The sequence below is a fragment of the Gracilinanus agilis genome, chromosome 6 (genome assembly GCF_016433145.1).
Source record: "Gracilinanus agilis isolate LMUSP501 chromosome 6, AgileGrace, whole genome shotgun sequence".
Lineage (NCBI taxonomy): Eukaryota > Metazoa > Chordata > Mammalia > Didelphimorphia > Didelphidae > Gracilinanus > Gracilinanus agilis.
This window is the reverse complement of record NC_058135.1, coordinates 295,891,591-295,962,827: the sequence shown is the minus strand read 5'-3', so window position 1 is coordinate 295,962,827 and position 71,237 is coordinate 295,891,591. Positions and strand designations below refer to the sequence as shown.

The 71,237-nt window shown below is 42.9% G+C and overlaps 3 protein-coding genes and 2 pseudogenes across 3 annotated transcripts; 3 read left to right on the top strand and 2 right to left on the bottom strand.

Moving 5' to 3' along the window:
- Positions 1-18,682: 18,682 nt before the first annotated feature.
- ZNF195 (zinc finger protein 195) lies at positions 18,683-23,871 on the top strand. Its single transcript, XM_044680751.1, has 4 exons — positions 18,683-18,853; positions 19,552-19,604; positions 21,300-21,426; positions 22,879-23,871. The coding sequence occupies exons 2-4, from the start codon at positions 19,572-19,574 to the stop codon at positions 22,980-22,982; spliced, it is 264 nt and encodes an 87-aa protein (XP_044536686.1). The 5' UTR covers positions 18,683-18,853; positions 19,552-19,571; the 3' UTR covers positions 22,983-23,871.
- Positions 23,872-26,547: 2,676 nt separating this feature from the next.
- LOC123252841 (zinc finger protein OZF-like) lies at positions 26,548-29,817 on the top strand. Its single transcript, XM_044682077.1, has 3 exons — positions 26,548-26,690; positions 27,638-27,912; positions 28,333-29,817. Exons 1-3 carry the CDS (start codon positions 26,548-26,550, stop codon positions 29,205-29,207), a joined length of 1,293 nt encoding a protein of 430 aa, XP_044538012.1. The 3' UTR covers positions 29,208-29,817.
- A 2,631-nt stretch (positions 29,818-32,448) lies between these two features.
- LOC123251965 lies at positions 32,449-33,724 on the bottom strand (annotated as a pseudogene).
- An 18,115-nt stretch (positions 33,725-51,839) lies between these two features.
- On the top strand, positions 51,840-55,069 carry LOC123252840 (zinc finger protein 239-like). The gene is made up of 4 exons (XM_044682076.1): positions 51,840-51,982; positions 53,524-53,876; positions 54,045-54,416; positions 55,005-55,069. Exons 1-4 carry the CDS (start codon positions 51,840-51,842, stop codon positions 55,067-55,069), a joined length of 933 nt encoding a protein of 310 aa, XP_044538011.1.
- Positions 55,070-57,159: 2,090 nt separating this feature from the next.
- On the bottom strand, positions 57,160-58,315 carry LOC123251280 (annotated as a pseudogene).
- Positions 58,316-71,237: the final 12,922 nt, after the last annotated feature.

The window sequence follows — 71,237 nt, the reverse complement described above, 5'->3', positions numbered from 1 at the left end:
ACTTTGGCTCTGGTGAGCGGGCTGGTTAGTACCTTTTTAGTTAGGTTTCTTTCTTATTTTATTATTAATAAAAATTTATTAAATATAATAGTTATTGATTTAATTTTAAAATCCACCTTATGGCGACTACAAAGGGATAGAATTCTAAAAAAAAACTTTTTAAGTCTTTGAGAAAAGAATAGCATAGATAAGTTTTGCAAGCTCTGCTTCTGCTGCTCCTGTGATTTTTTTTCCTTCACAGCCTGACACCGACCCACCGGCCCAGCCTGCAGCCCCCTCTGCCACAATCGGATCCACTGCTGAGAGTCTATCAATCCGAGCCGTTTTTTCTTTTTTTTCCAAGAGGGTGACGTATAAAAATCTTTCAAATCAATCCCTTCCCCTACCTCACCTGGGTTTTCCAGCCTGCACTAGCCATTTTATTTATTTATTTATTTATTTTTTATTTTAAACCCTTAACTTCTGTGTATTGACTTATAGGTGGAAGAGTGGTAAGGGTAGGCAATGGGGGTCAAGTGACTTGCCCAGGGTCACACAGCTGGGAAGTGTCTGAGGCTGGATTTGAACCTAGGACCTCCCATCTCTAGGCCTGACTCTCAATCCACTGAGCTACCCAGCTGCCCCCTTGCACTAGCCATTTTTTAAGCCAAAATCTTAAGCTGACCTTGGGATCCTGGCTGAGAGAGAGTTGTACCTTAGAATTTTTTCACAGAAAGGGGACTCCTCTGCAGCCTTTTTTTTTTTTTTTTTTTTGAGGGCAAGGAAAGCCTAAAATCAATAGATTTGAAGTCAAAGTTTTAGGAAATAAGCCTGCTTTTCCCTTCTCTCTCCAGACTCAAAACAGCAGGGGTAATCAGTTCTCTTCATATGCAAATATCCTATTCTCCCAAAATGTTTTTTTTTCTCTCTCTTTCCCTTCAAGTAATTATCTTTTGTTTTGCCATCCATTTACCTTTATCTAAACAGAAAACATGTTGCCAAACCTGGCTTGGTTTCCTCCCTATCTCAAACAGCTCCCATTCTAGGAGAGCATTGCAGAATTTGGGAAGCTAAATATTTTAGAGTGTCTTTTGTCACTATTGATCCTGGGGGGTTTTGTGCTGATTGAATACCTTGCAGTTGAGAGATTGACTAATCTTAAGATTTGGGGGAGAAATTCCTCTCCTCACACCCTTTTGGCATTTTGGTATAACTAACCATCAGGAGAGTTGTCCATTCAGAGTTCTGACAAACAAAATTCAGAGCTCTGACAAATGAAATGCAAATGGATGATAAATACTGGGGAAGGGAATGAATCTTAAAGATATATGGGAGTTCATTGCTTGCTAATCATTTTTTTAGCTTCTCCCCTCCTTAATAGTGAACATGTCAATTGGAATTGGTAAAAAGGATTTTGCTTGCCCTGCCTATACCTTGTTACTTGCTTATGTTTTGTATTTGCTGATTTCTTTAAGGTTTAAATTTTTTTAAGTTTATCTGTATTAATCGAATATCTATTCTGTTATATGATTCTTTACCTGTACTGTTTCCCTATGATTTTACTGAACAACATGTCATTGTAAAAAAGTCCTTAGGTCTTACGTATCCTGGATTTGTCATCTCATCTACTGAGGTCACATATTGCTTATACAACCTTTGGAGAATTTGATGAGCTAAATATCTCAATTGTTTTTAAAGGGTCCAGTTAGTAGCTGAAGTAAATGACATTATTATATATCCCCACCTCTGCATTTATAAAAATTTAATAGATTAGATTTTATATAACAGTCCTATACCAGAGGAGCTGGGAAGGTGTTCCTAGGGCATGGTGTCCCTAGAATGCTCCCAAGAGGGAGGATACCCCAGGCAGCAAGTGGCTTCTGGATGATTTAATCATTTTAACTCTTCAGCTTATTCTATTCTTCCACCAGAAGGATCTAAATTCTTGGTGATGTTTTAGACCCCCAAAAGATTTTCATCAGCAGTTGCCAAGGTTGGAAGATTTGCTATATCTTTAGAATTTGTGATAAGTATACATCAGTTCATAGGTTTTTTAATATCACACAGCAAGTGGCTGTATATAAACTCATGTGAATCCTATATAATAATGGGTTTGTTTGCTATTGTCAATAACTGGGCTATTGTGAATTTTGGGAATTTGGTACTTTATTTGAATGTGCATTATCTACTCTACTACTGTTTTGTTTGTATAAATCTGCTATTTTGTAAAAATCATTTGCACTCACACACCGGTTCATGGCCTAGTTGAAAAAGGAAATAGATCTCATTTTTTGGGTGAGGAACCTTTATATTTTACCTCTCCTTGGCTGACAGTGTGGCACTGATTCTAAGCTATATATTTTTGATGTTTAAAACATTTTTTTAATTTTATTTCTCTTATATTTTCAGTATAGTATTTGAGTACTTTGAAGTAACTATAAACAATATAAATTTTTTTATTTTAAAAAGGGCCACTGCAAAGTGCCATTCCAAGATCAAAGAGACCAACCAATCCAATGGGATCGATGTAATTTTGAACCAAGACAAGAGGACTTGAACTTGTTTGGGTTTCGAGGTTGCCTCTGTCTTGGCATATGTCAGAGGTTGGACTTCCCTGAGCCCCATCAAGCATCTCACTCTGGCTGCTATAATCTAGTCCTATAATCTAGGCCCTTTTCTATCTTTCCTAGTGTGGCAAACTTTCTGTAGTCCTGGCTACTGATTGGGTAAATGCACAATTGCTTAGATCACTTTAATTGGGCCCTGATTCAAGGACCTGTTTTGATTTTATTTTTCCTTTACTTAGATTCTTTAGACATAAGATTCTGACATTTTCTATTTCATCCACAAGTTTTTTTCCTTTGGGGGAGATTTTTTGGTGTTTTTAATTTCTTTTGCAATTGATTCATTCATATACCTTATAATTCAGTCATGTATCCCTGAGTGATCCCTATTTGTTATTATCCACCTCAGGGGGGGATTTGTTATTGTTGTGAACTATGATTTGAATTTAGGAAATTTTAGGATAAGAAACTTGCTACCTCCCAGAATCCAGAAAACCAACCTGTTTGGTTCGTTGGTGGCGATCCTGCAGAGACCACACACTGCATCAAGAAGATCCAGAATTGAACTTTGGAATGTGAATTTGAACTATGGGGGTTGAAAGCAATTGTTTTAAATATATACTTTTATGTCAAAGGGGACTGCCCCCTGTAAAGGAGGTTATTTGACCTCTTATCTAGGTGGTTTAACACAGCTAGATAATGTTGCTTTAAGTAAGATTAAGTGACTCTGCAACTGGGTGTGGTCTGTGTTAAACCCAGTCATAGGCTCCACCACTTGGTTGATTCCTCCTTCACAACTGAACAATGAGAAAGTAAAAGATTCTTCCCCAACTGTCAGTATTAAGTAAACTCAGTTCCTTAGATGTAATGAGTATTAGTAAACTCAAACTATTAAAGATGTTATAACTGACTGCAATTTGTTGGTTGTGATGTTGGTCCTGATGATAGAAGATCAATAATCACTTGATGAGCTTGATGAAAGAAAAGAGAAGTTTCAACTGACAACTTTCCACTAAGAATCTTCAACACACATCAGGTCAGTACAAGCTCCTCTCTTTTTAACTTATTTAATGAAGGTAAACAAGGATAGGAAAAGGATGGGTTGAAATAAAGAGGAAAGAGGGATTGGGAATGAATCCTAGAACCTTGTTTAACTAACTAAGCCTATAATAAATCTTTAGGAGTTTTCAGGTGAAGCTGATTCACTGAACCTGCCAGGCTAGTTGCCTTAGCCAGGCCTAAAGGCCTGACTTCAGTTGTTGGATGTTCTAGCTCAATTCAAGTTGGCTTGGCTTAACAGAGTTGATCTTCAATATTTATCTTCTTGTTGGTGTTTAGAAAGTTAAATATTATTGATGATGTATAGAAATGGATGCTGATAGCACCGGATGAACAATGAGCCTAGGTAACTATTCCTATAAGTATAAGTTAACCTTAGCTTAGAGACAATTTTGAAATGCCTACCCTCCCACCATTCTCCAGAGTGAGACCCTGAGAATAGCCTCAGTTTATAGGGTGCTCTTAACAGACTTTTTGGTCTAATGCCAGCTCATGCTACCCCTGCATTCTGAATTCCAACCTCAGTAACTGGCAACTATCCTGGCCCAATATGGCTTCTTGCAAAAGTATTTTCTTATTGGGAAAACAGGGGAAGTTAACTTAATATTTATATTTGGGTTCAGAAGGGTGAGTAGGAGACAGAAATGGACAATAGGTGGACCAAACAAGTTGGGGAAACTGGGTTTAGCTGTTAAGGGAAATGACTGTTGACAGGAGTGACAGGCCCTGACTGTCAACCTGCCTCACCTAGACAAGGGGTCTGTGAAAACCAGCAAGCAAATGACAAGAGGGCTTGTAAATAAATTTAATTAAGGGAACTATGGTCTAAAGGATGGGAATAGGGGTTTCTATACTTCCAGACTCTGGGCAAACCACAGGGTCAGGAGAGGGAACTTATCTACACTGAACTGAGAACTAAAGCAAGACAGGGCCCAAAGAATAGCAGGACTGAAGTGGGTGTCCTCACAGAAGAGTCCTGACACACTCCAGCGATGTTGCAGCTCTTCCAGGACCACTATCGGTACTTCTTCACGTGGGTAAATCTGGGAGCTAACCCAGCCCAAGTTAACCTGCAACTCAGGTTGAGATTAATAGTCTACCAAAAATCTCCCACAAGTAGATGGCAGTCTTCCTTCTGGATATCAGGAAATCAGGATGCACACCTCGCTTCCTCTGAGGTCTCCCAGGATCAGTTACAACTTGTCCCAACCACCATGGAGTCCATCTCAGAGAGAGTGGCCACACTTCCTGCTTCCCCATTCCATTTAGAATTCTCCAGCCCTGCCTGCTAGGTCTCCTAAATAATAATTTAGTAAACTTCCTCACAACAATTTACACCCCAAATTGGTTTTTTGTCAATGTAACAATCATTGATTTTGTTCTCTTTTCCTTTTATCAACAAATTATTGCAATTTTTAAGTTGATTATGTTTTCATGATCCTTTTAGGGAGACTGGTCTCTCAATAAGATCACAGTGAGGTATGTATAAATGGAGATTTTGAACCTTGGACTGCATCCCCAGTAAGTCCCTTAGTATTTCCCAAATTTCCCTTTTTCTGTTGTCCTGAATTGGGTTTCCTTTTTCTACTCCTACTCCCCTTCCTCCTGTCTCCACTCATGGCAACGATGATAGACTTGCCTTTCAGAAGAATTTAAGACAAAAATCCAGTAACATAATCACTGGATGGTATCTACTATTGAGAGTTTGAAATTGATTGAGCTGAAATCTGACAAAAATATATTGTGCACAAATGATCACACAAAATGAACTATCAAAATATGAACTGAAACTCCAACAGCTTATGAAAGAAATATAACTACTGCATTGTCTTGTGTTTTTAAAATAGCACAACCCATGAAAGAAAACCATATGACTTTTCACTGATGTAGTAAACTTCCTGAGAGATAGGGTGGTAGGTGGTAACTTGTTTTAAATTTTATTTGTTAATATTCATTCATAAACCTCCTTAAACTTTAAAAAGGGATGCAAGACCCATCATAATAAGATGGTGGTAATTTATTACATGGCAAAAAAACAAACAAACAAAATCTCCTGGATTTGTGAACTTGGGAAGTAGTGCATATTTTTAAAGAAATTGTCCTAAGTTTAATTGCAAATGGCATGATGTAAATATAGAAAATATGCAGGCTCTTAATAAAGATGTAAAAAAAGTAAGTACATGAAACTTTTCTATTTTATTTTTCCTCAGTTACATGTAAAAACAATTTTTAACATTTAGTTTTTTTGAGTTCCAAATTCTCTCCTTCTACATTTCTTCCCCTACTCCCATGGCAAAGAATCTGATAAAGATTTTACTTGTGCAATCATGTAAAAAATATTCTACATTAGTCATTTTGTGGAAGATGTCTCCAAAGAAAAAGAAGAAAGAAAATGAATAGAGTTTTGTTCTGCATTCAGATTCCATCAATTCTTTCTTTGAAGGCAGATGGCAGTTTCCATCAGGAGCCTCTGGCATTGTCCTTGATTACTGCATTGCTGAGAATAACTAGATTCCTCACAGTTATTCATCAGAATATAACACTGTTATTGTGTTCGATGGTCTTCTGGTTCTGATCTCTTCACTTTGCATCACTTCACATAAATCTTTCCAAATTTTTCCAGACATCCTGCTCATCATTTCTTATAATAGCACAATAGTATCCCATCACAATCTGATACCCCCAACTTGTTCAGCTATTCCACAATTGATTGACATTCTCTCAATTTACAATTCTTTGTTACTACAAAAAGAGTCATTATATTTTTGCACACATACATCCTTTTTCCTTTCTTTAAAAATCTCTTGGGGGTGGGAGTGGCGCAGGACGACAGCTAGGTGACTCAGTTGATTGAGAGCCAGGCCTAGAGACAGGAGGTCTTGGGTTCAAATCTTCCTCAGACACTTCCTAGCTGTATGACCCTGGGCAAGTCACTTAACCCCCATGGTCTAGCCCTTACCACAATTCCACCTTGGAACTAATACTCAGTATTGATTCTAAGACTCAAAGTAAAGGTTTGTCTTTTTTTTTAATCTCTTTGGGGGCAGAGCCAAGATGGCTGTGTAGTAGCAGGGAAATCCTGAAGCTGCTCTGAATATCCTTCCAAACTAATCTTTTAAAAGTGTCTCAAAAGGCCAGAAATCGAAGCAGAAGGAGCAAAGGGGCTCTCCCATTGAACACAGCATGAAAGGTAGACAGAGAAAAGGGATTTCCATATTATAAGGGAGCAAAAAGGAAAGCACCCCTGCTCCACCTACCCCACCAGGACCTGGGCAATCTCTGAATTCTAGGAAGCGGGACGAAACACTAAGGAAAAAGCACTTCAGAATGTTAAACTGGAAAAAACACAGAACTATTAAATAGTCAGAAAACCCACTTTTAATTAAGGAGGAGTGAGCACTGTTAGACCTTGTCACAGAGCAGTGCGCTACAAATTCACACAGAATCTCCAGACTCTGGCTCTGGTTGCTGACCCCTGGGAGTGTCACCATTCTAGATGAAAACTGCAAAGAGCTATTACAATTGGGAACCCTATATACCTCTTGGGGAACCTTGGACTACAAGAGTATAGTTGATTGACTTTACAATGGCAATAAAGAAAATGAGGGGTCTTAGACAGCAAAAACAGTGAGAGGCTGATGATTTACAATGGACACAAAAGGGAAAGATCCAGCCATGGGCTTGGCTACCTTGGAAAAGGACTTTGGCCTAAGGGGAGAAACCACTGGGACAAAAAGTAATACTTAACACCTGCCATCCACACCTAGACTACTTTAGCTTCTTTTGTTAGTCTGAGACTCTTGAAGTTGGACTTTCCTTCAGGAAAATACTCTCATATGACAAGGTCAAACTGGAGATTTTTACTAGACTGGGGGTTGGGGGGGAGGGTGTCATCAGATCTCACTAGGCTAAAAGTTTGGGGGTTTCTATATTCCTCTTGGACAAGACCTACCCTGGAGGTTCTAGGCCCTGGCAGTGAGATTCCAAGCTAAATAGCACTGAGCTCACTCAGTGGCAACAGCAATGGCAACAGCTACACCAATAAAAAAAAAAAAAAAAACCACCACAGAACTACCCCTGGAAATCCCAGGCCCTGGAGGTGAGGGTCAATGCTCCATAGTACTGGGCTCACTCATGCCTCTGACAGAGAAAGGAATGTAACCCCAAGGCAAAGCCCTGCAAGAGAGAAGCTAAGATAGAAATGACCAGCAACTTACAGGACTCTCAGTCTTCAACTGGGAAAATAAGTAAACAATAGTAAAGAAAGCTCTTGGCCCTGGAAAATTTCTATGGAGGCAAAAAAGAGCAAAAAACAGAAGCAATAGGAGGGCTGAAAAACAAACACTTGCAAACACTCCAAAAAAAAAAAATGGAAACTGGTAGCAAGTGTTATATTCAAGCTCTGAGAGTTGGTTTGTCTCACCTTGATTGACAGGGGAAGACAGTTGGAGACCTCAGAATGTTCCCAGAGGCAGTTAGGAGAGGGGAAAGTTGGTTGGCCTTCAGATATGAATAGCCCTCACAGTGATCTGGGGGGAGGTCTTTGGTCCTGGAGGTTTTTGGTCTTGGAGCTTGGACCTTGGATCTTTGATCTTTGAACATTGCTCTGAATCTCCCTAGATATTTAGGTTTTTGATCATCATAAGATATTTAGGTATCTGGGCCCAGGTGGTAACCAGGAGGAGGGAAGGAGAAGAAGCAGAGGGAGGTGAAGGGTAGATATTTCCTGAAGGATGTAAGGCTGACATTACAAACTGAGAGGAAGGAAGCGGAGAGAAACCATCCATGCATTTGCAGATTACTCTCTGGTTTAGCCATTGCCAAGCTGAACCAGAGGGGAAGAACAAAAGTTCCAGCTTACTAAAATAACAGCCTACAGTCTTGAGGGATTATTGATCATAGCTATAGTGACAGGGTCTCCTATTCCCGATCCATTCCTGATTATTCCTTTCCCTATTTAACATCAATAGATAAAGTTTATTTAAGTACCTTCCTGAGTGGTCATTACATCATGGCCCTTGGGGGGGGAGCAACTCAGATGAAAACGTTATCCAAGGCTAATAGAGCCCAATAATATTAATTAATTCAATCCCAGGTGAGACCTGAAAGGGTTATCCATCCACAAACCCATAAGGGTCCTACCTGGGCACTGTTATATTTAGAAAGGGACTTATACCATCAAACTAAGGTGACTGTGTGGGTGTTCCCAGCCACCAGCTACTTAGGGAAATACAAAAACCAATATCCTTAGGAGCATTGCAGTATCAGAAGAGTCCATATTTATTTATTTTATTACACAAGCTATGGAGGAAATGGAAGGCAAGAAGTCTACAACCAAGAATCATGTGCCCATCAGAACTGACTATATATTTTCAGGGGAAACTATGGGCATTTAATAAAAAAAAATAGATTTCCAAACAGTCCTGAAGAAAAGGCTAGAATTAAAAAGAAAATTTGATGTCCAAATACAAAATACAAGAGAACCATAAAAAGGTAAATAAAAAAGAGAAAAAATTTAAGGACTTCAATAAGGTCAAATTGATTATATTTCTATATGGAAAAATTATGTATATAACTCTTAAATTTTTTTCTTATTATCATAGTAGATAGAAGAAATATACACAGGCAGAGGGTGTGGGTTTAAGCTGTTTAGGATGATATGTAAAAAAAATTAGGGGAAAAAAGGATTGTACTAAGAGAAATGCAAAGGAAGAGGTAAAATCGGGTAAATTATAACATGTAAAGAGACATGTGGTGTGGGGCGAGGGAGAATACTATTACAAGAAGGGGAGGATGAGGGTGGTGACAGGTAATACTTTTAACCCTTCCTCTAACTGGAATAGGTTCAGAGAGGGAAGAACAGCCAGATTCATTGGGGTATACAATCCTATCTTACCGTATAAAGAAGCAGAAGAGGAATGAGGAAGGAGGATTTCAGGAGAGAAGTAATATAAGGGAGGGAAAAGTTGCGGTGGGGTGGGTGATTAAAAAAACCCTAAAGAGAAATAGGAGGGGAATAAGGAGGGAGGTGCTGGGAAGGAGAGTAAAATAAGGGAAGGGGAAAGGGGGATTGATTAAAAGCAAAACACTGGTGTGGAGTGAAAGAGTGAAAGGAGAAAGGACAGGATTAAAAGAGGAAATCAAAATGATGGGGAATACACAGATGATAATCAAAACTGTGGGTGTGAATGGCATGAACTCATCTATAAAACAGAAGTAGAGAGCAAAGTGCATTAAAAACAAAAATCTCACCATATGTTGTTTAGAAGAAACATTACACACACAGGATAAAGGTAATAGGCTGAAGCAAAAGTTATGGGGCATCAACTGAGAAAAAAAGACAGGAGTAGCATTCATCATCTTTGACAAAGCTAAAGGAAAAATAGATCTGATTAAAAGAGAGAAGTGTAAGAGGGAGATTTAGGTATTTATATAGATATATATTTAAAGTGTGGCTGCCAGGAATCAACAATTCAGATTGATTCCATAATTAAAATAGACCCAAGTCAGGATCGGGTTTAAGGTAGTTTATTTACAATTAGGAAAGTAAAAGGTAGGGAAATAGAGAGAGGGAGAGGCTAGTCCAGGCCTGCAGAGGCCTGGACAGAGAGAGAGGGTTAAAAGGCTAATCAAACTAAATTATAAGCCACAAGACCTTAGCAATCAGAGAGGTAAAAGCCTACTTAAGGTAGAGTTTGGGAAAACGCCAAGGTAGGCCAAGGAAGTCAGCCTAACTTACCCACATGACAATTCAGAGTGGAAGCAGCCTGAGGTCTCAGTCGAGATGCTTCAGCCCCAAGTTCAAAGTGGGGAACTGCCTCAACAGGAAGTAACCAACATACTTGAAGAGAAAGTGTCTCTCATCACTTCCTGGGGGTCCACCTCTAATTCAAGTGGACAAATGGCAGCCTCTACACTGATTTGGACGGCCCAAAGGGCCGTCCCTTGTTCTTGATTTGTTACTTATTGTCACGTGTGGGTAACTCATTTCCCCTCTCCACTAAGGGAGGTGGGGATGACATCATCTCTATGCCTAGGGTAAGTAGAGTTTTGACTATGAATGGGCTAGCACTAATTCCATTTACACAGAAGGGAGGTAATTACATCCTGATAAAAGGCAGTATAGACAATGAAGAAATGTTATCACTCAACACATATGCACCAAATGGAATAGCATCCAGATTTTTAAAGGAGAAACTATTGGAGCGTAAGGAGGAAATACATAGTAAAACCATACTAGTGGGGGATCTTAACCTTCCCCTATCAAATTTAGATAAACTGAACCAAAAAATAAATAAGAATGGAGTAAGAGAAGTGAATGAAATTTTAGAAAAATTAGAGTTAACACCCTGCAGCCTGGCCAATATGCCAACAAAGAGATAAATGTTGGAGGGGATGTGACAAAATTGAGATACTAATACACTGTTGGTGGAGTTGTGAATTGGTCCAAACATTCTGGAAATGTAGTCTGATAGTTCCCACGTGTCCATAGAAAATATATATATACTTTTAAATGGCATTTCCCAAATTTCAATTAACATTTCCCCCTGAGGTCTGGCAAAAAAAAAAAAAAAAGTTGTTCTTTTTTCTTCACTGGACCTGTAGACATAGACAACTTCTAAAATTTTAGGAATTGGGGGGATAAAAGAAATAGATGAACAAATGGATAAAACTAGCCACATTGACAAAAAACCAATTTGGGGGCAGTCCCCTATTGGCATATTAGTGTACAATTAAAACAATATATACAGCTCAATTTCCACTCCCCATAATTCAATCAACTGCACCCCAAAGTTCAAATTTGGTCTTCATGGTACAGTGAAGGCTTTTCAGGCATCTTCATGGTGTCTTCACCAAACAGGTTCGTAGTCCGGATTCTGGAGAGACAGCAAGATCCTTATCCTGAAATTATTCTCAAAAGAATTTAAACTTTACATTATAGATTATAAAACATACATTTTCTTCTGAGAATTAACAGCCCAAAGGGAATTAAAAGACTGCCTGCCCTTTAATCCAGCCATAGCACTGCTTAGCTTATACACCAAAGAGATAATAAGGAAAAAGACTGGTAGAAAAATATTTATACCCCACTCTTTGTAGTGGCAGAAAATTGGAAAATGAGGGGATGCCCTTCAATTTGGGAATGGTTGAATAAATTGTGGTATGAGATGGGGATGGAATATTATTGTGGTGAAAGGAATGATGAACTGGAGGAATTCCATGTGAACTGGATGCAGAGCAAAAGGAGCAGAACCAGGAGAACACTGTACACAGAGACAGATATATTGCAGTACAATCAAATGTAATAGACTTCTCTACTAGCAGCAATGCAGTGATCCAGGACAATCCAGAGGAACTTAGGAGAAAGAATGCTATCCACATCTAGAGAAAGAACTGTGGAAACAGAAATGCATTAGAAAAATATGTGATCAATCACGTAGCTCAATAGGGATGGGATTAGGGTTTTGATGTTAAAGAATTGCTCTACTGCAAATATGAATAACATGGAAATAGGTTTCGAACAAAGAATCATGTATAACCCAGTGGAACTGCTTGTTGGCTTTGGGAGGGGGGAGGAAAAGTAGGGGAGGAATCATAGAACCATGGGAAATATTGTAAATAAAAAAAGGGAAAAAGAGAAAAATCAGAGTTAATAGATATCTGGAGAATGGTGAATAGGGATAAAAACGAATAGACTTTCCTTTTCAGCAGCAAATGGTAAATATACAAAGACTGACCATGCACTAGGGCACAAAAAATCATAGACAAATGCAGAAAAGCAGAATTAATAAGTGCAATTTTTCGGATCATAATGTGATAAAAGTTATAGTTTAATAAGGTTTCATGAAGAGGTCAATTAAAATTTAACTGGAAATTAAATAATCTAAATCTCTAAAACTGGTGGGTTAAAGAACATATCAGAGAAACAGTTACTGATTTCATTGAAGAAAATGACAATGAGGAGACAAGTAGATCAAAATTTATGGGATACAGTTAAAGCAGTGCTCAGGGAAAAATTTATATTGCTGAGTGTCTATAGCAACAAAAAAGAGAAAGAGGAGATCAATGAATTGGACATGCAATTAAAAAAAACTAGGAAAAGAACAAATTAAAAATCCTCAGATAAAGACCAAATTGGAAATTGTAAAAATCAAAGGAGAAATTAATAAAATTAAAAGTAAAAGAACTATTAAACTAATAAATAAGACTAGGAGCTGGTACTGTGAAAAAACAAATTGAATAAAATATTGGTTAATCTAACTTTTAAAAAGAAGAGAATCAATTTATTAGTGTTATGAATGAAAAGGGTGATCTTACCTGTAATGAAGAGGAAATTAAGGCAATTATTAAGAGCTATTTTGATGTCTGTAATGCATGTTATAGGAATATAGGGTACAAGAGAGATATAGATGTATAATGATGGTGATGATGTGTATCTATCTATGATCTCCTTAGCTGCAGTTGGTGGGAGGAACACCTACTTCTGTCTCCCTGACTGCTGTTTTAAGTTATCCCCTTCTCTCTAACAGCTGCCCAAGTAGGACCCTCAAGAGGTTAGATAGATAGGTAACCTTTCCAGGTCCAACCTGGGGTTGGATAAACTAGTATTGGGCTATTGATCTGCCTTGGATAACTTCAGGATCAGACTGAGTTTGACTCCCTTCCCCAAGGGCTGTGATAGAAAGACCACTCAGGAAGGTACTTGTTGTTGAACACTCTTATCTATAAATAGGGAAAGGATAACAAGGTCAATGATTGGGGATGGGAAACCCTATTGATCTATTATCTACAGAATAATTAACAATCAGGACTGGAGGCTATTGATCAGGTGGAAGTTTGAGATTTCACTCTCTCCCTAATCTCAGGCCAGACCTGGCCACAGCGAAGCCAGAGAATAGGGAAGCTATTGTTACAGATGTACTGATGGTCTTTATTCTCTTAGCTCTCTTATCACCAGTGTTGGTGATTTACTAGCTCTCACAGTCTATTAGGAAATAGGTTCAGGTTTATTCCTATCCTCTTCTTCTTAAACTACCCAGCAACCTTTCAACAACTTCAAACCACACTTCCAGCAACCCACTGCCCAGATTGAAGCACAGAGGTTGGCAGAGATCTGTGATCTCCAGTTTTCAGTCTCTGAGTCCAGAGACTTCAGAGACCAGAGACTTCTCAGTCCAGAGACCTCACTCAAAGTGGCTGTGAGGGGTACTTATAGGATGGGGCCAACTGATCTTTGCCCCTGGCTCAGGGCACCTGGGAACATTCTGAGTCTCTTAACTGCCATCCCTGTCAGTCAAGGTGGCATCCATCTACTCCCAGATTATTGAATATAACATGCAGGAGCCGAGGGTAGGATGTGACTGTTACCCTGCTGTGGGACCTGAAATGAGCAACAGCCCCCCCCAGATTAAAATTAATATCCAATAACTCCAAGTATGATATTTTATAAGATTTATTAATAATCATTTGAAGTAAAAGAACGAAAAAAAAACAAAACAAAAGTAAAAACCTGAGTAAAGAAAGCTTTCCCCAGGGCTTTCACAGTAAAAGAGAGAGAGGTGGGTCACCCGCAAACTTTATCTCCAAACAGAAGGACATAAGGTGAGAAGGAAAATGGAAAGCTGGGATTTAGGGTCCTGGGGAGTAGATTCTAGCTTACCACCCCTCCCCCTCCTGTTCAGGTCCATTCTGGCAGAAACCCCTGAACTCCCAAAGTGGGTCTGAGGGTCAGTATTCTGGGCCAGTCTGAATCCCCAGACACAGGACTGGAGGGATGAGCTTTTGTCCTGCCTGCTCCCCCCTCCAGACACTTCTCTGAGCCTTGTGGGCTGTTCTCTCAGGGAGTCTCTGCCTCTGCTCTTGGGGAACTCAACAGACCTCCTTGGCCCAATGCTGTCTCTCAGTCAGTCCATTAGCCCTGACAATGACTGAGGGGTGCAAGCAGGGCCAGCAGGAGGCGCACGCGGCCTCCTGAAGGAGAGTCTCCCCAGCATTTAGTGTGGGGAGAGGAAGGAGCTAAAAGTCAGGGAACCAGTCAGGAACCAGAACGTTTGGTTCTGGGTATTTTCTTCAGAGAAGGCTGGACTCTGTCCCTAGTTTTCCCTTATATGGAAGCGGGAGGCAGCTGGAAGGGGAGCAGAGAGCGGGGAGCAGAGAGGCAGGAAGGCCTCAGTTCCAATCTGCCACAAACAGCTCCACTGTGTGAGGAGGCTCAGAAGAGAGATGCTGGAGGATGGAAGCCTGAGTGGTTCAGGGTGCTGGAACCCCGGGCGGGGCGGCGCAGAGGCCTCTGGGAAACAGGAAGTCAAGCTCTGGCCCTGTGCATCTCTCCTCCTCCACTTCCAAAGATTTTCCTGCTGGGCTTCTTTAGGGAGAGGTACGGTACATACTGCCCCCTCCCCCCGTGGGCAGTGTGGGCAGCAGGGGACCCGCGAGGCCTTTACCCCAACTGGTGTCTAACACCTCGGGATGTCCTCCAGGGCTCCTGACAGGCCCCCCGCCCCAGGGATTCCCTTCCTCATTCAGTTTCCAGAGCTGGAGCCAGTGTGGGAGCCTCAGAGAATTCCTCCCAGGCCAGACCCCACGTGACCAAGAAGGCCCTTTCCCTGGCCTTTGTTGCTGGGGTAACCTGGGCGTGTAAATCTGTGAGGACAGGGGCGTGGCCAGACACCTGAGCACGAGGGCGTGGCCAGAGCCAGAGGCGCACGAGGGGCGGAGCTTTCTCATTTCCCTTCCTGTGGCTCTTTTCTCCTGCAGACCCTGAGGAGGTCCTGCTCCACCGGCCTGGCTTAGGAGACGAACCCTAACCCTGGGGATCCTCTTCCCTCTCCTTTTCTGCCAGAGTGGTGAGGAGGAGAAGAGAATATTTTTGCGTCTCCCCCATCCAGCCTTGGAACCAGGGCAGCGCAGAGGCCTCTGGGAAGGGGGAAGCCGGAAGTGCAAGATTGTGCTCCGCCCACCTCCCCTCCAGGTCTTCTGAAGATTTCGCCTTCTTCCCTCTGTAGTCCCCGCGGATCCTCCCGCGCCCCCCACCGAATACATGGGTAAGTACTTTGTGAAGTGGTGGAGGGGGGGCAGCGGGAAAGGGGGCGGCGATCACACGGGGACCAAAGAGAGGCCCAGAGTGGGGAGGAGCCAGATGGAGAGGATCCTGAGTCGTGCGGGGGGCTGGGAGGGACAGCAGAGGACGTTACTCCCTTCCCCACAGGTTAGAGCCGGGAGCCCCAGGCAGCGTGGACCCCCCGGGGTGGGGCTGAGTTCGAATTCTGTTTTTTACCAGTCTCTTTGGGGCAGACCAACTCTCCGCCTGTGCCTCCTTGTCTAATTCCTGGAGACCCCTGATCAGCCCAAAGACGGGAGCCCTTCCCCCATGTCCTCTGGCTCTGCAGCTGGGCGGGGCCTGCTGGGGTCCGGAAAGGACTTGGGGCAGGAGCCGAGCCGGACCGGCCTTGCCTGCCTGTGAATTTCCCGAGGGACACCTTGTATCCATCCCGCTGCTCTGTTCTCCGACGGGGGTCTGCTGTGGTTGTCGGCTTCCCGCTTGGGAACTTCTTTCCTGCTAAAACTTCCTGCCTGGAGGAGGTGTCCCGGGGACCAGACCAGAGTGCAGTTTTACCGCCTCCCTGGCCCAGGGCCTGACACCCAGCTCTCTCCCCCGCCTCCTAACTCCCACCTCTTTCAGAGCTCCCCCTCCCTCCTCGGTCCCCCTGCGCGGCAGCAGAATCCCAGGCACGCTGCTGTCTCCCCTCAGGCCTCTCCTGGGCAGAGCCTTCCCCCTTGGGAGCAGCCCTTGTGCTCTCTGGAAGCTCCCTGCTCCTGGCGCCTCTGGCCTCCTCACGTGGTGGCCCCTCCTGCCTAATATACTGCCTGGCAGGGCGGGGCACCCCTGCACCCCCATCGTGGGTGGGGTCCCTCCACCTCATGCAAGCCCCTTGTTGCCCCTTGGGCAGCCTCTCCTTCAGTCACCCCAAGTATGCTCTATGGGGGCTAAATTTGCAATACTGAGCAGAGAGAACTCAGAGAGCCAAGAGGAGTTCAGGAGGGCTTCCTGGAGGTGGCCAGATTGTCCTTTGGACTGTAGGGAGGCCAGGAAGGGCAGTGGTCTGAGCTGGGGAGGCAGAGTATGTCCCTGGCCCAGCCCAAGGGAGTCTCCTGGAGGGAGCAGAAGGGCTCCTCCAGCAGGTACTTGAGGACTTCTGGGATGGGAGAGCTCCCAGGTGGTCCTCCTGCAGCTGCCCTCTCCCTTCCCCCAGAGCAGGAGTTTGGCTTTGGTCCAGTTTAGTATTTTGTCAAATTGGGCCCAAATTGGCCTCTTGGCCACATCCAGGTCCTGTTCTTGGTTTTCCTCCTCCTCCTCCTCCCTGTGCCTGAGGCCCCTTGGCCTGGCCCATTCTCCTGAGAAGGTTTAAAAAACCCACCCAGAGCCCCCAGCAGATCCTCCTTGGCCCCACGTTGTGGGCCTGAGATTCCCTCAGCACCCTCCAACCAGTGGGAGCTCAGGCAGGGATTCCTGACTCCAAACTTCTTGGCTGGGTAGAGTTTCCTCCTCAGCCTTTTGTTCCTGCTTCCATCATCCTGGCATTTCATTGTTCAAATAAGTCTGGTAGTGAGCTCCCCGTGCCTCCCCCTGATGCAGTCCTAACCCTAACCTCCCAGTTAGTGCTGTGGGGAGCACATCTGCCTTCCATGAGCCTGAGTGATTCTGGAGATGAAGGGAACCCAGTCCAGCCACTTTGGGGCTGCAGAGCCAGGTGGCAGTCAGAATCCCAGTTTTCCCAGGAGCTCTGCTGCCCCCACCTCCAGGTGTAGGGCTGGGGCTTTCCCTGAGGCTGTTGCCCAGCTTTATCTTGGCAGTCTGGAGGAGGAGGGGAGGGTGGCTAGGAAGGGAGGCAGGGAAGGAGGGCATGGATGCAGGGGGGCAGGAGGGGCCCTCAGATGCCCAGCCTGGTGGGTGGGGGCTGAGGGGGAATCAGAACCCTGGGGTGGGGTGTAGAGGTGTGGGAGCAGTCTAGGGAGAGAGAGGGGCTCATTCCAGGGCTTAAGGGATTCCCCTTGCAGGAGGGCAGGTTTGGGGGAGAAGAGCAGGCAGGGGCCTGAGGTCCTGGTCCAGCCTGGGATTAGAGGATGGGGCTGGGCAGGGGGCGCTCTTGGGATTTAGCAGGACCCTCTCAGAGTGAGCTGCCTGGAATCTGGAACTCTGTGAGCTGGGCCACTCTTCATCCCCTGTAGCAAAGCTCTCTCTGCCTCTTCCCTGGAGCAGAGCTCTCTGCCTGTGCAGGTCTTGGGTAGGTCTGAGCCTGGGCCTCCTCCCAGCTCCTGCCTCCTGCTGGCCCCTCTCTCTTGCCTTGTGAACCCTCTAAAACAGAACCCCAAAGAGTTTCTGGGTTCAGCATCAGCAAATCTCTAGAATCCCCTGGAAAAGGAGAAGGAGAGGAGCAGAGATTTGCTGAGCAGACTTCACCTGGAGCTCAGGAGCAAAGGACTGTTGTTCTGGCAAGCTCAGGGCGCCCCCAGGCTGGCTGGTCCTGATTCAAGCCCTGGAAAGTTGGGAACCTGGAAAGACAGAGGCATTAGTGAGGGGAGCCTTTTGGAGGTCCTGACAGGTGTCCAGCTCCCACCTCAGGGCCCCCAGGAGCACCCCTCCCCCCAGCCCTGGCTCCTGGCTGAGCTTCCCACCCCTAGCTCTGTTCCTGATGGCTAATCACTTCCCCCAGTGTCACCCTCCCCAGATTGACCATTGGGTGACACTTATACAAACTTCAGTCCTTGCCCACAGGGACCCAGGAGTCCCCCTTCCAGCTTCTCCTTCAGGACCCAGGAGTCCTGACCCCCAGCTCCTGGTTAGAGATTCCATTGTCATGCCTTCAGACCCAGCCCTGTGTGAGGATCCATGAACTCTGCCTTCCTGTCCCCAGGAGCCAAAGTGGTGTTTCTGGGGTCCATCTTGGGGAAGAAGACAAAGCCAGGGCAGAGTTCCTTCAGTCTCTGTGTGCAGGAGGAGCTGGGCTGGCTGGGAGAAGATCTCTGCTTCTTCAGCCTTACTCATCCTCCTTCCAGTTCAGCACTCCATGTTATGGAAAGGAGACAAGACCAGATCCTGCTCACCTCAGGGTGCTCTGAGTTCTTGGTTTGACCTCTGGGGGATTCAGGCAGAGGATTAACTCAGATGGCCAAAGAAAATGGCAAAGAACTCCAGACTCTGCCCAGAAAACCCTGAAGGAGGGAAAGAAGAGTTACCAAAGTGAGAACAGGTGGGTACATTGTGGAGGGGGGTTCCAGGAGGGCAGAGCTCTGCCTCTTAGGGGTCTCGGAGGATGGGAGAAGATGGGGGGGTCAGAAGAGGAGTAGGAGAGGGAGGGGGCATATGTGACCCTTCAGATCCTCTTCATTTCCTCAGCTACCCCTCCCTTGGGCTGCCCCCCTCCATCCCTCTGTTGGTAGCAGGCTGTCCCCTGAGGGCAGGCATGGCCCTTGGTAACTCTTGTGGCCTCTTACCCTGTGTACATCCCTATAGGACAGCCTCGGGGCTGGGAAGAGAAGGGAAAACCTCTGCCCCTCTGGGTCCCATCTCTATCTCCAGCCCAGGTCCTGGCCCAAAGAAGGTTCAGGGCAGCTTTCTTCTGAGGTTCAGTTAAGAGCAATTGACCCAGTGAGTGAGCCCAAAGACAGTGAGGACAAAAGGCTTTTCTATCCTGGGAAAAGAGGGGAGGGACTGCCCTGGGTGCTCCAGGCCACCTTTTGCTTCTCAGATGTGCAGAGAAGTTAGATCTTCCCTGGTCCAAGGGAAACCTGTTGGGAAGAGCTTTGGCTGGCGTTCCATTCAGGGAGCAATAAAGTGGGGTGAGATGGGAACATGGAGGCAGGACCCTGAGTAGGGAGACAAGACCCAGCAAAGGATGGAGGAGCTTCAGCATATGGACTCACTGGGGCTACTTTGCTGCCTCTACAGGGAGCCTGGATTCCCAGAGAATGGCCTTCGAGAGGGACAGAGTCCGAGCCCAGGTCAGTGCATTGAAGCCCCAGATATTAGGGTTTAAAAAGGGTTTTATTAGGGTTTACCTGCTTCTCCCATCCTGGCTCCTGCTCTACAGCCAGAAAAGAGGAAGTACCAATCCAGTCCTCAGACTTTATGCTTTTCTCTATGTTACTACACTTCCTGTCTACCTGTATTATGCAAGAGGACTCTTGGGAAATGTAGTTTGAAAGAGATTTAAATGACCCCAGGACGTTTAGATCAGGGACCTCAAAATTAGTTCGACTCCCAAATTTCTAATATCACATTCCCCCCTGAAGAGCACTAGGGAGACTGGTCTCCCCAAAAGCTTTTGTAATCATAACTAACTTTTAAATTACAGAAATTTGGGGATAAAAAGAAAAGAGGACAAAAAAAATGATCCTATGATTGCTAGCCGCGTTGACAAAAAGCCAATCAGTGGGCAGTCCCCCTGGGCATAAGAGTGCACATTCAAAACAATTGCATTCAACTCCCCACAGTTCATTTTGGAGGTCTTTCTAGTTCATGTGGGATTCCTCCAGTTCATTATTCCTTTCAGCACAATAGTATTCCATCACCATCAGATACCGCAATTTATTTATTTTATGTCTATCCAATGGATGGAAACCCCCTCATTTTGTACATGTCTTTTTCCTTATTATCTTTTTGGGATACAGACCCAACAGTGGTATGGCTGAGTCAGAGGGCAAGCATTTTTTTAAAGACCTTTGGGCATAGTTCAAAATTGCCTTCCAGAATGGTTGGCCCAATTCACAACTCCACCAGCAGTGTATTAGTGTCCCAATTTTGCCACATCCCCTCCAACATTTATCACTTTTCTTTGGTGCCATATTGGCAAGTCTGATAGGTGTAAGGTGGTTCCTCAGAGTGGTTTTAATTTGCATTTCTGTAATAAAGAGCAATTTCGAACACTTTTTCATGTGCTTATTGATTCTCACAACTCTTCACAGATTTCAGGTGAGAACGTATCATTTATAAGTTCTGGGAAGAAAGAACTTCACTCTCTCTTTTCTCCTCCACCAATCCGCACAACTCACAGATAGAGCAGAGACTCTCTCCACCTTTTCATAGAGAGACACCTTCTGTAGTTAGATGCTCCTCAGCTTTATTCCAGTGAGAACTATTTTCTCAAAATGTGATTGCTCTCTGAAATTCTATGTTTTTGTGCAATTTAAAACATTCTAAGTCCTGGGAGACTACAACCCCTAGGATTCCCTACCACAAGTTCCTCAGACACACCTCCCACATGTGGGAGGTGTGTCTGAGAAAGTAGAGAGAGAGTTTCTGGTGCTTTTGGCGCCTTTTCCCCCCCAGAGTGGTTTTTTTCTAGAGAACCCTTCAGAGATCTACTTCTTAGCCTCCCTAGAACTTTTCTTTCCCTAAACTAAATAAACCCAGCTATTCTATACTCTAAAGTTGTTTCCTGATGCTTATTGAGCACCGAAGGACTCCATTCAATTTCCCCCTCTGGGCTTGGGACTACCCCAGCTAGGATACTTTTCTTCCTATTCCCTTCTTTTCTCCCACCCACATCACAGTTTCTAAGGTTGACTTTGACACTCCTAAAAGGTTGGGGGCAAGACCTTCTGTGTGCTTCAGTTTCCTCCTGTAGCTGATGAGAGTTGGATTATTAATCCTGACATGGCTTTCAGCCCTCTGTCCTCTGACTTTTGATGCTTTAGGAGGTGGTGACATTCAAGGATGTGGCTGTGGACTTCACAAGGGAGGAGTGGCGCCTCTTGTCCCCTCCCCAGAAGGAGCTGTACAAGGAAGTGATGTTGGAGAATACCCGGAACCTGCACTCTGTGGGTAAGGAGCCCTCTCTTCGCTACCTGAGGGTACCATCCAATAGAATATCTTCTTTAGAAATTGGCAGGATTTGGAATTTTTATCAGCTATGAGGAAGGGAAAAGTGCTAGTATGCCGAGTCCAAAGAGACAAACCCCTCTGCTGCCTAATTTTCCTATAAAGGATTTTGAATTGTGTAATAGGACTGTGCAGGTTCCCTTTAGTGCTCCTGATGTCTGAGATAAAATCCATGTTGGGGAATCAGGAAGTAATCTCACAGATGGTTCCATCTCCCCTCTACCTAGCCTGGAATTGTGTCTCCCAAACCCATCTCAGAAGACTCCTCTGGCACATTTTCTTCCCAACCTCTTCCTCTCTAGGGTGGATCTGGTATTTGGAATATTTTTCTCTTTAACAAACATAAACTTGTAGCTCACAGTTCCTAGGTGTCCAGAGTAGAGCAGGTTTGTCCTTTTTCTTCCTTCCTGTTGCCCTAAACCTCCAACACACATAGCTGATGAGAAAGGGAAGGAAGGGAATAAGCATTTATAATGACCTGTTCTTTGCCAGATACTCTGCCAAGGTTTTCCTTTAAATTATATCACTTCTTCATCACCTTAATCTTCCCACATGATTATGTCCATTTTACAGTTGAGGAAATAGAGATTAGATTCAGTGGCTTGTTCTGAGCCACACACACATAATAATTGTATGTGGCCAGATTTAAACTGAGGCCTTCTGAGACTCTAACCTCAGGTCTCTGTCCACTACACTTCTAGCTGCCTCTGATTTTGTGAAAATGGAAAACTATGGAACAAGTCCACCTTCTACAAAGAACATGCACTAGAACCAAATTTTCTAATTCCAAATTGGTTTCATGATCTTGTCCCCCCTCGACTCCCTCAAAATAAATGCTTTGGGAACTATTCTTCAGGAGTCCTTGTAAACATCCTGTAGTTGCTGCTTGCATTCCTCTGTCACTATCAGGACTGATTGAGTGGTTGAGAAACAGAATTGGGAACAACGAGGAGTGGTTGAGATCCACAGTGGAAGATGCACAGACTAACCAAAGAGAACATTCCAAAGGTTTATAGGAGGTTCAGGGAGTGAGAAGCAGGTTGAGCAATGGGATAAGAGCTCTGTGTCTGGGACTTCAGATTGATCCACAACAATAACCCTTTTCCCCAGGCTGGGGTTAGGAGTTCCTGCTAGAAGGGAACATGACAGGATTGGCCATGAGGATTGGGGCAGAGGATTTGGTTGCTGCTCATGTGAGGTCCCACGGCAGAATAACAGGCACATCCTATCCTGGTTTCCCAGCATTATAAACACTTTGGGGTGAGTGTACACTCATGTGGGAATCCCGTGAACCCCTCTCTAAATGGAGCCACTGGATTCACATGCCCTTCCCAATAGAGAACTGAATGACAAATTTCTTTCTCTCTTTCTCCCTAATTGATTACCCATGTCCAGGGCTTGCAGTTCCCAGAGAAGATGTGATCTCTTATTTGGAGCAAAGGGAAGCCCTGTGGATGCTAGAGCAAGAAGGCCTGAGGAGCTGCTGTCCAGGTGAGTGAGGTGAAAAGTGGTGTGTGAGAGCCATGGTTACCTGATGTTTCTCTGTGCTGTAGTGAAGCATGAGGGAAAGCTCTGAAGGGAAGGAGCACTAGAGAGGTCTAATGGGTGGAAGTGGCCTGGGGCTTCAGGAGAGCCAGACTGGGGATTCTGGGGGAAAGTATAGTAGAGAAAAGAAGTGAAAGGCAATGGCACAACTCACTGCAAATGGCCATCTCTAGCAGTTTACCCCTGAATCTGAGGACAGACATTGGACAGTATCTCTTGAAGATGTAGAGATCAAGTGAGAGTGTTTGGAGGATTAAAGAGAAATGGTTTATTGGTTACAATAAAAAAAGAGTCATGAATTCATTAGTGTGGGAGAGACTGAAAATTAAAGAAAAATATGAAGACTAGAAGAAGGAGTAAAAGAGTTGAGATGAAAGATGAGATGGGATTCTTTGCACATGGAAAGGGATTTTCTTTAGCTAGAAGAATGACCTTTTTCTCTGATCTTGAGGCCAAAAAGGAAAAGTAGGCAGTTGAGTTGGGTAAGATATGGAGGATAAGAGAGCTCTGCAGAGAGGTCCAGCTTTTGTTCAGTGAAATATGAGGCCAAGTTCTCAGCTCAGAATGTTTGGGCAGGGGGTGGGAGGAAGCCATGAAGGAGAGCTGGAGACCAGGGAAATACTTGGAAGGCTGCTGTGGTGGGTGGCAAGGGGAATCCATAGTAGAGACACCACAGGATTGCTTTTCTATAGTGAGGACCCAGCTGAGATTAGGGAGCATCTATGGAGAGTTGAGTCAGGCAACTGCTGTTTCCTGATTTTCCTTCTCTCCATTGACCTGCAGCACATGAGGAGGAGTGAGGACTGCTGCCTTCCTTGACTGCAATCCAAAACTAATCTTTGTCTAAATCATCAGCCCCAGGTCCTTTCCTCCTCTGGGCATCAATCTTTGTTGTGTTCTTGGAGAAGCAGGTGACCACAGCACCTCAGTTTAGGGAGATGAGAGCCTAAAAAGAAGCCTCTGGGATCTTCAGGATTGGGACTGCTCAAGTTCCAAAAGAGTTACTGTTGAGTACTGAGAAATAAGGGCCAGAAAGGGAGAGAAACATGGCTGAGGCCAGAGCATGCATTTCCTTCCAAGAGAGAGACCAGAATGCAAGTGCCCTGGTAGAGCTTCAGCCTGACATAAGCCCTGGCCCCAACCAATAACCATGGATTAAATATAAAATAGGTTGTAGGATTGTGCTAAGCACTGAGGATACAAAGGAAGGACCAAAATAGTCTGAGCTGTCCTGGAATTCACAGTCTAGGATTCCAACATGAGGTGGTTTAAAAAGATGATCCAGGGAGAAAAGTGCGTTGGGGAATGGAAATGCATTCATTCAACAGGGAAATGAGGAAATAGAGGAATGAAAAGATTGAGAGTTTAAGAGGAAAAGTAATTAAAGGAGTAAATAATCAGAATTATACTGATAAAATAAAAGCCAGTATTTGCATAGGGGACCTACCATGTGTCACACACTGTAAATATTTTCTCATTTGATCCTCATAGGAACTCTAGAAGTTACTTGATCTTATTATGCCCGTGTTATGCTTGAGAAAAGGGAGATAGGGCTCCTGTGAAGTCTTAGCAAGTTTCTGAGGTTGAATTAGAATGCACCACCTCCAGTATTGTGATTTTTAAGAAGAATATCATGAACATGTTGGTATCTATATCAGGTGGAAAATAGGAAGATAATTGTATAAGCTTTCTTGTTGAGGGATAAAAATTCTTTTTTTGGTTTTACCTCTCTAACCAATGAACAATATGCATTGCCAACTATGCTTTGAAAGATTTGTTTTTTCTAACTGATAACTATACTTGGAGATCAGTGGCATATATCAATTTGTTTTCGTTTCTTTTAAACAATGTTCATGTACAAAACCACTTTTGTAAGGATAGGGTTTTTGCTACCAGTGGCAAGTTGGCTACACTCTCACTGAAACCAGTTAACAAGTAACCTGAGTTATCAAACAATTCCTTTAAGAGACTCCCACACTGCCATGGGCCAGTCACTTGTTTTTGATTTGTCACTAGCACATGTGGGTCATAGACCTCCCTCCTAGCCACTTAATTCTAAGTTGGGTGGAGTGACCCATTCCTGGTGGCTAAAGTCTAAAGAATGAATAAGGGTGAGCTAATTCCATTTTCACACACCTCTATTATATTCTCATTAAAACTTACGTTATTGGGGCAGCTGAGTAGCTCAGTAGATTGTGAGCCAGACCTAAAGATGGGAGGTCCTAGGTTCAAATCTGAACTCAGACACTTCCCAGTTGCATGACCCTGGGCAAGTCACTTGACCCCTATTGCCTACTCTTACAACTCTTCTGCCTTGGAGCTAATACACAATATTGACTCTAAGATGGAATGTAAGTGTTTTTATTTAAAAAACAAAAACAAAAAATTAAAAAAAAAACATAAGTTATTAAAAGCTGCTCTTTTATTTTTGTCAAAACCCCTAACTTAACCCTTACATTTTTAGTTGGGGAGCCAGCCAGGAGTTTGACTAATCCTTTTAAAAACTTCTGATCATTTTCCTTACTTTTTACTGAAACTATCCCTAAGTCAAGATCCTAGCAGTTAATTGTTACAGCTGTTGACTCTTAATGTTAAACAGTACCATATACTGATATAAAGTAGAACTGCAAAATTAATAATGAGATTAAATATGATACTTAGTAGTCTAGTTCAGATTGTGATGCTGTTTCTTGTCTATCTAAAATGGCTCATTATTCAACAGAATATTTCACAGTGGCTTTATATAACACTGTTCCTAACTGTACTTCTAGTGATAGGAGGTTTCGCATTCTGCCTATTCCTCTTTAGGAAGAAACAGAATAATAGTTTGTTTGACCTCAAAGCTGAAAAGCTCACCTTGAAGCAAAACTAGAAATTAACTCGAGTGACCTTGAAAAGAACCTGGAGGAGGGTCTGGGATATTCAGAAATAAAGTGCTCCCTCCACTAAGAAGCAGTCGAGATCAATTCTAGGAGCAGCAGGGTTTTGTAGACAGTAGGTTCCTTACTATGGGGAAATCACTAACCTCCTTATGTCACTGATAAAAAATTTTGTGACTGAACAGCTTTTATTGGAGACGGAATACCTGTCAGTTCTTTCTAAGTGAAAACAGCATCCCAGATTACAAAAAAAGCCTTTCACTTTATATATATATGAATGGAGAAGGTTGGCTTCAGGTGTTTTAGTGCATTTGCTCATTACATTGCCCAGGTGGATCCAGTAGCTTCAGGAGTATCATTATGTTTTAGAGGTGTAGCTGCAACAGCTTTATTAGTAACTATCTGCTGATTTAGTAGTGGGATGCCATTTACCATAATGTGTCCACATGAAATCAAATCATTGTTGCTAAGGTATAGAACACAGGCATTTTTCTTCCAAAGACTCGCAGGATGTGAAGTCACCTTGTTAGGCAATGAAACTATCACCTTAAAATACCACACAACATTTAACCCTGACACCTTGTTTCTGGATTGACCAGTTAAAGGAGAACTATTACACAATTGTGAATCTTTAGTGTCCATGGCTGAAAAATTTCGAGATAGTCCCTTGGACACTCCTCTAGACAACCCAGATCTAGATTTATTCACTGATGGTTCTTCTTTCACGAGGGATGCCATATACTACACTGGAGCTTCTATAGACACAGAATTTGCCACTCTATGGTCAACTGCCCTTAGTGCTCAAGGTGCAGAATTTATAGCTTTAAAAAATGCCTGTATAATTACTAAAGACAAAAAAGCAACAATTTACACAGATTACAGCAACTAAACACCAATTTAACACACTTTCAGCAGCCAACTTCCCCACGACTGCCTTAATCTGTCAGCAACTGACTTCCTCTCCTGACCAACTGAAACTGACCCCATTGTATCCCCTTCTTACCTCAATTTCCGTCTCTCTGGTTTCTACTTCCTTTCACTGTGGGCTAGTTAATCCTTACACATCTCTATGCTACAAAGACCTTCAGGTCCCTAGTTAATTTAAAGAAAGGGATTAAGAATTCCCTTTTAGATATCCAAGGAGGTAGGATATAAAGCAGTTTATGTTCTAACAGTCAAGGAAAGGAGATATTGTTATATATGTGGTTATGTGTGTATATTTATAGTGTATATTTATATGTATGTTTATAGTGTTTATTTCTTTCAGAAGAAGAGATCAGACCTGAAATGAAAGTGACTGCAAAAGAAGTGAGTCTTTCTGTGGAAGTAAATGATGACCTAAGATTCATGAGTGGTGTTCCCGATAAATTACCTTGGAGAGAATTCTGTGAATCTCAAAATTCATTCCTTATTGAACATCAGAGAATGCGTACTGAGCAAAAATCTAGTGAATGTAATCAGTGTGGAAAGACTTTTATGCACAGTGCCAGTCTTGCTGTACATCAGAGAATCCACAGTGGGGAAAAACCTTACAAATGCAAGCAATGTGGAAAGACATTCAGACGGAACTGTGATCTAGCTGTACATCAGAGAATCCATAGTGGGAATAAACCTTATGAATGCAAGCATTGCGGAAAGACATTCAGTCAGAGATCCAAACTTGATCAGCATGACAGAATCCATAGTGGGGAGAAACCTTATCAATGCAAGCAATGTGGAAAGACATTCAGTTTTAGCTCCAGTCTTACTGTACATCAGAGAATCCACAGTGGGGAGAAACCGTATCCGTGTAAACAATGTGGAAAGACATTCACTTGCAGCTCTAGTCTTGCTGTACATCATAGAATTCACAGTGGGGAGAAGCCTTATGAATGCAAGCAGTGTGGAAAGACATTTAGTCAGAGCTCCAAAGTTGATCAACATCAGAGAATCCACAGTGGGGAGAAACCTTATGAATGCAACCAGTGTGAAAAGACATTCAGACAGAGATCCCAACTTCATCAACATCAGAGAACCCACAGTGGTGAGAAGCCTTATGAATGCAAGCAATGTGCAAAGACATTCAGTTGTAGCTCTAATCTTGTTGTACATCAGAGAATTCACAGTGGATTGAAACCTTATGAATGTAATCAGTGTGGAAAGACATTCAGTTGTAACTCCAGTCTTTCTATACATCATAGAATCCATAGTGGAGAGAAACCTTATGAATGCAAAGAGTGTGGAAAATCATTCAGTCAGAGCTCCAAACTTGATCAACATCAGAGAATCCACAGTGGATTGAAACCTTATGAATGCAAACAATGTGGGAAAACATTCAGTTTTAGCTCGAATCTTGGTGTACACCAGAGAATCCACAGTGGGTTGAAACCTTATGAATGCCAGCAATGTGGGAAGACATTCAGCTGTAGCTCCAGTCTGGCTGTACATCAGAGAACCCACACTGGTGAAAAACCCTACAAATGCCAGCAATGTGGAAAGACATTCAGTTGTAGCTCCAGTCTTGCTGTACATCAGAGAATCCACAGTGGGGAGAAACCATATGAATGCAACCAGTGTGGGAAAGCATTCAGACAGAGCTCTGAACTTGTTCAACATCAGAGAATCCACAGTGGAGAGAAGCCTTATGAATGCAACCAGTGTGGAAAGACATTCAGTCAGAGAGCCCATCTTGCAGTACATCAGAGAATCCATAGTGGAGAGAAACCTTATGAATGCAAGAAATGTGGAAAGGCATTCAGTTGTAGTTCCAGTCTTGCCCTACATCAAAGAATACACAGTGGGGAGAAACCTTATGAATGCAGCCAGTGTGGGAAGACATTCAGACGGAGCTCTGACCTTGCTGTACATCAGAGAATCCATACTGGGGAGAAACCTTATAAATGCAAGCAGTGTGGAAAGACATTCAGTCGGAGCTACCATTTAGTGGAACATCAGAGAATCCACAGTGGGGAGAAACCATATGAATGCAACCAATGTGGAAAGACGTTCAGTTGTAACTCCAGTCTTTCTGTACATCAGAGAATCCACAGTGGGGAGAAGCCTTATGAATGCAACCAATGTGGAAAGACATTCAGTCAGAGGTCAAAACTTGATCAGCATTACAGAATCCACACTGGGGAGAAACCTTATAAATGTAAACATTGTGGAAAGACATTCAGTCAGAGCTCTACTCTTTCTGTACACCATAGAATTCACACTGGGGAGAAACGTTATGAATGCAAGAAATGTGGAAAGACATTCTATCGGCGCTCCAGACTTGGTCAACATGAGAGAATCCATACTGCAGCAGAACCTTATTAATGAAAGAAGTTTGGAAAGACACCCAGACACAGCCACTCTGGCTATAAATCAAATAATCTTATGGATCCAATGTTAAAGGGATTTCCTTAATCTCTCTCTCTCTTGTCTCCTTAAGTTGCTAGAGCAAGATGTCAAAGTAAACCAGAACTTGCAGGAATCAGTGATCCATAGCTGAAGATTCCATTACTAGGGAGACCAAGACTGAGGGGAGTTGGTAGACTGCTCTCTGACAGGAAGTGACAAGAGAAAGGAAGCAGTTGTGGACATTTCAGGGCATTTTCACTCTGGGATCTCTAGAGAGCAAGAGGTCTGTCTCTGAGGCAAGGGACTACTGGTAGTTGGCTACTGACAGTTGTGCTTCTGTAGAAAACTGATTGAAGAAATAAGTGGTATGTAGGAATTTAAGTGATTAGTGAGTAATTTATAGAGTAGAATAGATTAGGCCTTGTGTGCCAGGCAGCAGAACCTATACTGATAAGACATTGTTTTTAGGAAATTCTAGGTCATATTAGGAATATATGGTATGTTTATAGAGTGTAAGAATAGTAATTTCCACTTTTCTATCTTTTCACTTGTACTTCCTATGTAAATTAAAGTTTCTGCTAAGGTGCTCTCCTCACTTTGTTGAAATCCTTAAATTAACTTTTTTTTTTCTTTTTTTTAAACCCTTAACTTCTGTGTAGTGGTTCATAGGTGGAAGAGTGGTAAGGGTAGGCAATGGGGGTCAAGTGACTTGCCCAGGGTCACACAACTGGGAAGTCTCTGAGGTCAGATTTGAACCTAGGACCTCCTGTCTCTAGGCCTGACTCTCAATCCACTGAGCTACCCATCTGCCCCCTTAAATTAACTCTTAGAAAATACTTGGTGAGACAGATATGAGTTTAATTAAAGTGTTAATATTCTGTTTCTAAATTTTTATAGGCAATTCCATATGGTGCTGGACATTATGGCACACATAGTGAAGGAGGAGGTTTCAGCCTATCTCAAACAACTCTTGCATCCTGGGAGAATTAATGAGGTGGCACAGCTCCTAGTTTCTGATTTTTTCAGGTTGTTGTTTTGTGGAGTATTTATTTCTGATAGGAATTCTTCAGATTTACCAAATAATTTCCCTAGTTCTTTCTAAGAAGAAAGAATGGGCAAATAGCTTATTTGAGACTTGATTTTCATACCTTGAAGACTGTGTCTCTCAAATTCCTAAATTATTTTTCAACTTAATGAAAGTACCTCTCACTAAACAACCTATTTCTTCTACCAACTCTGTGGCAGCTCATGCAGAAACCCAAGAGAAAGAAACAACAAGAGATAATCAGATGCAGGCCTCTTCCCCTTAAGAGAAGTACCAACTTTTAATCCTAAAGAAGAGTTAGTTACCACAAGCCATCAAAAACCATTTGTCCCACAGAATATTTAGATTTAAGCAGAGCACCCCTTTTCAGGAAGAGCCCATTGCTGTTGTGAAAATGCTGGAAAGTATTTATTAAAATCTTGATCCAATCTGGATTGATTTTGAACATTTCTAGAGGAGGTGTTTACAAGAAGGGAGAAAGATAAGGTTATCTCACTAATGAGGCTTGTGGAAGAGGAGCAGTTCACTGGCTGCCAAAAGATCCCAAATGGAATTTTAACAACGAAGCTGATTTCTCTAATTTGTGTCAGGCCAGGGAGTCAGTACTCAAAGCCATGAGGGCATGTTCTGACAGATCGAGTAGCTGGACAAATTTTGACAAATTCAGATGAGATAGATGAAAGTCCTTCCCAGTTCATGGACAGACTTATAGAACTGGGAGGGAGATATACAGACCTAGATTTGACCAGAGAAAGGGATGTTAGACAATTTAAAAGGCATTTTGTGAAAAATTGTTGCAGCCTGGACAATAGTGCAGCTATTAAGAAAGGAGATAAAGTATTAAAGAAAAGCTTGAAAAAAGAGATTCAAATTATCGAATAGCTGTGGCCCCTTGTGAGAATCTACAAACCAAAGACCAGCATGTTAACTTATGTAGAAAAAGTGAACTTTAATATTAAATTACAGAAGCTGGACTCAAGTATTCGATAATTTTAGAAATAATGGAAACTAGGAACAACTCATCTAGGAAAATCTGCTATTCTAGAAATAATGATAACAGAAATAATTAAAGAAATTACAATTATAGGAACAATTACAGAAGTTATGCTAATGACAGAACAAATAATCAAAGTGAGGCAAATGATTATTTCCAAAATGGGTCTTGTCCAGCCAAAATATAAATCCTCAATGAGAGGAATCTGAGAGGTGAATACAGACCTTTCTAAAGGTTTGAGGGGAGATAGCAGTGGAATCAAAGGTTGAAACATTTGATTTTCCAGACACTGGTATAATTAAACCAGTCATCCCAATCCATTCTCCCCTGAAAAGTAATAATCCACAGTAAGAATGGTACAGATCTGTATCTGTGGCTCCAGTCAGATATCCAGCCATACAAATTAGCTTCAAACTACACATACTGAATGAATGAGATTGAGTGATCAAAGGAGTGCAGGGAAGAAAAGTAGAGTGGGAAGAGGGAAGAAGAAAACCAAAGAATCCAACACACATACAGGCTTTTCAGTGCCACCTACAATGCTAACCTGTGGTGAGGGAAGGTAAAAGAATGAGCAGCCATGGATTGTTGGGCTGTTACCAGTATCATTTCAGCCTAGCTTGGAAAGACTTTTTACAGCAAAACCACTGCAATAAATATTCCAATGGAACCTCTAAATTTAATTAAAGCACTGTGTTTTCATTTTTATTTGTATCTCCTATCAATTTTAAACATTGGCATAAAATTTGGTTTAAACAATTATAAAAAGGAAAAATACCACTACATATACCCTTCAGTGCAATAAACCTCTTTCCTAGACTCTCACTTCACTTAGAAGTCTAATGGCGTTACAACTTAACATCCATTTCTAATGGTTATCTTGCCACATCTGGCATGGAGACAATACAGTAATGCTGAAAAAGGTTCTATGTAGTCCATTTAATGTCTTAAAGAAACTCAAAGCTAGCACCAGTAAAATCCACAGAAATTCACTCTTGCCTTTAAGAACATTTTGAAAACTTTTTTTAAAAAACCAACAAGGCAGGAACTTAAAATCTGAGACCAAATGTAAAAGTGAGATTTGGTGTTTCTCAGTGAATGACAATGGGGAATTTGGGCATGGGGGATGGGGAGAAGTGAGGTGGTCAGAGATGGATTCTCTTGTTGGTTTTGATGTCTCACTGGTTTTCATCTCCCATACCCTGCAGCACTTCCTTATTTTATTCTTCACCATCACTCTGCATATCTGAAGTCCATAGTGTCAGGTTATCAGGTAACAACTGCATGATAAGTGTGAAGTCTTCATAACTTTCTTCACTCAGCATATCCAGTTCTGGAATTACATCATCAAAAGCCCTTTTTGCAAACCTACAGGCACAGTCGGGAAATTATTAATTTCCTAGTAGAATATAGAAAAGTTGAGAGCAAGACCTAAGAGAATGGGGTGTGTTGGCAAAAGTTCTGTCATTGCAGTATCAATAGCAGCTTTATAAGCTACCAGATTATTCTCTGCAGCCTCCTTCCAGTCATTTCCTCTGGCAAATTCAGCCAGATATATGTGGCTGTCCCCTTGCATCTCATTTTTTTTTTTACGTGATTCATATTTTTACTTTACCCTTCACCCTTCCCCTTAAATCCCCCATATGCAACGCACATTTCTACTGGTTTTAACCTGGGTCATCAATCAAGACTTATTTACATATTATTGATAGTTGCATTGGTGTGGTCCTTTCGAGTCTACATCTTCAATCGTGTCCACATCAACCCATGTGTTCAAGCGGTTGTTTTTCTTCAGTGTTTCCACTCCTGTAGTTCTTCCTCTGAATGCAGGTAGCTTTCTTTTCCATAGGACCCTCATTCTTTTCCATAAGTTCCTCACCCTTTCATTTTACAATAAAAAACCTTGGACTCACCAGTGTTTGCTGCTGGAATGAGGTCTTTGTTCAATTCGTCTAGAATGTCACAACAGATTAATTTTGGTTCAGTCTCAACCATTTGCCGCTATTCCCAAATCGTTTTTAGTTTATCTTCTCCTCCCTTGTTTTCTTCTTTCTGTTCAATGCTGCTGATTATCTGCCAGGATGCTCTTCTAGCTTCAACCACATTTTTTTTTTTAAGTTTTTTTTTTTAAACCCTTGTACTTCGGTGCATTGTCTCATAGGTGGAAGATTGGTGATGGTGGGCAATGGGGGTCAAGTGACTTGCCCAGGGTCACACAGCTGGGAAGTGGCTGAGGCCGGGTTTGAACCTAGGACCTCCTGTCTCTAGGCCTGACTCTCACTCCACTGAGCTACCCAGCTGCCCCTTCAACCACATTTTTATATGTAACTGACAGGAGTTTTCTTTCTTCCACTGTCAACTCCACATCCATTCACTCTACTTTCTTCATTGATTCTACCATTTTGTCCTATTGGCCAATTTCATCTGGTACACCAGATCCTCCCGATTGCCCATAGTGGCAGTGGCTCCTGCAGGATCTGCGTGACAGATGACAGCACATGGTGGCTCTGACTCTCTTGTCAGCCTCTCACTAGGCATCCATGCAGGAAAGATCCCATACTGTATTTTTAAAAAACAAAGACTTAGTGACATTATGGATGCCAAGGCTTCGGATGGAAAAAAATATTGAGTTCTACGGATATTTATAGTCTTATTTCTGCTTCATAAAATCTCCCTTAGCTTCTTTTTTTCTTGCACTGCCACCACCATAGTCTAGGCCCTCATCATCTCATTTCTGGATGACTGCCAAAGCCTACTGATTGGTCCTCCTATCTTAAGTCTCCCTCACTACAATCCATCCTCCACTCAGCTGCCAAAGTGATCTCCCTAATAAGAAAGTTGGATGATGTTAGTTCCTTGCCCAAGAAGCTCTGCTGGGTCCCCATTTCCTCCAGAATCAAATGTGAAACTCTCTCTACAAAAGCTCTTCACAACCTCACCTACCTTCCCAGTCTGCTTATATTTTCCATCCTTCTGCCTGATCTATGATCCAATGACACTGGTATCCTTCCTGTTCTTCAAACATGACCCTCCATATTTCAACCTCATGCCTTTGCATTGACTCTGCCCCATGCCTACAATGATCTCCTTCCTCAGCTCCTCCTCCTCGTTCCCCCCAAATGGCTTCAATACTCAGCTCAAATCTCATTTTCTGCAGGAAGTCTTTCTCATTTGCCTCCACTTTAATGCCTTCCTTCTAAAATCATCTTTAATTTACACTGCACTTAGCTGGTTAATCTATAATTGTTGGCACACTATCTTCCTCTTTAGACTGGGAGGTATTTGAGCAAAGCACTGTCTTTATTTTTCTTTGTATCTCCAATGCTTGGCAAAGTTTATGGCACAAAGAACCAGCTTAATAAATGTATATGGATGCAGCTGCTGCTGGTGATGATGTTTGATGGGGTGGTAATACTGAAATGCTGGCTTTTTCTCTTTTTAACCTGGTTACCACTAAGGCTAGTTCTGGCCAGGGGAGTGGTATAGACATATTTACAAATGGAAATGATATAAAAGATAAAAGAAAAGTAAGTACATCAAACTTTATTGCGTTTAATTTTCCCTCAGTAATATGTAAGAACAATTTTTTTAAGTTTAATAAAATTTTTATTTTTTTAATTTAATTTCATTAAAAAATTTTCCCCATGGTTACATGATTCTTTTTTAAAAAAATTTTATTAATATTCATTTTTAACATGGTTACATGATTCATGCTCCTACTTTCCCCTTCACCCTCCACACTCCTCCCACCCATGGACAATGCACATTTCCACTGGTTTTAACATGTGTCATTGATCAAGACCTATTTGCAAATTGTTATTAGTTGCATTGGGGTGGTAGTTTCGAGTCCACATCCCCAATCATGTCTGCCTCAACCCATGTGTTCAAGCAGTTGTTTTTCTTTTATGTTTCCTCTCCTGCAGTCCTTCCTCTGAATGTGGGTAGCATCTTTACCATAAATCCCTCAGAGCTGTCCTGGGTCATTGCATTGCTGCTGGTACAGGAGCCCATTACATTCGATTTTACCACAGTATATCAGTCTCATTGTTGAGAATTACTAGGTTCCTCACAGTTGTTCATCAGAATATATTACTCTTACTATGTATAATGGTCTTCTGGTTCTGCTCACTTCACTTTCCATCACTTCATGTAAATCTTTCCAGATTTTCCCAGTCGTCCTGCTCATCATTTCTTATAATAGCACAATAGTTTCCCATCACAATCTGATACCACAACTTGTTCAGTCATTCAACAATTGGTGAACATTCCCTCAATTTACAATTCTTTGGTACTATAAAAAGAGCTGTTATATTATTGGACATATACATCCTATTTACTTTTTTTGAGAAAAATCTCTTTAGGGGGGGAAGGCTGGGTGAATCAGATTGAGAGTCAGGCCTAGAGACAGGAGGTCCTGGGTTCAAATCTACCTCACTTTCTAGCTGTATGACCCCTGGTAAAGTCACTTAACCCCCATGGCCCAGCCCTTACCACAATTCCACCATCTAACTAATAGATAGTATTGATTCTAAGACAGAAAGTAAAGGTTGTTTTTGTTGTTTGTTTTTTTTTTTTTAACTCTTTGGGACAGAGCCAAGATGGCAGTGTAGTTGCAGGGAAATCCTGAAGCTGCACTGAATATACTTCCAAATCAATATTCAAAAAGCATCTTAAAAGGACAGAAGTCAAAGTAGGACAAGGAAAGAGGCTCTCCCATTGAACACAGCATGAAAGGTAGGCAGAGGGAAGGGATTTCCATGTTTTAAGGGAGCAAAATGGCACAAGGAAAAGCACCCCTGCCCCATCTACCCCACCAGGACCATATCAATCTCAGAATTCTAGGAAGTGGACAACACTAAAGAAAACCAGTTCAGAATGTTAAACTGGGAAAAACACAAAACTATCGAATAGTCAGAAAAACCAACCTCCCCCCCCCCCCCAGCCCACAGTGAAAGGGTAATTAATTTGGCAAAGAGTGGGAAGGGGCAAGTCAAAAAGCAAGAAGTGGGGAAGTGGCCCTTGGATGGGGAGGGGGAAGACCTCTGGCAGAGACCAGGGATCGTGGATCCCCAATGAGGGGCTGTGGTCTGGAGTCTCCTTTTCACAGGGTTTTGGGGGGAGAGACCAACTCCTGCTTGGCCCACTGTGGGGCCAGATCGTGGACACACCCAAGTCCCCCCAATGTTAGGGACCCTTCAGGAACCCTGCAGCCAGAGTGAAGTAGACAAAATCACAATCCTAGGCATGCCCAAGAAGCCTGCAGGGAATTAGACAAAAACTGTATTCCTAGGAAGTGCCTGTGAGCTAGTCCTGGGAGGGGAGCTGAGATTGTATTCCCAGCCCCAACTTGAAACCACACTGAGGAATGCTAGTCTGCAAGCTTTCGCATCACAACGTCTCTCCCAGGACCAAGCAATCTTACTAACAAATCAGAACTTGACTTTCCATAGATGCAAAATCATGAACCCAGAAACTCTTATCCCTGAGTTATCATTAGAAGGGGATAGCCTTTACAGTTGTAGTGACACACTAGAGATTGTGCAAAAGGCCAGAGAGGACCTGTCAGATATTCCCATGGTCCAAGCCAACCTCTCACTCTTCTGTGATGGCTTGAGTTACCACCATAATGAACAAAGATTTTCAGGAGCCACAGTTACAACCCAGAATGAAACCCTATGGTTTGCAGCACTTGAGCCAAATATCTCTTAAGGAGCAGAATTTTTTGCATTAACACGTGCCCTCCATATTGCCGAAGGTAAAGCCATGAACATTTTTACAGATTTGAAATATGCCTTCAGTGTTGTCCATGCATCAGGGGAAATCTGGAGAAATCGAGGGTTCGCAAATTCAAATGGGAAAGCAATAGCATATGGGAAACTAATAAGTGAATTATTGCAGGCCATACAGTTACCATCAAAGTTGTCTGTGATACACTTCAAAGCACACCAAAACCTTGTGGGACCAGTACAATTGGGCAATGACAGGGCAGACATCAGTGTAAAGTTTGCAGCTAGATTTGGACCTAAAGCTATATTCCACTTATCCTTAGTAGACAAAGATCAATTGCAAGAAGCTTATTCACAAAGGGAAGTGAACTATTGGCAAGAAAATCTTGGAGCCAGTCTAGAAAATGGACTATGGATGTCTATCTCTGGATTACCATTTTTGCCAAAATTACTGCATCACACAGCCTGTGCAGCAGTTCATAGAAGAGGCCATTATGGAGTATTGGAGATAATCAATATAATTCACAAGAGCTGGATTGCTTTGGGTGTGACAACAGAAGCAAAACGAGTGTGTGAAAATTGCAGAGTGTGCCTGCAATATAATCAAGCCATAGTTAAGACAAAGGCTTATGGGGGAAAGCCGCTGGCGTTTCGAGTACTTACAAACAGATTATGTCATGATACCCAGATGTCAAAACTATAGGTACATACTTGTGATAGTGGATAAACTAACAAAATGGCCAGAAGCATTCCCAGCCAGGCAGAATAATGCAAAGATCCTGCTGAAAGAGATAATTCCAAGATTCTATATTCCTGCTATTATTTTGTCTGACTCTGGTAGTCACTTTGCAAATTCTATTCTTAAGCAAGTCTACCAAGTGTTAGGAATTAAGAGACATTTGAGTTACATCTAAGGACCTCAGTCATTGGGAGCTCTGGAACATACTCACTGTAGTCTTAAAAAGATGATCGGGAAGCTTTGCACACAGAGTCATCTCAAATAGCCAGAAGTCTTACCCAAGGCGCTTTTCTATTTAAGAAGTCAACCCAATAGTGAAACACAATTATCACCTTTTGAGTTATTGTATGGACAACAACCATGGGTTGGGAAAGCACCACAAGACGCTGATTACCCATCACATCCAGGGATTGAGTGTAAAATCCATGAGTATGTCACCTTATTGAAAGAAAAACTAGAGGAATTGCAGAAATTATCATTAATACAACAAAGAGTTCCATTATATTTTAGCCTACATGATTACAAGCCTGGTGATAAAATTTATATCAGAAATTTCACAAGAAGATCAGTGTTAGAACCAAAATGGTATGGTCCACATGAAATAATTCTAGTTACACCTCCATCTGTAAAACTCAAAGGAAAAGATGCATGGTATCATTATAAGCATATCAAGTCCTCAGTGAAGTCAAGACCTCATTCAAAAATTCAGCCTCAACCACAAGAAACAGAATCTGACATAGAAATAGAGCCTCAAAAGAAAAGATCACACTTACAAATAAAGCCTCAAACAGAAAGAGACCAAGACACAGATACAAAGATAAATGAAACACAAGATCATACAGATAGCCAAGACATAGATCTACATCAGGAGTAAGAAACTCAAAGCATTGATTTAGATTACACAAATACCTCATTCACACATGAAGATCAACAGTTAAGCCTATCAGAATTCAGCAGTGGTGAAGAAGAGTGAACATTGCATTATTAACATAAAAAACAAGTACAAACACAAAAAAATCTCATAAGAAGAAAATTTTGTGACAACACAAAAATTTAACACAACACTACACAATCATACACTGGTTCCTGATCCAGGGAATTCTCAATCAAGTCGACAACTGGCAAGATGTGTATCCAGCAAAGGAGAAGAGAGATGAAATTCTGAAGATTCCAAAGATTCCAGAACCATCAGGACATCAGGACCAGCACATGAACAACATCAGAGTCATTGCACAAAAGACTGTACAAGGAACTGAACTGTGACAACACCTATGTGACTTGGACAACATCGCCAGAAGAATCACAAGAAGAGAAGATCAGCAGATCAGGATTAGGTTTGAATAGTGCAAAGTTTTCACATTCAGACACAAATCACAAGGGAAAGGAATACACTAGGATGCATGCAACAGAATATAAGCTGATTGACAGAGAGATTCTGAAAGAAGAAGGTGAGTATAAACCAGAGAGAAAATGTTAGGTCATAAGTCCAACACATAGACACAGTAAAGTCACGTCATATGTACATAGTGTAAATAGATGTAAATAGATTTGAGTACAAAGTACAGTGGCCATAATAAACAAGAGAACTAGGGGCAGTTGGGTAGCTCAGTGGATTGAGAGCCAGACCTAGAGACGGGGGTCCTGGGTTCAAATCTGACCTCAGACACTTCCCAGCTGGGTGACCCTGGGCAAGTCACTTGACCCCCATTGCCTACCCTTACCACTCTTCCGGCTTGGAGCCAATACACAGAAGTTAAGGGTGTAAAATAAAATAATAATAATAATAATAAACAAGAGAACTCAGATTCCTTGTAAGGTCAGGAAGTACTCATTTTATTGGAACATCACATGAAAACCTTGTACATATGGAATGAATTGTTACTAACCGATAATGAATTGATTACTAACCCATAGGGAGAGAATAGTGAAAGGGAAATTCAATTTTAGCTAGCATAGGGACAGTGTAAAATATTTAGGAATGTTCAAATAGAACAGTCAATAGAAATGTCAGACAGTGTATAGTGTAGGTTAGTTAGCAATGAAACTAATAGACTAACACATTTACTTATTTTAAGAATTACTTATACACATTAATCTTCCTAACCCTCGATTAGAGAATAGAGAAAAATGTTAGAATTTATTGTGAATTAGGAATGTTTATCTAAAGTTCAGTGCTAGAAATTTAAGGTAGTTTGTTGCAAGATTGCATTGACTTAGAATGAGTAAGAAGTAACATAGATTGTTATTCTTAAATGTTTTTATAATGCTTAGAAGTTATACTAATGTTCAAATGTTATGACTTATGGAAACATTGGCCACAAACAGCTCCACTGTGTGAGGAGGCTCAGAAGAGAGATGCTGGAGGGTAGAAGCGGGAGTGGTTCAGGGTGCAGGAACCCTGGGCGGGGCGGCGCAGAGGCCTCTGGGAAACAGGAAGTCAAGCTCTGGCCCTGTGCATCTCTCCTCCACTTCCAAAGATTTTCCTGCTGGGCTTCTTTAGGGAGAGGTACGGTACATACTGCCCCCTCCCCCGTGGGCAGTGTGGGCAGCAGGGGACCCGCGAGGCCTTTACCCCAACAGGTGTCTAACACCTCGGGATGTCCTCCAGGGCTCCTGACAGGCCCCCCCGCCCCAGGGATTCCCTTCCTCATTCAGTTTCCAGAGCTGGAGCCAGTGTGGGAGCCTCAGAGAATTCCTCCCAGGCCAGACCCCACGTGACCAAGAAGGCCCTTTCCCTGGCCTTTGTTGCTGGGGTAACCTGGGCGGGTAAATCTGTGAGGACAGGGGCGTGGCCAGACACCTGAGCACGAGGGCGTGGCCAGAGCCAGAGGCGCACGAGGGGCGGGGCTTTCTCATTTCCCTTCCTGTGGCTCTTTTCTCCTGCAGACCCTGAGGAGGTCCTGCTCCACCGGCCTGGCTTAGGAGACGAACCCTAACCCTGGGGATCCTCTTCCCTCTCCTTTTCTGCCAGAGTGGTGAGGAGGAGAAGAGAATATTTTTGCGTCTCCCCCCATTCAGCCTTGGAACCAGGGCAGCGCAGAGGCCTCTGGGAAGCAGGAAGCCGGAAGTGCAAGATTGTGCTCCGCCCACCTCCCCTCCAGGTCTTCTGAAGATTTCGCCTTCTTCCCTCTGTAGTCCCCGCGGATCCTCCCGCGCCCCCCACCGAATACATGGGTAAGTACTTTGTGAAGTGGTGGAGGGGGGGCAGCGGGAAAGGGGGCGGCGATCACTCGGGGACCAAAGAGAGGCCCAGAGTGGGGAGGAGCCAGATGGAGAGGATCCTGAGTCGTGCGGGGGGCTGGGAGGGACAGCAGAGGACGTTACTCCCTTCCCCACAGGTTAGAGCCGGGAGCCCCAGGCAGCGTGGACCCCCCCGGGGTGGGGCCGAGTTCGAATTCAGTTTTTTACCAGTCTCTTTGGGGCAGACCAACTCTCCGCCTGTGCCTCCTTGGCTAATTCCTGGAGACCCCTGATCAGCCCAAAGTGGGGAGCCCTTCCCCCATGTCCTCTGGCTCTGCAGCTGGGCGGGGCCTGCTGGGGTCCAGAAAGGACTTGGGGCAGGAGCAGAGCCGGACCGGCCTTGCCTGCCTGTGAATTTCCCGAGGGACACCTTGTATCCGTCCCGCTGCTCTGTTCTCCGACGGGGGTCTGCTGTGGTTGTCGGCTTCCCGCTTGGGAACTTCTTTCCTGCTAAAACTTCCTGCCTGGAGGAGGTGTCCCGGGGACCAGACCAGAGTGCAGTTTTACCGCCCCCTGTAAGGAGCCAGGAGTCCCGCCTCCCTGGCCCAGGGCCCGACACCCAGCTCTCCTTCCCCCGCCTCCTAACTCCCACCTCTTTGAGAGCTCCCCCTCCCTCCTCGGTCCCCCTGCGGGGCAGCAGAATCCCAGGCACGCTGCTGTCTCCCCTCAGGCCTCTCCTGGGCAGAGCCTTCCCCCTTGGGAGCAGCCCTTGTGCTCTCTGGAAGCTCCCTGCTCCTGGCGCCTCTGGCCTCCTCACGTGGTGGCCCCTCCTGCCTAATATACTGCCTGGCAGGGCGGGGCACCCCTGCACCCCCATCGTGGGTGGGGTCCCTCCACCTCATGCAAGCCCCTTGTTGCCCCTTGGGCAGCCTCTCCTTCAGTCACCCCAAGTATGCTCTATGGGGGCTAAATTTGCAATACTGAGCAGAGAGAACTCAGAGAGCCAAGAGGAGTTCAGGAGGGCTTCCTGGAGGTGGCCAGATTGTCCTTTGGACTGTAGGGAGGCCAGGAAGGGCAGTGGTCTGAGCTGGGGAGGCAGAGTATGTCCCTGGCCCAGCCCAAGGGAGTCTCCTGGAGGGAGCAGAAGGGCTCCTCCAGCAGGTACTTGAGGACTTCTGGGATGGGAGAGCTCCCAGGTGGTCCTCCTGCAGCTGCCCTCTCCCTTCCCCCAGAGCAGGAGTTTGGCTTTGGTCCAGTTTAGTATTTTGTCAAATTGGGCCCAAATTGGCCTCTTGGCCACATCCAGGTCCTGTTCTTGGTTTTCCTCCTCCTCCTCCTCCCTGTGCCTGAGGCCCCTTGGCCTGGCCCATTCTCCTGAGAAGGTTTAAAAAACCCACCCAGAGCCCCCAGCAGATCCTCCTTGGCCCCACGTTGTGGGCCTGAGATTCCCTCAGCACCCTCCAACCAGTGGGAGCTCAGGCAGGGATTCCTGACTCCAAACTTCTTGGCTGGGTAGAGTTTCCTCCTCAGCCTTTTGTTCCTGCTTCCATCATCCTGGCATTTCATTGTTCAAATAAGTCTGGTAGTGAGCTCCCCGTGCCTCCCCCTGATGCAGTCCTAACCCTAACCTCCCAGTTAGTGCTGTGGGGAGCACATCTGCCTTCCATGAGCCTGAGTGATTCTGGAGATGAAGGGAACCCAGTCCAGCCACTTTGGGGCTGCAGAGCCAGGTGGCAGTCAGAATCCCAGTTTTCCCAGGAGCTCTGCTGCCCCCACCTCCAGGTGTAGGGCTGGGGCTTTCCCTGAGGCTGTTGCCCAGCTTTATCTTGGCAGTCTGGAGGAGGAGGGGAGGGTGGCTAGGAAGGGAGGCAGGGAAGGAGGGCATGGATGCAGGGGGGCAGGAGGGGCCCTCAGATGCCCAGCCTGGTGGGTGGGGGCTGAGGGGGAATCAGAACCCTGGGGTGGGGTGTAGAGGTGTGGGAGCAGTCTAGGGAGAGAGAGGGGCTCATTCCAGGGCTTAAGGGATTCCCCTTGCAGGAGGGCAGGTTTGGGGGAGAAGAGCAGGCAGGGGCCTGAGGTCCTGGTCCAGCCTGGGATTAGAGGATGGGGCTGGGCAGGGGGCGCTCTTGGGATTTAGCAGGACCCTCTCAGAGTGAGCTGCCTGGAATCTGGAACTCTGTGAGCTGGGCCACTCTTCATCCCCTGTAGCAAAGCTCTCTCTGCCTCTTCCCTGGAGCAGAGCTCTCTGCCTGTGCAGGTCTTGGGTAGGTCTGAGCCTGGGCCTCCTCCCAGCTCCTGCCTCCTGCTGGCCCCTCTCTCTTGCCTTGTGAACCCTCTAAAACAGAACCCCAAAGAGTTTCTGGGTTCAGCATCAGCAAATCTCTAGAATCCCCTGGAAAAGGAGAAGGAGAGGAGCAGAGATTTGCTGAGCAGACTTCACCTGGAGCTCAGGAGCAAAGGACTGTTGTTCTGGCAAGCTCAGGGCGCCCCCAGGCTGGCTGGTCCTGATTCAAGCCCTGGAAAGTTGGGAACCTGGAAAGACAGAGGCATTAGTGAGGGGAGCCTTTTGGAGGTCCTGACAGGTGTCCAGCTCCCACCTCAGGGCCCCCAGGAGCACCCCTCCCCCCAGCCCTGGCTCCTGGCTGAGCTTCCCACCCCTAGCTCTGTTCCTGATGGCTAATCACTTCCCCCAGTGTCACCCTCCCCAGATTGACCATTGGGTGACACTTATACAAACTTCAGTCCTTGCCCACAGGGACCCAGGAGTCCCCCTTCCAGCTTCTCCTTCAGGACCCAGGAGTCCTGACCCCCAGCTCCTGGTTAGAGATTCCATTGTCATGCCTTCAGACCCAGCCCTGTGTGAGGATCCATGAACTCTGCCTTCCTGTCCCCAGGAGCCAAAGTGGTGTTTCTGGGGTCCATCTTGGGGAAGAAGACAAAGCCAGGGCAGAGTTCCTTCAGTCTCTGTGTGCAGGAGGAGCTGGGCTGGCTGGGAGAAGATCTCTGCTTCTTCAGCCTTACTCATCCTCCTTCCAGTTCAGCACTCCATGTTATGGAAAGGAGACAAGACCAGATCCTGCTCACCTCAGGGTGCTCTGAGTTCTTGGTTTGACCTCTGGGGGATTCAGGCAGAGGATTAACTCAGATGGCCAAAGAAAATGGCAAAGAACTCCAGACTCTGCCCAGAAAACCCTGAAGGAGGGAAAGAAGAGTTACCAAAGTGAGAACAGGTGGGTACATTGTGGAGGGGGGTTCCAGGAGGGCAGAGCTCTGCCTCTTAGGGGTCTCGGAGGATGGGAGAAGATGGGGGGGTCAGAAGAGGAGTAGGAGAGGGAGGGGGCATATGTGACCCTTCAGATCCTCTTCATTTCCTCAGCTACCCCTCCCTTGGGCTGCCCCCCTCCATCCCTCTGTTGGTAGCAGGCTGTCCCCTGAGGGCAGGCATGGCCCTTGGTAACTCTTGTGGCCTCTTACCCTGTGTACATCCCTATAGGACAGCCTCGGGGCTGGGAAGAGAAGGGAAAACCTCTGCCCCTCTGGGTCCCATCTCTATCTCCAGCCCAGGTCCTGGCCCAAAGAAGGTTCAGGGCAGCTTTCTTCTGAGGTTCAGTTAAGAGCAATTGACCCAGTGAGTGAGCCCAAAGACAGTGAGGACAAAAGGCTTTTCTATCCTGGGAAAAGAGGGGAGGGACTGCCCTGGGTGCTCCAGGCCACCTTTTGCTTCTCAGATGTGCAGAGAAGTTAGATCTTCCCTGGTCCAAGGGAAACCTGTTGGGAAGAGCTTTGGCTGGCGTTCCATTCAGGGAGCAATAAAGTGGGGTGAGATGGGAACATGGAGGCAGGACCCTGAGTAGGGAGACAAGACCCAGCAAAGGATGGAGGAGCTTCAGCATATGGACTCACTGGGGCTACTTTGCTGCCTCTACAGGGAGCCTGGATTCCCAGAGAATGGCCTTCGAGAGGGACAGAGTCCGAGCCCAGGTCAGTGCATTGAAGCCCCAGATATTAGGGTTTAAAAAGGGTTTTATTAGGGTTTACCTGCTTCTCCCATCCTGGCTCCTGCTCTACAGCCAGAAAAGAGGAAGTACCAATCCAGTCCTCAGACTTTATGCTTTTCTCTATGTTACTACACTTCCTGTCTACCTGTATTATGCAAGAGGACTCTTGGGAAATGTAGTTTGAAAGAGATTTAAATGACCCCAGGACGTTTAGATCAGGGACCTCAAAATTAGTTCGACTCCCAAATTTCTAATATCACATTCCCCCCTGAAGAGCACTAGGGAGACTGGTCTCCCCAAAAGCTTTTGTAATCATAACTAACTTTTAAATTACAGAAATTTGGGGATAAAAAGAAAAGAGGACAAAAAAAATGATCCTATGATTGCTAGCCGCGTTGACAAAAAGCCAATCAGTGGGCAGTCCCCCTGGGCATAAGAGTGCACATTCAAAACAATTGCATTCAACTCCCCACAGTTCATTTTGGAGGTCTTTCTAGTTCATGTGGGATTCCTCCAGTTCATTATTCCTTTCAGCACAATAGTATTCCATCACCATCAGATACCGCAATTTATTTATTTTATGTCTATCCAATGGATGGAAACCCCCTCATTTTGTACATGTCTTTTTCCTTATTATCTTTTTGGGATACAGACCCAACAGTGGTATGGCTGAGTCAGAGGGCAAGCATTTTTTTAAAGACCTTTGGGCATAGTTCAAAATTGCCTTCCAGAATGGTTGGCCCAATTCACAACTCCACCAGCAGTGTATTAGTGTCCCAATTTTGCCACATCCCCTCCAACATTTATCACTTTTCTTTGGTGCCATATTGGCAAGTCTGATAGGTGTAAGGTGGTTCCTCAGAGTGGTTTTAATTTGCATTTCTGTAATAAAGAGCAATTTCGAACACTTTTTCATGTGCTTATTGATTCTCACAACTCTTCACAGATTTCAGGTGAGAACGTATCATTTATAAGTTCTGGGAAGAAAGAACTTCACTCTCTCTTTTCTCCTCCACCAATCCGCACAACTCACAGATAGAGCAGAGACTCTCTCCACCTTTTCATAGAGAGACACCTTCTGTAGTTAGATGCTCCTCAGCTTTATTCCAGTGAGAACTATTTTCTCAAAATGTGATTGCTCTCTGAAATTCTATGTTTTTGTGCAATTTAAAACATTCTAAGTCCTGGGAGACTACAACCCCTAGGATTCCCTACCACAAGTTCCTCAGACACACCTCCCACATGTGGGAGGTGTGTCTGAGAAAGTAGAGAGAGAGTTTCTGGTGCTTTTGGCGCCTTTTCCCCCCCAGAGTGGTTTTTTTCTAGAGAACCCTTCAGAGATCTACTTCTTAGCCTCCCTAGAACTTTTCTTTCCCTAAACTAAATAAACCCAGCTATTCTATACTCTAAAGTTGTTTCCTGATGCTTATTGAGCACCGAAGGACTCCATTCAATTTCCCCCTCTGGGCTTGGGACTACCCCAGCTAGGATACTTTTCTTCCTATTCCCTTCTTTTCTCCCACCCACATCACAGTTTCTAAGGTTGACTTTGACACTCCTAAAAGGTTGGGGGCAAGACCTTCTGTGTGCTTCAGTTTCCTCCTGTAGCTGATGAGAGTTGGATTATTAATCCTGACATGGCTTTCAGCCCTCTGTCCTCTGACTTTTGATGCTTTAGGAGGTGGTGACATTCAAGGATGTGGCTGTGGACTTCACAAGGGAGGAGTGGCGCCTCTTGTCCCCTCCCCAGAAGGAGCTGTACAAGGAAGTGATGTTGGAGAATACCCGGAACCTGCACTCTGTGGGTAAGGAGCCCTCTCTTCGCTACCTGAGGGTACCATCCAATAGAATATCTTCTTTAGAAATTGGCAGGATTTGGAATTTTTATCAGCTATGAGGAAGGGAAAAGTGCTAGTATGCCGAGTCCAAAGAGACAAACCCCTCTGCTGCCTAATTTTCCTATAAAGGATTTTGAATTGTGTAATAGGACTGTGCAGGTTCCCTTTAGTGCTCCTGATGTCTGAGATAAAATCCATGTTGGGGAATCAGGAAGTAATCTCACAGATGGTTCCATCTCCCCTCTACCTAGCCTGGAATTGTGTCTCCCAAACCCATCTCAGAAGACTCCTCTGGCACATTTTCTTCCCAACCTCTTCCTCTCTAGGGTGGATCTGGTATTTGGAATATTTTTCTCTTTAACAAACATAAACTTGTAGCTCACAGTTCCTAGGTGTCCAGAGTAGAGCAGGTTTGTCCTTTTTCTTCCTTCCTGTTGCCCTAAACCTCCAACACACATAGCTGATGAGAAAGGGAAGGAAGGGAATAAGCATTTATAATGACCTGTTCTTTGCCAGATACTCTGCCAAGGTTTTCCTTTAAATTATATCACTTCTTCATCACCTTAATCTTCCCACATGATTATGTCCATTTTACAGTTGAGGAAATAGAGATTAGATTCAGTGGCTTGTTCTGAGCCACACACACATAATAATTGTATGTGGCCAGATTTAAACTGAGGCCTTCTGAGACTCTAACCTCAGGTCTCTGTCCACTACACTTCTAGCTGCCTCTGATTTTGTGAAAATGGAAAACTATGGAACAAGTCCACCTTCTACAAAGAACATGCACTAGAACCAAATTTTCTAATTCCAAATTGGTTTCATGATCTTGTCCCCCCTCGACTCCCTCAAAATAAATGCTTTGGGAACTATTCTTCAGGAGTCCTTGTAAACATCCTGTAGTTGCTGCTTGCATTCCTCTGTCACTATCAGGACTGATTGAGTGGTTGAGAAACAGAATTGGGAACAACGAGGAGTGGTTGAGATCCACAGTGGAAGATGCACAGACTAACCAAAGAGAACATTCCAAAGGTTTATAGGAGGTTCAGGGAGTGAGAAGCAGGTTGAGCAATGGGATAAGAGCTCTGTGTCTGGGACTTCAGATTGATCCACAACAATAACCCTTTTCCCCAGGCTGGGGTTAGGAGTTCCTGCTAGAAGGGAACATGACAGGATTGGCCATGAGGATTGGGGCAGAGGATTTGGTTGCTGCTCATGTGAGGTCCCACGGCAGAATAACAGGCACATCCTATCCTGGTTTCCCAGCATTATAAACACTTTGGGGTGAGTGTACACTCATGTGGGAATCCCGTGAACCCCTCTCTAAATGGAGCCACTGGATTCACATGCCCTTCCCAATAGAGAACTGAATGACAAATTTCTTTCTCTCTTTCTCCCTAATTGATTACCCATGTCCAGGGCTTGCAGTTCCCAGAGAAGATGTGATCTCTTATTTGGAGCAAAGGGAAGCCCTGTGGATGCTAGAGCAAGAAGGCCTGAGGAGCTGCTGTCCAGGTGAGTGAGGTGAAAAGTGGTGTGTGAGAGCCATGGTTACCTGATGTTTCTCTGTGCTGTAGTGAAGCATGAGGGAAAGCTCTGAAGGGAAGGAGCACTAGAGAGGTCTAATGGGTGGAAGTGGCCTGGGGCTTCAGGAGAGCCAGACTGGGGATTCTGGGGGAAAGTATAGTAGAGAAAAGAAGTGAAAGGCAATGGCACAACTCACTGCAAATGGCCATCTCTAGCAGTTTACCCCTGAATCTGAGGACAGACATTGGACAGTATCTCTTGAAGATGTAGAGATCAAGTGAGAGTGTTTGGAGGATTAAAGAGAAATGGTTTATTGGTTACAATAAAAAAAGAGTCATGAATTCATTAGTGTGGGAGAGACTGAAAATTAAAGAAAAATATGAAGACTAGAAGAAGGAGTAAAAGAGTTGAGATGAAAGATGAGATGGGATTCTTTGCACATGGAAAGGGATTTTCTTTAGCTAGAAGAATGACCTTTTTCTCTGATCTTGAGGCCAAAAAGGAAAAGTAGGCAGTTGAGTTGGGTAAGATATGGAGGATAAGAGAGCTCTGCAGAGAGGTCCAGCTTTTGTTCAGTGAAATATGAGGCCAAGTTCTCAGCTCAGAATGTTTGGGCAGGGGGTGGGAGGAAGCCATGAAGGAGAGCTGGAGACCAGGGAAATACTTGGAAGGCTGCTGTGGTGGGTGGCAAGGGGAATCCATAGTAGAGACACCACAGGATTGCTTTTCTATAGTGAGGACCCAGCTGAGATTAGGGAGCATCTATGGAGAGTTGAGTCAGGCAACTGCTGTTTCCTGATTTTCCTTCTCTCCATTGACCTGCAGCACATGAGGAGGAGTGAGGACTGCTGCCTTCCTTGACTGCAATCCAAAACTAATCTTTGTCTAAATCATCAGCCCCAGGTCCTTTCCTCCTCTGGGCATCAATCTTTGTTGTGTTCTTGGAGAAGCAGGTGACCACAGCACCTCAGTTTAGGGAGATGAGAGCCTAAAAAGAAGCCTCTGGGATCTTCAGGATTGGGACTGCTCAAGTTCCAAAAGAGTTACTGTTGAGTACTGAGAAATAAGGGCCAGAAAGGGAGAGAAACATGGCTGAGGCCAGAGCATGCATTTCCTTCCAAGAGAGAGACCAGAATGCAAGTGCCCTGGTAGAGCTTCAGCCTGACATAAGCCCTGGCCCCAACCAATAACCATGGATTAAATATAAAATAGGTTGTAGGATTGTGCTAAGCACTGAGGATACAAAGGAAGGACCAAAATAGTCTGAGCTGTCCTGGAATTCACAGTCTAGGATTCCAACATGAGGTGGTTTAAAAAGATGATCCAGGGAGAAAAGTGCGTTGGGGAATGGAAATGCATTCATTCAACAGGGAAATGAGGAAATAGAGGAATGAAAAGATTGAGAGTTTAAGAGGAAAAGTAATTAAAGGAGTAAATAATCAGAATTATACTGATAAAATAAAAGCCAGTATTTGCATAGGGGACCTACCATGTGTCACACACTGTAAATATTTTCTCATTTGATCCTCATAGGAACTCTAGAAGTTACTTGATCTTATTATGCCCGTGTTATGCTTGAGAAAAGGGAGATAGGGCTCCTGTGAAGTCTTAGCAAGTTTCTGAGGTTGAATTAGAATGCACCACCTCCAGTATTGTGATTTTTAAGAAGAATATCATGAACATGTTGGTATCTATATCAGGTGGAAAATAGGAAGATAATTGTATAAGCTTTCTTGTTGAGGGATAAAAATTCTTTTTTTGGTTTTACCTCTCTAACCAATGAACAATATGCATTGCCAACTATGCTTTGAAAGATTTGTTTTTTCTAACTGATAACTATACTTGGAGATCAGTGGCATATATCAATTTGTTTTCGTTTCTTTTAAACAATGTTCATGTACAAAACCACTTTTGTAAGGATAGGGTTTTTGCTACCAGTGGCAAGTTGGCTACACTCTCACTGAAACCAGTTAACAAGTAACCTGAGTTATCAAACAATTCCTTTAAGAGACTCCCACACTGCCATGGGCCAGTCACTTGTTTTTGATTTGTCACTAGCACATGTGGGTCATAGACCTCCCTCCTAGCCACTTAATTCTAAGTTGGGTGGAGTGACCCATTCCTGGTGGCTAAAGTCTAAAGAATGAATAAGGGTGAGCTAATTCCATTTTCACACACCTCTATTATATTCTCATTAAAACTTACGTTATTGGGGCAGCTGAGTAGCTCAGTAGATTGTGAGCCAGACCTAAAGATGGGAGGTCCTAGGTTCAAATCTGAACTCAGACACTTCCCAGTTGCATGACCCTGGGCAAGTCACTTGACCCCTATTGCCTACTCTTACAACTCTTCTGCCTTGGAGCTAATACACAATATTGACTCTAAGATGGAATGTAAGTGTTTTTATTTAAAAAACAAAAACAAAAAATTAAAAAAAAAACATAAGTTATTAAAAGCTGCTCTTTTATTTTTGTCAAAACCCCTAACTTAACCCTTACATTTTTAGTTGGGGAGCCAGCCAGGAGTTTGACTAATCCTTTTAAAAACTTCTGATCATTTTCCTTACTTTTTACTGAAACTATCCCTAAGTCAAGATCCTAGCAGTTAATTGTTACAGCTGTTGACTCTTAATGTTAAACAGTACCATATACTGATATAAAGTAGAACTGCAAAATTAATAATGAGATTAAATATGATACTTAGTAGTCTAGTTCAGATTGTGATGCTGTTTCTTGTCTATCTAAAATGGCTCATTATTCAACAGAATATTTCACAGTGGCTTTATATAACACTGTTCCTAACTGTACTTCTAGTGATAGGAGGTTTCGCATTCTGCCTATTCCTCTTTAGGAAGAAACAGAATAATAGTTTGTTTGACCTCAAAGCTGAAAAGCTCACCTTGAAGCAAAACTAGAAATTAACTCGAGTGACCTTGAAAAGAACCTGGAGGAGGGTCTGGGATATTCAGAAATAAAGTGCTCCCTCCACTAAGAAGCAGTCGAGATCAATTCTAGGAGCAGCAGGGTTTTGTAGACAGTAGGTTCCTTACTATGGGGAAATCACTAACCTCCTTATGTCACTGATAAAAAATTTTGTGACTGAACAGCTTTTATTGGAGACGGAATACCTGTCAGTTCTTTCTAAGTGAAAACAGCATCCCAGATTACAAAAAAAGCCTTTCACTTTATATATATATGAATGGAGAAGGTTGGCTTCAGGTGTTTTAGTGCATTTGCTCATTACATTGCCCAGGTGGATCCAGTAGCTTCAGGAGTATCATTATGTTTTAGAGGTGTAGCTGCAACAGCTTTATTAGTAACTATCTGCTGATTTAGTAGTGGGATGCCATTTACCATAATGTGTCCACATGAAATCAAATCATTGTTGCTAAGGTATAGAACACAGGCATTTTTCTTCCAAAGACTCGCAGGATGTGAAGTCACCTTGTTAGGCAATGAAACTATCACCTTAAAATACCACACAACATTTAACCCTGACACCTTGTTTCTGGATTGACCAGTTAAAGGAGAACTATTACACAATTGTGAATCTTTAGTGTCCATGGCTGAAAAATTTCGAGATAGTCCCTTGGACACTCCTCTAGACAACCCAGATCTAGATTTATTCACTGATGGTTCTTCTTTCACGAGGGATGCCATATACTACACTGGAGCTTCTATAGACACAGAATTTGCCACTCTATGGTCAACTGCCCTTAGTGCTCAAGGTGCAGAATTTATAGCTTTAAAAAATGCCTGTATAATTACTAAAGACAAAAAAGCAACAATTTACACAGATTACAGCAACTAAACACCAATTTAACACACTTTCAGCAGCCAACTTCCCCACGACTGCCTTAATCTGTCAGCAACTGACTTCCTCTCCTGACCAACTGAAACTGACCCCATTGTATCCCCTTCTTACCTCAATTTCCGTCTCTCTGGTTTCTACTTCCTTTCACTGTGGGCTAGTTAATCCTTACACATCTCTATGCTACAAAGACCTTCAGGTCCCTAGTTAATTTAAAGAAAGGGATTAAGAATTCCCTTTTAGATATCCAAGGAGGTAGGATATAAAGCAGTTTATGTTCTAACAGTCAAGGAAAGGAGATATTGTTATATATGTGGTTATGTGTGTATATTTATAGTGTATATTTATATGTATGTTTATAGTGTTTATTTCTTTCAGAAGAAGAGATCAGACCTGAAATGAAAGTGACTGCAAAAGAAGTGAGTCTTTCTGTGGAAGTAAATGATGACCTAAGATTCATGAGTGGTGTTCCCGATAAATTACCTTGGAGAGAATTCTGTGAATCTCAAAATTCATTCCTTATTGAACATCAGAGAATGCGTACTGAGCAAAAATCTAGTGAATGTAATCAGTGTGGAAAGACTTTTATGCACAGTGCCAGTCTTGCTGTACATCAGAGAATCCACAGTGGGGAAAAACCTTACAAATGCAAGCAATGTGGAAAGACATTCAGACGGAACTGTGATCTAGCTGTACATCAGAGAATCCATAGTGGGAATAAACCTTATGAATGCAAGCATTGCGGAAAGACATTCAGTCAGAGATCCAAACTTGATCAGCATGACAGAATCCATAGTGGGGAGAAACCTTATCAATGCAAGCAATGTGGAAAGACATTCAGTTTTAGCTCCAGTCTTACTGTACATCAGAGAATCCACAGTGGGGAGAAACCGTATCCGTGTAAACAATGTGGAAAGACATTCACTTGCAGCTCTAGTCTTGCTGTACATCATAGAATTCACAGTGGGGAGAAGCCTTATGAATGCAAGCAGTGTGGAAAGACATTTAGTCAGAGCTCCAAAGTTGATCAACATCAGAGAATCCACAGTGGGGAGAAACCTTATGAATGCAACCAGTGTGAAAAGACATTCAGACAGAGATCCCAACTTCATCAACATCAGAGAACCCACAGTGGTGAGAAGCCTTATGAATGCAAGCAATGTGCAAAGACATTCAGTTGTAGCTCTAATCTTGTTGTACATCAGAGAATTCACAGTGGATTGAAACCTTATGAATGTAATCAGTGTGGAAAGACATTCAGTTGTAACTCCAGTCTTTCTATACATCATAGAATCCATAGTGGAGAGAAACCTTATGAATGCAAAGAGTGTGGAAAATCATTCAGTCAGAGCTCCAAACTTGATCAACATCAGAGAATCCACAGTGGATTGAAACCTTATGAATGCAAACAATGTGGGAAAACATTCAGTTTTAGCTCGAATCTTGGTGTACACCAGAGAATCCACAGTGGGTTGAAACCTTATGAATGCCAGCAATGTGGGAAGACATTCAGTTGTAGCTCCAGTCTGGCTGTACATCAGAGAACCCACACTGGTGAAAAACCTTTTGAATGCCAGCAATGTGGAAAGACATTCAGTTCTAGCTCCAGTCTTGCTGTTCATCAGAGAATCCACAGTGGGGAGAAACCTTATGAATGCAGCCAATGTGGGAAGGCATTCACACAGAGCTCTGAACTTGTTCAACATCAGAGAATCCACAGTGGGGAGAAGCCTTATGAATGCAACCAGTGTGGGAAAACATTCAGTCAGAGCGCCCATCTTGCAGTACATCAGAGAATCCATAGTGGGCAGAAACCTTATAAATGCAAGCAATGTGGAAAGGAGTTCAGTTGTAGCTCCAATATTGCTCTACATCAAAGAATCCACAGTGGGGAGAAACCTTATGAATGCAACCAGTGTGGGAAAACATTCAGACGGAGCACTGACCTTGCTGTACATCAGCGAATCCATACTGGGGAAAAACCTTATAATTGCAAGCAATGTGGAAAGACATTCAGTCAGAGCTCCAAACTTAATCAACATCAGAGAATCCACAGTGGGGAGAAACCTTATGAATGCAAGCAATGTGGAAAGACATTCAGTTGTAACTCCAGTCTTTCTGTACATCTGAGAATCCACAGTGGGGAGAAACCTTATGAATGTAACCAGTGTGAGAAGACATTCAGACAGAGATCCCAACTTCATCAACATCAGAGAACCCACAGTGGGGAGAAGCCTTATAAATGCAACGAATGTGGAAAGTCATTCAGTTGTAGCTCCAATCTTGTTGTACATCAGAGAATTCACAGTGGGTTGAAACCTTATCAATGTAAGCAATGTGGAAAGACATTCAGTTGTAACTCCAGTCTTTCTGTACATTATAGAATCCACAGTGGGGAGAAACCTTATGAATGCAAACAATGTGGGAAAACATTCAGTTTTAGCTCTAATCTTGCTGTACACCAGAGAATCCATAGTGGTGAAAAACCTTATGAATTCAACCAATGTGAGTCTTGGTGAGACAGATATGACTTTGATTAACGTGTTAATATTATGTTTCTAAATTTTTATAGGCAATTCAATATGATGTTGCACATTATGGCACATGTAGTGAAGGAGGAGGTTTCAGCCTATCTCAAACAACTCTTGCTTCCTGAGAGCATTAATGAGGTGGCACAGCTCTTAGTTTCTGATTTTTCAGGTTGTTGTTTTGTGGAGTATTTATTTCTGATAGGATTTCTTCAAATTTACCAAATAATTTCCCTGATTCTTTTTAAGAAGAAACAATGGGCAAATAGCTTATTTGAGACTTGATTTTCATACCTTGAAGAATGTGTCTCTCAAATTCCTAAACTATTTTTCAACTTACTGAAAGTACCTCTCACTAATCAACCTACATCTACCAACTCTGTGGCAGCTCATGCAGAAACCCAAGAGAAAGAAACAACAAGAGATAATCAGATGCAGGCCTATTCCCCTTAAGAGAAGTACCAACTTTTAATCCTAAAGAAGAGTTAGTTACCACAAGACATCAAAAAACATTTGTCCCACAGAATATTTAGAGATTTAAGCAGAGCACTCCTTTTCAAGAAGAGCCAATAGCTGTTATGAAAATGCTGTTATGAAAATGTTAAAATCTTGATCCAATCTGGATTGATTTTGAACATTTCTAGAGGAGGTGTTTACAATAAGGGAGAAAGATAAAGTTATCTCTCTAATGGGGCTTGTGGAAGAGGAGCAGTTCACTGGCTGCCAAAAGATCCCAAATGGTATTTTAACAATGAAGCTGATTTCTCTAATTTGTGTCAGGCTAGGGAGTCAGTACTCAAAGCCATGAGGGCATGTTCTGTCAGATCGAGTAGCTGGACAAATTTTGACAAATTCAGACAAGAGATGGATGAAAGTCCTTCCCAGTCCGTGGACAGACTTATAGAACTGGGAGGGAGATATACAGACCTAGATTTGACCAGAGAAAGGGATGTTGGACAAGTTAAAAGGCATTTTGTGAAAAATTGTTGCAGAGTGGACAAGGGCTATTTCAAAAATAGCTTTTCCAACATGATTAATATGGATCTTGATGACTGAGGAGAGAGTATAAGTATATGTGTATAATGGACAAAAAAAGAAAGATGATAGTGACTTAGTCCAGCTATTAAGAAAGGAGATAGAGTATTAAAGAAAAGCTTGAAAAAAGATATTCAAATTATGGAATAGCTGTGGCCCCTTGTTAGAATCTACAAACCAAAGAGCAACATGTTAACTTATGTGGAAAAAGTGAACTGTGATATTAAATTACAGAAGCTGGACTCAAGTATTCGATGATTTTAGAAATAATGGAATCTAGGAAAATCTGCTATTCTAGAAATAATTAAAGAAATTACAATTATATGAACAATTATAGAAGTTATGCTAATGATAGAACAAATAATCAAAGTGAGGCAAATGATTATTTCCAAAATCGGGCTTGTCCAGCCAAAATGTAAATCCTCAATGAGAGGAATCTGAGAGGTGCATACAGACCTTTTTAAAGGTTTGAGGGCAGATAGCAGTGGAATCAAAGGTTGAAACGTTTGATTTTCCAGACACTGGTATAATTACACTAGTCATCCCAATCCATTCTCCCCTGAAAAGTAGTAAGCCACAGTAAGAACGGTACAGATCTGTTTCTGTGGCTCCAGTCAGATATCCAGCCATATACATTAGCTTCAAACTACACATACTGAATGAATGAGATTGAGTAAGCAAAGGAGTGCAGGGAAGAAAGGTAGAGAGGGGGATGAGAGAAGGAGAAAACCAAAGAATCGAACACACATATAGGCTTTTCAATGCCACCTACAATGCTAACCTGTGGTGAGGGAAGGTAAAAGAATGAGCAGCCATGGATTGTTGGGCTGTTTCCAGTATCATTTCAGCATAGCTTGGAAACACTTTTTACAGCAAAACTGCTGCAACAATTATTCCAATGGAACCTCTACATTTTATTAAAGCACTGTGTTTTCATTTTTATTTGTATCTACTATCAATTTTAAATATTGGCATCAAATTTGGATTAAACAATTTAAAAAAGGAAAAATACCACTACATATACCCTTCAGTGCAATAAACCTCTTTCCTAGACTCTCACTTCACTTAGAAGTCTTAATGGCATTACAGACTAACATCCATTTCTAATGGTTATCTTGCCACATCTGGCATGGAGACAATACAGTAATGCTGGAAAAGCCTCTATGCAGTGTATTTAGGGTCTTAAAGAAGGTCAAAGCTAGCACCAGTAAAATCCACAGAAATTCACTCTTGCCTTTAAGAACACTTTGAAAACTTTTTTTTAAATTTTTAAACCCGAATATCTTTTATATATATCCTTCTGTATTAATTTTTTTTTATTTTTGTTATAGGGCTAGGCAATGGGGGTTAAGTGACTTGCCCAGGGTCACACAGCTGGGAAGTGTCTGAGGCCGGATTTGAACCTAGGACCACCTGTCTCTAGGCCTGGCTCTCAATCCACTGTGCCATTCAGCTGCCCCCTGAAAACTTTTTTTAAAAAACCAACAAGGCAGGAACTTAAAATCTGAGACCAAATGTAAAAGTCAGATTTGGTGTTTCTCAGTGAATGACAATGGGGGATGGAGAGAAGTGGGGTGGTCAGAGATGGATTCTCTTGTTGGTTTTGATGTCTCACTGGTTTTCATCTCCCACAACGTACAGCACTTCCTTATTCTGTTCTTCACCATCACTCTGCATATCTGAAATCCATAGTGTCAGGTAATCAGGTAACAACTACATGATAACTGTAAAGTCTTCATAACTTTCTTCACTCAGCATATCCAGTTCTGCAATTACATCATCAAAAGCTCTTTTTGCTAACCTGCAGGCACGGTAAGGGGAATTATTAATTTCTTTGTAGAATATAGAAAAGTTGAGAGTAAGACCTAAGAGAATGGGGTGTGTTGGCAGAAGTTCTGTCATTGCAGTATCAATAGCAGCTTTATAAGTTACCAGACTATTCTCTGCAGCCTCCTTCCAGTCATTTCCTCTGGCAAATTCAGCCAGATACATGTGGCTGTCCCCTTTTATCTCATTTTTTTACATGATTCATGTTTTTACTTTACCCTTCACCCCTCCCCTTAACTCCCCCATATGCAACGCACATTTCTACTGGTTTTAACATGGGCCATCAATCAAGACTTATTTACATATTATTGATAGTTGCATTAGTGTGGTCCTTTCAAATCTCCAATCATGTGCACATCAACTCATGTATTCAAGCAGTTGTTTTTCTTCTGTGTTTCCACTCCTGTAGTTCTTCCTCTAAATGTGGGTAGCTTTCTTTTCCATAGGACCCTCATTCTTTTCCATAAGACCCTCACCCTTTCATTTTACAATAAAAAACCTTGGACTAACCAGTGTTTGCTGCTGGAACGAGGTGTTTGTTCAATTCGTCCAGAATGTCACAACAGATTAATTTTAGTTGAGTCTCAACCATTTGCCGCTATTCCCAAATCATTTTTAGTTTGTCTTCTCCCTTGTTTTCTTCTTTCTGTTCAATGCTGCTAATTTTCTGCCAGGATGCTCTTCTATCTTCAACCACATTTTTATATGTAGCAGACAACAGGTTTCTTTCTTCCACTGTCAACTCCACATCCATTCCCTCTACTTTCTTCAATGATTCTACCATTTTGTCCTATTGGCCAATTTCACCTGGTACACCAGATCCTCCCGATTGCCCATAGTGGCAGTGGCTCCTGCAGGATCTGCGTGACAGATGACAGTACATGGTGGCGCTGACTCTCTTCTCAGCCTCTCACTAGGCATCCAGGCAGCAAAGATCACATACTGTATTTTTAAAAAACAAAGACTTAGTGACATTATGGATGCCAAGGCTTCCGATGGAAAAAAATATTAAGAGTTCTATGGATATTTATAATGTTATTTCTGCTTCATAAAATCTCTCTTAGCTTCTTTTTTTCTGGGATTGCCATAGCCTACTGATTGGTCCTCCTATCTTAAGTCTCCCTCACTACAATCCATCCTCCACTCAGCTGCCAAAGTGATCTTCCTAATAAGAAAGTTGGATGATGTTAGTTCCCTGCCCAAGAAGCTCTGCTGGGTCCCTATTTCCTCCAGAATCAAATATGAAACTCTCTCTACAAAAGCTCTTCACAACCTCACCTACTTTCCCAGTCTGCTTATATTTTCCATCCTTCTGCCTGATCTATGATCCAATGACACTGGTATCCTTCCTGTTCCTCAAACATGAAGCTCCATTTTTCAACCTCATGCCTTTGCATTGACTCTGCCCCATGCCTGCAATGATCTCCTTCCTCAGCTCCACCTCTTCATTCCCCACAAATGGCTTCAAGACTCAGCTCAAATTTCATTTTCTGCAGGAAGTCTTTCTCAGTTGCCTCCACTTTAATGCCTTCCTTCTAAAATCATCTTTAATTTACACTGCACTTAGCTGGTTCATCTATAATTGTTGTCACACTATCTTCCTCTTTAGACTGGGAGGTATTCAAGCAAAGCACTGTCTTTATTTTTCTTTGTATCTCCAATGCTTGGCAAAGTTTATGGCACAAAGAACCAGCTTAATAAATGTATATGGATGTAGCTGCTGCTGGTGATGATGCTTGAGGGGGTGGTAATACTGAAATGCTGGCTTTTTCTCTTTTTAACCTGGTTACCACTAAGGCTAGTTCTAGCTAGGGGAGGGGTATAGATATATTTACAAATGGAAATGATAGAAAAGTAAGTACATCAAACTTTTTTGCATTTAATTTTCCCTCTAACATGTAAGAACAAATTTTAACATTCACTTTTTCAAATTTTGAGTTCCAAATTCTCTCCTTCCACATTTCATTCTCCCCACCTCTGCTGCCCCATTGCAAACAATGTGATACAGATTTTACATGTGCAATCATGTAAAGAATATTCCACATTAGTCATTTTGTGGAAGTGGTCAATATAGAAAAAGAAAGAAAGTGATAGAGTACGTTTTGTTCTGCATTCAGACTCCATCAATTCTTTCTCTGGAGGCAGATGGCAGTTTCCATGAGGAGTCTCTGGCATTGTCCTTGATCACTGCATTGCTGAGAATTACTAGGATCCTCACAGTTGTTCATTAGAATATATCACTCTTACTATGTAAGATGGTCTTCTGGTTCTGCTCACTTCACTTTCCATCACTTCATGTAAATCCAGATTTTCCCAGTCGTCCTGCTCGTCATTTCTTATATTGGCACAATAGTATCCCATCACAATCTGATACCACAACTTGTTCAGTCATTCAACAATTGATGAACATTCCCTCAATTTACAATTCTTTGCTACTACAAAAAGAGCTGTTATATTATTGCACATATACATCCTATTTCCGTTTTTGAAAAAAATCTCTTGGGGGGGGAAGGCTAGTTGAATCAGTAGATTGAGAATCAGGCCTAGAGACAGGAGGTTCTGGGTTCAAATCTACCTCACTTTCTAGCTGTATGATGCTTGGTAAAGTCACTTAAGCCCCATGGCCTAGCCCTTACCACAATTCCACCATCCAACTAATACATAGTATTCATTCTAAGAGAGAAAGTAAAGGTTTTTTTTTTTTTTTTAATCTCTTTGGGACAGAGCCAAGATGGCAGTGTAGTTGCAGGGAAATCCTGAAGCTGCACTGAATATCCTTCCCAATCAATATTTAAAAAGAGTCTTAAAAGGACAGAAGTCAAAGCAGGACAAGGAAAGAGGCTCTCCCATTAAACACAGCATGAAAGGTAGAAGAGAGAAGGAATTTCCATGTCTTAAGGGAGCAAAATGGCACAAGGAAAAGCACCCCTGCCCCACCTACCCCACCAGGACCATATCAATCTCAGAATTCTAGGAAGTGGGCAACACTAAAGAAAAAGCAGTTCAGAATGTTAAACTGGGAAAAACACAGAACTATCAAATAGTCAGAAAAACCAATCTCCCCCAGCCCACAGTGAATGGGTAATTAGTTTGGCAAAGGGTGGGAAGGGGCAAGTTAAAAAGCAAGAAGTGGGGATGTGGCCCTTGGATGGGGAGGGGGATGACAACAGAAGCAAAATGAGTGTGTAAAAATTGCAGAGTGTGCCTGCAATATAATCAAGCCATAGTTAAGACAATGGCTTATAGGGGAAAGCCATTGGAGTTCACACCTTTTGAGTGCTTACAAATAGATTATGTCACGATGCCCAAATGTCAAACTATAGGTACATACTTGTGATAGTGGATAAACTAACAAAATGGCCAGAAGCATTCCCAGCCAGGCATAATAATGCAAAGATCCTACTGAAGGAGATAATTCCAAGATTCTATATTCCTGCTATTATTTTGTCTGACTCTGGTAGTCACTTTGCAAATTCTATTCTTAAGCAAGTCTACCAAGTGTTAGGAATTAAGAGACATTTGAGTTACATCTAAGGACCTCAGTCATTGGGAGCTCTGGAACATACTCACTGTAGTCTTAAAACGATGATCAGGAAGCTTTGCACACAGAGTCATCTCAAATAGCCAGAAGTCTTACCCAAGGCACTTTTCTATTTAAGAAGTCAACCCAATAGTGAAACACAATTATCACCTTTTGAGTTATTGTATGGACAACAACCATGGGTTGGGAAAGCACCATAAGACACTAATTACCCGTCACATCCAGGGATTGAGTGTAAAATCCATGAGTATGTCACCTTATTGAAAGAAAAACTAGAGGAATTGCAGAAATTATCATTAATACAACAAAGAGTTCCATTATATTTTAGCCTACATGATTACAAGCCTGGTGATAAAATTTATATCAGAAATTTCACAAGAAGATCAGTGTTAGAACCAAAATGGTATGGTCCACATGAAATAATTCTAGTTACACCTCCATCTGTAAAACTCAAAGGAAAAGATGCATGGTATCATTATAAGCATATCAAGTCCTCAGTGAAGTCAAGACCTCATTCAAAAATTCAGCCTCAATCACAAGAAACAGAATCTGACATAGAAATAGAGCCTCAAAAGAAAAGATCACACTTACAAATAAAGCCTCAAACAGAAAGAGACCAAGACACAGATACAAAGATAAATGAAACACAAGATCATACAGATAGCCAAGACATAGATCCACATCAGGAGTAAGAAACTCAAAGCATTGATTTAGATTACACAAATACCTCATTCACACATGAAGATCGACAGTTAAGCCTATCAGAATTCAGCAGTGGTGAAGAAGAGTAAACATTACATTATTAACATCAAAAACAAGTACAAACACAAAAAAATCTCATAAGAAGAAAATTTTGTGACAACACAAAAATTTAACACAACACTACACAATCATATACTGGTTCCTGATCCAGGGAATTCTTCAACAAAGTCGACAACTGGCAAGACGTGTATCCAGCAAAGGAGAAGAGAGATGAAATTTTGAAGATTCCAAAGATTCCAGAAACATCAGGACATCAGGACCAGCACGTGGACAACATCAGAGTCATTGCACAAAAGACTGTTCAAGGAACTGAACTGTGACAACACCTATGTGACTTGGACAACATCACCAGAAGAATCACAAGAAGAGAAGATCAGCAGATCAGGATTAGGTTTGAATAGTGCAAAGTTTTCACATTCAGACACAAATCACAAGGGAAAGGCATACACTAGGATGTATGCAACAGAATATAAGCTGTTTGACAGAGAGATTCTGAAAGAAGAAGGTGAGTATAAACCAGAGAGAAAATGTTAGGTCATAAGTCCAACACATAGACACAGTAAAGTCACGTCATATGTACATAGTGTAAATAGATGTAAATAGATTTGAGTACAAAGTACAGTGGCCATAATAAACAAGAGAACTCAGATTCCTTGTAAGGTCAGGAAGAACTCATATTTCATAGGAACAGTACATGAAAACCTTGTACATATGGAATGAATTGTTACCAACCGATAATGAATAGATTACTAACCCATAGGGAGAGAATAGTGAAAGGGAAATTCAATTTTAGCTAGCATAGGGACAGTGTAAAATATTTAGGAATGTTCAAATAGGACAGTCAATAGAAATGCCAGACAGACATTGTATAGTGTAGGTTAGTTAGCAATGAAACTAATAGACTGACACATTTACATATTTTAAGAATTACTTATATGTAGAGTGCCGTAAACAAACAATTTGATCTATAATTTATATCAGATCCAACTATAACTGATGATTATAACCAATTTATAACTTTTTTTCATTATTCAAAGTTTTCCTGTTTAATAAATCATGTTATTTTGAAGAGAAGGGGGATATGTCGGGAACTATTAAGAAAAATTAGAATCTCAAGTAGATATTTTTATCTGGACCCCCTCAAAAGATCAATACAGACTGGCAGAGCCATGTATTGACTTTTCTCCCTTTCAGGGTCGAGAAACTGAGTGGGCTATCTAAGATAAAAATCTAAGATTCCTCTTTTGATTCCTTTCATAATTCTCACCTTCCTTTAAAATGCATTATAGTCTTATTAAAAAAGCTTTGGGCTCTCAGCAATCCAGCAGGAGCGGGGTTAACACTGTTCCCCTCTGATCAAGAATACAGATGGCTTGGGGGCAGCTGGGTAGCTCAGTGGATTGAGAACCAGGCCTAGAGACGGGAGGTCCAAGGTTCAAATCCAGCCTCAGACACTTCCCAGCTGTGTGGCCCTGGGCAAGTCACTTGACCCCCATTGCTCACCTTTACCAATCTTCCACCTATGAACCAATAGACAGAAGTTAAGGGAAAAAAAAAACACAGATGGCTGGTATGGCCATGGTCCAACCCTTGGCAGGGCATTTTGCCCAGAATTAAAGTAAAATAATGAGGCTCAAAAAAATTGTTTATTATCATCAAGGCTGAGAACTTCAGGGGCTTTCCCACCTAAGGAGATGTCCCAGGCTCCAGTTAAAGATAACACATATAGTTGATAGTTTAGCATAGGTTTTTTATTTACACCTGGAGACTTCTAAGACTTTTGTTTTGATTATAGTAAAAATCCTACTCTCTGTAATTGTGGGAAACTTTCTTGGGCTTTTTGGGGAAGGGGATCTTTAATTTCCTTTATAATAAATTGGTTACTGCACTATATCTCGGAGCATTATGAGCTAACAATCCGTGCTTCCAATCCGTTCCGTTCTTTGCATCCAATGACCTCCCTAGGCCACTCAGATTAGTCTCTGGTTATAGAGCAGGATCTCTATACTTATACACACTAATCTTCCTAACCTTAGATTAGGGAACAGAGAAAAACATTAGAATTTATTGTGAATTAGGAATGTTTTATCTAAAGTTCAGTGCTAGAAACTTAAGCTAGTTTGTTGCAAGATTGCATTGACTTAGAATAAGTAAGAAGTAACATAGATTGTTATTCTTAAATGTTTTTATAATACTTACAAGTTATACTAATGTTCAAATGTTATGACTTATGGAAACATTGTATTCAAATCCCATACTTTCCCAAAAAATCTATCCCAAAACTTGTCCTTAGCATTAGGCAAGCATAGATAGATAAAACTTTAGCTAAGGTAAGATTCATTATTTTGGGAAGGTTACTTAATGGGATAGGAACACATAAGTTTGATAAGCATGGAGTAGAAAGGAGAAGTCACCAATGAAAAAGATCATCAGGAAATTTGCAGGTTGAAATTTCCAAAAACAAAACGTCATTTATGTTATATTCATAATCTGGGAAGTGATGGATGCCACCTTGAATGACAGGGAAGACAATTGGAAGACACAGAATGTTCCCAGGTGCTGTTAGCCAGGGGCAAGCATTGGTTGGCCTGTCAGTATAAATATCCCTGACAGCCACTTGGAGGGGGTCTCCCTGGGCTCTGGAGATCTTTGGACAGGAGTCTCTGGACTGGGAAATCTCTTGGGTGGGTGGTGAAGGGAGGCAGGGAGGTCTATGAAGAAGAGGGTAGGAATAGATCTGAATATCTTCTGAATGACTTGAGAGCTAGTGCATCACCAAACACTGGTAGTGAGAAAGGTGAGAGAATAAGATCACCAACACAGCTGCATCACTAGCACTCCCTATTCTCTGTCTTGGCTGTGACCAGGCTGGGCCAGAGGTAGTGGAGAGAATAAAGCTCCAGCTTCTACTAGATCAATAGCCTCCATTCCTCATTGTCAACTAGGCATAGATAATAGGTTGATAGGGTCACCAATCCCAAATCCTTGTCCTGTTTATCCTTTCCCTGATTAAAGATAAAGAGAGTTTAACAAGTATCTTCCTGAGTGGTCCTTATATCACTACCCTTGGGGAGGGAGTCAACGCAGTCAGATATTAAATATAATCCAAGGCAAATCAAAAGCCCTATATTAATCTATCCAACTCCAGGTTGGACCTGAAAGGTTACCCATCCATCTAACCTCTTGAGGGTCCTCCCTGGGCAACTGTTATAGGAAAGGGGAAATTATAACAACTATCAAGGGTGATCAGGGTTGGTGTTCCTCTGTCATCTGCAGCTAGGGAGAATACAGATAGATACATTCACATCACAGTATATCTATATCTCCTTAGGACCCTCTTTTGTTTTTAACACTGATCACAGCCATTTCAACACTAATCATGCTTCAAAACTACCACCATGTAGTCAGCTAAGATTTTGGACTCCATTAGGAGTGATCTCTGCATCTCCCTCACCCGTTACCTATCCTTGCTGAGAAACCCTTTTCAGTCAAAGCTTACAATTATAGGAAAGGATAGAAATAGAAATAGAAGAGGAAGGGAAGGAAGATGTTTAGGAGTTGGAACCACTGTGGTTCCCACCCAAGGGACGGACCCCATAGGAATAGTGAAGAGGGAATCCCCATAATCCCTCTGCCCTTTACCCCTTTCCTCAAACCCTGATTTGTGAATAATAAAAGCCATTTAAGAGTCAGATAGTGTTCCAGTGTGCCTGAGAGACAATAAGGGAAAGGGGAACCACTGCTTGGTCTGGCTGCCTTCATCTTTGAGCCAGACCACCTGCTATGAAAATGACTGATCTTGGGGGAAGTTTGAGTGAACCCCATCCTTATTCAGGATGAGATTGAAGAACCACTTATCTCCTGTTGTAGGGAAGCCTTGCCCCCAACTCTTGAGGGGTAGCATGACCATCTAGGCCACCCATTTTTGGGGTGACACCCCTTTAAAGTCTTCCAGTGTGTATTTGGCCCCAGGAGAGTGCCAAAGGAGAGTCACCACACAGACCCTCTTTCTCTCTCTCCCTTCCATGAACATCCATTTACTGGCTCTTTTATTATTACAACCCATGAGAACATTCATCAGTGGAATGCCTTCCATTTTAGGGTAATGCCTCCTTTTCTCTATCTTTTCGGGCTTTGCCCCTTCATCCTTCCCTCCTCCCCTGTATGCACTTCTCTTTCTGAGGCAAGAGAGACCCCCTTCTCAGTCCTCACTCTCTCAATCTTCTCTATAGCTTTTGATGCTATAATAGTTAAAATGAAATTATGAGGCCTGTCAGTTTCACCTTTGTGACATCTCTTGAATATGCCCCATTCTGTTCTGTGTCATTGCCATCATCCCAGTGGAGGCCCAAATCACATCCTGCCTAGACAATTCAGATGAGGTTTGTGGGTCAGCCCCACTGAAGAGTCTCTACTACAAATCGTTCTGCATTAGGCCACTGCAGCAATTTTCCTGCAGTGCAGTTCTGATTGTGTCACTCCCCTGCTCAATAGACTCCACTGGCTCCCTATTGCCTTCAGGATCGGATACACAATGTTCTGTTAGCTATTCAAAGACTTTCTTTACAGTCTTCTCATACCTTATCCCCCAGTTTATATTCTTCAATCAAGAGACTCTGGCCTGGATTCTTTCAGCTGCAGAAGTAGTGACATGGTGGATGCCGAGACACTGGATGGAAGAAAATATTCGAGTTCTAAGGACATTTGTAGTGTCATTTCTGCCTTCATAAAATCTCTTAACTTCTTTATTTCTGACTCTGCCACCACCATAGTCTAGGCCCTCATCATCTCACTTTTGGATGACTGCCATAGCCTGCTGATTGGTCCTCTTATCTTGAGTCTCCCTCACTACAGTCCATCCTCCACTCAGCTGCCAAAGTGATCTTCCTAATAAGAAAGTTGGATATTTGTCCCCTGCCCAAGAAGCTCCACTGGGTCCCTATTCCATCCAGAATCAAATATGAAACTCTCTTTCTCTACAAAAGCTCTTCACAACCTCACCTACCTTCCCAGTCTGCTTACATTTTCCATCCTTCTGCCTGATCTATAATCCAACGACACTGGTATCCTTTCTGTTCCTCAAACATGACCCTCCATCTTTCAACCTCATGCCTTTGCATTGACTCTGCCCCATGCCTACATTGGTCTCCTTCCTTAGCTCCTCCTCCTCACTTCTTTAAATGGCTTCAAGACTCAGTTCACATCTCACTTTCTGCAGAAAATCTTTCTCAGTAGCCTCTACTTTAATGCCTTCCTACTATAATCATCTTTAATTTGCACTGCTCATAGCTGGTTCATCTATAATTATTGGCACACTGTCTTCCTCTTTAGACTGGGAGGTTCTTGAAAGCACTGTCTTTTTTATCTTTCTTTGTATCTCCAATGCTTGGCAAAGTGTCTGGTACAAAGAACCAGCTAAATAAATGTATATGGATAGTGCTGCTACTGGTGGTTGTGGTGGTGATGATGCTTGATGGGGTGGTAATACTGAACTGATGGCTTTTTCTCTTTTTTAAGCTGGTTACCACTAAGGCTAATTTTTGGTAGGGGAGGGGTGTAGATATATTTACAAACAGAAATTATATAAAAGATGAAAGAAAAGCAAATACACCAAACTTTTTTATATTTTATTTTTCCTCAGTTACATATGTTATAAAAAAGTGAGAAGAGTAGATATCTCTATACTACTACTAGGCTAGTTATAATGGTTGTTATTAACCTGAGGAGCTGTGATTTGGTTTCTCTTGATGGCTGGTGCAAGGACATCTCAGTCCTGCCACTCACCTTATTATAAAGAAGGTATAATCTTTGTTAGAGGAGAGATAAAGGGTGAAAGGTGGGTATTAGGCAGAGGAATGAAGGGGATGGCTGAATGTAGGGAAGGAATAAATGAGGTCAGGTATGTTTGATGGTAAGGGAATAGAAGGGTGTGTTCAGGGGAAGCAGATTAAAACAGGCAAGAGGCTGAGGCTAGAGACAGAGGATACTGGGGAAGATAGGCTGAAACCTCTCAAAGGCAAAGAAAGGTATCTCTATTGGTACAAAGGAGTGGGGCCAGTCAGAAATGTTTTAAATCTGGCTGGAGAGATCTTCTTGTCAATTTCCAAAGTTCCTTAAGGGAGGAGTCTAATGGGATCCTCCCTGTCAGTGAAACTAATAGGAAGAGGAAGTTTCAAGTAGGTACTTCCTGTCAAGATGGATGCCCACAGTTCCCCTCAAGAATATAAAAGAAAATGATTCCTTCCCTTTTCTGACTTTGTCTTAATTTTGACACAATGATTCACCAGAGGGTTTGAATAGATAACAAGGGGATTTATTAATACCAGGGTCAGTCAGAAGGGGAGAGGGGCTTAGGGTTTTCTAATTACGGCTAGGGAGAGGGGTGATGGTGGGGATGGGTCACAGGAGAGGTTTAGACTGAGAGAGCCTGCTCTCTCAGTCAGGAAGATTTGACTGCCTTTTAAGTAAAATCCTTATTAAATCACTAAAACTGGGGGTAACTTATTTGAGGATACTCTACTTGTCTATAGAAACTAAACCCACAAAGTCCAATCACCAAGCCCTCCCTTCTACCCAGGGCCAAAAGGAAATTCAGGAGAAGGGGAGGGATATAGATGGAGAGATCAGGGAGAGGTCCAGAGAAATGAGATAGGTGTAAATTTCCCCAAGACAAAATAAGCACAGGCCAAGGCTGAAGCAATTAGGCCAAAGCCAAGCCGAAAGGCTTGAGCCAACAGGCTAAGCCAAAGCAAAAGCCTCCAGCCACAGTGAAAGCCAGAAGGCAAAAGCCTCGTCAGTTGGAACTTCACCTCTATTTATAGCTTCCAGTTCTAACTGACTTTCTGAAGATTCTAAGATTTCTAACTGACTTTTTGTGACCGTTAGAAATGACAGAAGCAAAAGTTTCTGTTAGCCACCTTGCATTACAAGCTGTATGTTATAATAACTGTCCTTCTTTATAACAGTGCCCAGGCAGGATCCCTAAAGGTCAGTGGATGGGTAACCCTTTCAGGTCCCACCTGGGGTTGATTGATTATTGGTATTGGGCTCTTTTAGCCTTGGATAATGTTCATCTGACTGCGTTGCTCCCTCCCCAGAATGGTGATGGAATAACTACTCCAGGAAGGTACTTAATAAATTTAATCTATGTTGTTAAAAAGGGAAAGGAATGATCAGGAACATATTGGGGATACGAGACCTTATCACTAAAGCTAAGACAATAATCCCTCAGGACTGTAGCCTGTTCAGTAATACTATTCTTCACCTCCTCTGGCTCAGCCTGGCCACACCCAAACCACAGAAAGCAATCTGTTTGGATGACACAGATAATTGATGATCTCTCTCTCAACTTCTTACTGTCAGTTGTTGTGCCAGTCCTACAGCCTTCAGGAAATACCACCCTTACAACCCTCTGCTTCTTCTCCTACCCACTTCCCAGTCCCCCCCCCCCCCACCCCCCGACCTGGGATACCTAAATATCTAGAGATGATTTAGATGCCTAAATATCTTGGGGAATCAGAGAGAACCAGAGCATCCATAGTCACTCCCACAGGTCAATCAATGTCCAAGATCAGATTGATGTTTCAAGCAAGGTTTTCAGGCAGGGCTCCAAACCAAAGACAAGGCAAAGCCAAAGCCAAAGCCAAATCCAAAATGGGTCCCTCTTAGAGGTCTGTCAGGATATTTACATCCTCCGGCCAACTGCCTTTCCTCTTGTTCTCACAGCCTCTGGGAACATTCCAATGTTTCCAACTGCCTTCACCTGTCAATCAAGGTGAGGCTCTCAACTTTCAGAGTTTGAATATGACACATGTAAAAACAATTTTTAACATTCAGTTTTATAAATTTTGAGTTCCAAGTTCTCTCCTTACTCATTTCTTTCTCCTATACCCATTGTAAACAATCTGATACAGATTTTGCATGTGACACCACTAATATTCCACATTAGTCATTTTGTGGAAGAGGTCTCTAATGAAAAAGAAGAAAGAAAGTGAATAGAGTACGTTTTGTTCTGTATTCAGACTTCATCAATTCTTTCTCTGGAGGAAGATGGCAGTTTCCATCAGGAACCTCTGGCATTGTCCTTGATCACTGCAATGCTGAGAATAACTAGTATAAGGGGGGAAAAGGGTTTTTTGGGTTCAATATATTAAAAGATGGTCACCAGAGGATAGAACTATTATCAATCCTCAATTTAGAAAAATTTCAAGTCAAAATTGACTTTTATGGAAGTTTATTTACAATTAAGAACAGAGAGAGAGAGAGGAAATAAGGTAATTTACTACGATCCTCTAATTAATCCAGATAGATCTAATTAACCCTCAGCTGAGAGTGAGAGGGCCAGAGGCCCAGAGGTAAATGGAGCAAAACTTCATTCACAGAGTCTATTAAAAGAAGTTTCTTAAGAGAAGTTCAGAAAGATTATGCCTTCAAACTCACCATGTGGAATTCAAAAGAAGATATTTAAAGTAGCCTCACCAAGGTTTTCCACCAACCTTTTGTCTGAAGAAGTGCCCTTCCTTCCTGGAGGGCTCAGTCTGTTTCCCTTCAATGTCCTCTGTGTCAAGCTTGTGTACCCAGTCTGTGTCTCCCTGCTGCAGCTGCCTGTCCAATACCTCATCCTCTTCCTTTGCTACTCTTCCTACTTCAGTGTTTATATTTCCTAAACTCAGTCATTCCCTTATACCTCCTACCACCTCAATTTACTACCTCCATCCTTGTACCCTCCTTTCCCACCTACTGACTTAGAGATCTACAAAACCCATCCACTTGCCTTATCCCCTATTACAACTACCTTATCACCCACCTCCTTAGACCCTTATTACAACCCTTCCTGTTTTATCCCCTTATTACAAGGAGTCTCCCCAGCATTTAGTGTGGGGAGAAGAAGGAGCTAAAAATCAGGGAACCAGTGAGGAACCAGAACGTTTGGTTCTGGGTATTTTCTTCAGAGAAGGCTGGACTCTGTCCCTAGTTTTCCCTTATATGGAAGGGGAGCAGAGAGCGGGGGGCAGAGAGGCAGGAAGGCCTCAGTTCCAATTTGGCCACAAACAGCTCCACTGTGTGAGGAGGCTCAGAAGAGAGATGCTGGAGGATGGAAGCCGGAGTGGTTCAGGGTGCTGGAACCCTGGGCGGGGCGGCGCAGAGGCCTCTGGGAAACAGGAAGTCAAGCTCTGGCCCTGTGCATCCCTCCTCCTCCACTTCCAAAGATTTTCCTGCTGGGCTTCTTTAGGGAGAGGTACGGTACATACTGCCCCCTCCCCCGTGGGCAGTGTGGGCAGCAGGGGACCCGCGAGGCCTTTACCCCAACAGGTGTCTAACACCTCGGGATGTCCTCCGGGCTCCTGACGGGCCCCCGCCCCAGGGATTCCCTTCCTCATTCAGTTTCCAGAGCTGGAGCCAGTGTGGGAGCCTCAGAGAATTCCTCCCAGGCCAGACCCCACGTGACCAAGAAGG

Coding starts and splice junctions, on each gene's coding strand:
- ZNF195 (XM_044680751.1), top strand. CDS start 19,572: ATGGCCTTCGAGAGGGACAGAGTCCGAGCCCAG. Junction 19,605..21,299: donor GGGACAGAGTCCGAGCCCAG/GTCAGTGCATTG, acceptor TTGATGCTTTAG/GAGGTGGTGACATTCAAGGA. Junction 21,427..22,878: donor CCGGAACCTGCACTCTGTGG/GTAAGGAGCCCT, acceptor ACCCATGTCCAG/GGCTTGCAGTTCCCAGAGAA.
- LOC123252841 (XM_044682077.1), top strand. CDS start 26,548: ATGGCTGAAAAATTTCGAGATAGTCCCTTGGACACTCCTCTAGACAAC. Junction 26,691..27,637: donor ACAGAATTTGCCACTCTATG/GTCAACTGCCCT, acceptor AAAGACATTCAG/TTTTAGCTCCAGTCTTACTG. Junction 27,913..28,332: donor GAGATCCCAACTTCATCAAC/ATCAGAGAACCC, acceptor GTCTGGCTGTAC/ATCAGAGAACCCACACTGGT.
- LOC123252840 (XM_044682076.1), top strand. CDS start 51,840: ATGGCTGAAAAATTTCGAGATAGTCCCTTGGACACTCCTCTAGACAAC. Junction 51,983..53,523: donor ACAGAATTTGCCACTCTATG/GTCAACTGCCCT, acceptor ATTCAGTTTTAG/CTCGAATCTTGGTGTACACC. Junction 54,417..55,004: donor TGGGTTGAAACCTTATCAAT/GTAAGCAATGTG, acceptor ACTCTGTGGCAG/CTCATGCAGAAACCCAAGAG.